Raw genomic sequence first — 66,619 nt, 5'->3', positions numbered from 1 at the left:
CACAGCATGTGTATTAAATCCTTATATTTTATTGTCTGAACCTATTCAGGTACAATGTAGTATAATAATATAATGCCCCACAAAACATGCATTACATTAAATATGAGAATCTTATTGGTTCTTGACTAGAAATAACAGAGCCCTCAATTTTGTTACATGCTAAAATCATTTTCTTAACAATGATAAATTAGTCTTCCATGCTAGAATTAAGCTATAATTTGCTTAGCATCAGTAAGCTATTAGTCTTCATTGTATGTGCTACAATTATTTCCCCTAACCTAACAAACTAGTTAATCTTTATGTAAAACTATAATATTTGTCTTCTCCCTATTTTACTTCTACAGTTTTTCAACAAAGTGGTCAGCTTAGCTGCAACTGCTGGGAGTCACCTCAGAACATCCTTCCTCCTCCTACCACTCATCGCCTGAACTCCTGGAACAGCATAAAAAGAACTAACATTCTGAGGAGATGACCTCAGTATTTCTCTCACACATGCCCCTCTTCAAGACCCCATATTCACTTTCAGAACTCTGAAAGGTCATCCATTCCTCCACATCACCTCTTCCCAGCTTTAGGAAGTTAAAAAGTCTTTGTCCGAATTCATTTTTCATTTCAGAGTCTGAAATAATAGATATGGAAAATGATCACTCCTCAAAATAAATTATGTAAACCCAGTCCCTTCCTTTGTCAATGACTTATTTTCCACCAGGAAAGTGGATCCACTGGTGCCATTTCATCCCTGCATCCCCTGTTTTGGTGTGAAACTTTGTTCCTGAATAGACAACTGAGATGATTTGTGAGGTTTGCATCCTGTTGGTCTTTTTGTGTTAACAACTAGTACAGCAAAGAAACTTTATTTAAAGTACAGGACAGAGAGAAGATCCAAAATGGTGGACTAGAGGGAAGCTACAAGTGGGTGTGAGGGCCACTTGCTATGGCTCACCAAGCCAACATGTCTGGCTCTTGCTGAACTGGAGCTAACATCAAACTTCAAAAGACCCCATCTACCAGCATCTACCAGCAGAGATGGGAAACTGAGAAATTTTGAAAGCCCAGAGAAACAATTATTCAGTTTTCCTTTGAGGCATTCCTTTTACTATCTGTTTTCTCACATCTCTTCCATCTTTGAAACCAAATATTTTTTATGCATTAATTGGAGAATGGGATATCTGAATAGTATATTACATTTTTGTTGTGTATTATTATATTTTTACTTTTTAAAAATCTGTACATATTTTTTCTCTCACTAATCTGTCTCCTGGATTCTCTTTCTCACTTCTCTCATGCTAACCGCCAACCTCTACTAATTTCTTTTTCATCCTCACTATAAATTTTTACCTCTGTTTGCCTTCTCTTTCCTAAATATCACATGCTTCACTACTTCTGTTCTCTCTCTGTCCATCATTCGAAACCAATTTTGCAAACTTACTATTTATATTGTAGACAATAATAGAATGCATCATTGCTGCTTACTGGGACAAAACTGTAGATGCCTTAATAGGAGATATTTGGTGTAAGGCTGTTTATTGTTTGCATTGAGTGTTGCTAATATTGATTTCCCCCTTAAAGGTGAGGTACTGGAAGCATTCAGGAAACACTGAGTAAAAAGTGTAGAAAATGTGCTGCCTCAATTCCAGAGCACTAGATGGGAAAACACACAAACAACATGAAAAAACAAGGGAACAAAGTGCCTCAAATAAACCAAGGTATTCCAACAATAGAATCCAAAGACAATAGAGAAAAAAAATATTAGAGAAGGAGTTTAGAATGTACAGAGTTAAACTAATCTTTGATATAAAAGATGGTATCAAAGGGAAACTACAGGAAGTGAATCACTTTAATAAAGAAGGAGACACTACCAAAAGGAATGAAGGAAAAATCCTCAAAATGAAGGAAACAATAGACTAAATTAAAAATTCAGTTGGAAGTATCATCAACAGAGAAGATCACATGGAAGACAGAACCTCAGGCAATGAAGACAAAATATAAATCTTGAAAACGAAGTTGACCATGCAGAGAAGATGGTGAGAAACCACGAACAGGAATTCCAAAAACTTTGGGATAATAAGATTTACTGGGATGGATGAAGGTATGGAGATACAAACCAAAGAAATGTGCAATCTTTTCAATGATATAATATCAGAAAATTTCCCAAATCTAAAGAATGAAATGAAAAATCAATACAAGAGGCTTTCAGGACACCAAATGTACAAAATGACAGCAGATCCACACCAAGGCACATTATAATGAGAAAGAGTAACATATTGAATAAGGATAGAATTTTAAAGACTGCAAGAGAAAAATATCAAATTATTTATAAGGAGAAACCAATTTGGATCACTGCTGACTTCTCAACCCAGACCCTCGATGCCAGGAAGTCCTGGAATAATGTGTATCAACTCTGAAAGAAAATAGATGCCAAACAAGAAATTTATATCCAACAAAACTAAGCTTCAGATTTGGAAATGAAATAAAAAACTGTCATGATAAACAAAAGTTAAAAGAATTTAAACAGGAAAGCCTGCACTACAGAACATTCTCAACAAAATATTCCAGGAGGAGAAAAAAAAGAAAAAAAAAAGAAGAAAAAAAGAAAATCATCAAAGGGAGGAACTACACTAAAGGAAAAGTCAATTAAAAGAAAAATTAAGTCAAGTTAAAAATCAAAAATACATAAAAATACCAGCAATACAAATCATATTTCAATAATAACCCTGAAGGTTAATGATCTAAAATCATCAATCAAAACAAAGACAATGACAGACCAGTTAAAAAAAGAAAAGAAAAAAAAATACCCAATAATATGCTGCATTCAAGAAACTCACCTCCTAGGGAAAAACCCATAGACTGAAGGTGAAAGGTTGGGAAGAAACATAGCCTGCACATTAACTGTGTAAACAAGCAGGGGTTTCCATCCTCATATCAGAAAAAGTAGACTTCAAGTCCAAGTTAGTCAGAAGGGATAAAGAAGGACATTTTGTATTCTTTAAGGGAATCATATATCAACAAGACATAACAATCATAAATATTATGCCCCAAACAATGGAAAATCTACCTACATTAAACAAACCCTTCTCAATTTCAAGAATCAAATAGAACACAACACAATAATACTGGATGACTTTAACACACCTTTCTCACCACTGAATAAATCTTCCAAACAAAAACTAAACAAAGAAATTATAGAACTAAATAATGCAGTTAGTAATTTATATTTAATGGACACATATAGAGTATTTCATCTATCATCAAACAAATATACTTTCTTCTCAGCAGCACGAGTCATTCTCTAAAATAAACCATAAGTTATGTCACAAAGCAACTCTTAGCAAATACAAAAAAAATAGAAATACTGCCCTGCATTCTATCATATCATAATGGAATAAAACTACAAATCAAAGATAAAATAAAAAATGGAAGCTAACACAAAACATGTAGACTAAATAAGACAATATTGAATGACTATGGATAGCAAAGGAATCAGTGAGGAAATTAAAAAAAAATTAGAGGTAAATAAGAACACCAATACAACATATCAAATTTTCTGGGATACCATGAAGGCAGTGCTAAGAGAAAAGTTCATTGTATTGAGCTCGTTTATTAAAAGAATAAAAGTCAACAAATAAATGACCTGATATTACATTTCAAAGCCCTAGAAAAAGAAGAACAAATCAACACCAAAAGTGGAATAAAACAGAAAATAATTAAAATCACAGCTGAAATCAATGAAATTGAAACAAAAGAACAATTCATAAAATTGACACAACCAAAAGTTGGTTCTTTGGAAAATAAATAAAATTGACAATTCCATAGCTATGCTGACAAGAGAGAGAAAATTCAAATCACAAAAATGATTAATGAAACAGGAAAAATCACAGTGGACAGAAGATATTTAGAAATTATTTTGAAAATTTATACTCTAATAAAATAGAAAATCTCAAAGATATCTACAAATTTCTACAGACATATGATCTACCCAAACTGAATCAGGAGGACATAAATAATTTGAACATATGGATTTCAAGAAATGAAATAGAAGATACCATCAAAAGCCTACCAAACAAGAAAAGCCCAGGACCAGACAGATTCTGAGCCATGTTCCTCAAAGAAAAACTAGCACCAATACTCCTTACCTTATTCCATGAAATTGAAAAGGAGGGAACCCTTCCAAACTCATTCCATGATGCTAGTATCACCCTGTACCAAAACCAGAAAAAGACATATCAAGGAAAAGCAACTTCAGACCAATATTTCTGATGAACATAGATGCAAAAATCTCAATAAAATTCTGGCAAATTACATACAAAAACACATTAAAAAATAGTACACCACAATCAATGGGGTTCAACCCAGGGATGCAAGGTTGGTTCAACATGTGGAAATTAACACATGTAATTCATCATGTCTAAAGACAAGAATCACATGATAATCTCAATAGATGCAGAAAAAGCATTTGACAAAATATAGCACCCCTTTATTTTCAAAACACTAGAAAACCTGGCGATAGTAGGAACCTACCTCAACATTGTAAAAGCTATCTATGCTAAGCCCACAGCCAACATCATTCCAAATGGAGAAAAATTGAAAGCGTTTTCTCTAAAAACTGGAACAAGAAAGGGATACCCTTTTTCACCTCTTTTGTTCAACATAATCCTGGAAACTCTAGCCAGAGCAATTAGAGAAATAAAAGAAATTAAATGGATATGAATAGGAAAAGAAGAACTCAAACTAAAACTACTGCTTACAACATGATTCTATATTTAGAGGACCCAAAAAAATCCCACCAGAATACTTCTAGAACTAATAAATGGAATTCATAAAGGTATCAGGATATTAAATTAACATTCATAAATCAAATACATTTCTATACATCAATATAAATCCACTGAAAGATAAATTAGGAAAACTATCCCATTCATACCAGCCTCAAAAAAAAAATACTTGGGTATCAATCTAACAAAAAGAGGTGAAATAACTCTACAGTGAAAACAACAAAACACTAAAGAAAGAAATTAAAGAAGACCTTTGAAGATGGAATGATCTCCCATGTTCTTGGATAGGCAGAATTAATATTTCTCAAATGGCCATACTACCACAAGTGTTATACAGACTTAATACAATTTCAATTCAAATCTCAATGACATTCCTTATAGAAATAGAAAAAGCAGTAATGAAATTCATTTGGAAAAATAAGAGGCCCAGAATAGCCAAAGCAATCCTTAGCAAGAAGAGTGAAGCAGGAGACATCACAATAATAGATCTTAAATTAAAATTCAGAGCGATATAACAAAAGCAGCATGGTATTGGCACCATAATAGATATGTAGACCAATGATACAGATAGAAGACACAGAGATATTCCCACATAAATACAGTTATCTCTAGTATATAGTTATATACTAGACAAAGATGCCAAAAATGTACATTGAAGAAAAGATGGGCTCTTCAACAAGTGGTGCTGGGAAAACTGGAAATCCATATGAAATGAAATGCAATTAAACCTCTATCTCTCACCCTACACAAAAATTAACTCAGAGTGGATCAAAGACTTAGTCACTAGAACAGAGACCCTGTACCTAATAGATGGAATAGCAGGCTCAAATTTTCCTCATGTCAGCTTAGGACCCGAATTCCTTAAACAGATTCCTAAAGTGCAAGAAGTAAAATTTAAAAAAAAAATCAATAAATGGATGAATTCAAATTAAAAAGCTTCTTTTCAGCTAATGAAACAATCAAGAATGTAAAGAGAGAGCCTACAGAATTAGAGAAAATCTTTACCACATACACATCAGATAGAGCACTAATCTCCAGGATATATAAAGAACTCAAAATAGTGCAACACCAAAAAAAAAAAAATCAATAACCCAATCAATAAATGAGCTAGGGAACTGAGCAGACACCTCACAGAAGAAGAAATACAATTGATCAACAAATATGTGAAAAAATATTCAACATCTCTAGCAAACAGAGAAATGTAAATCAAAACTACTCTAAGACTTCAACTCACTCCAGTCAGAATAGCAGTTACCAATAGTAGAAGCAACAATAAATGTTGATGAGGGTGTGTGAAATGGAAGGTTTATACATTGCTGGTGGGTGTGCAAATTGGTGCATCCATTGTGGAAAGCAGAGATTCCTCAGAAAACTTATAATGGAACCAAAATTTGACCCAGTTATCGCACTCCTAGGTTTATTCCCAAAGGACTTAAAATTAGCGTACTATAATGATGCAGACACATCAATATTTATAGTAGCTCATTTCACAATAGCTAAATTATGGAACCAAATTAGATGCCCTTCGACATATGAATGGATAAAGAAAATGTGGTATACATACAGAATGGAATATTACTCAGCCTTAAATAAAAATGAAATCATAGCATTTTCAGGTAAATGGGTGGAGTTGAAGAATATCATGCTAAGGGAAATAAGTCAAACCCAAAAAACCAAATGCTGAGTATTTTCTCTGATGCTGATCCATAATGCGGAGATAGGGAAGAATGGAGGTACTTTGGATTGTGCAGAGAGAGTGAAAGTAGCAGGTGGGGTTTGGGGGTGGAAAGATGGTGGAATGAGACAGACATTATTAACCTATATTACTTGTATGATTACATGACCCATGAGACTTCACCATTTACAGCCAGAAGGATGAGAAGTTGTGTTTCATTTGTTTACAGTGTGTCAAAATGCATTCTACTGTCATGTACAACTAATTAGAACAAGGTTTTAAAAATTAAAAACAGAAAAATCCATCAATAAATGAAGGATAGGACAGAGACAGACTTCTCTTCAGAGGAAGAAGGGAATACAGAGCTGGTATTCATGAGAGTGGGATCTTTTTCCCCTTTTATCCTTTTCTCCTCATGCCCCTCTTTCCCTTGTCTTGTTTTTGTGACCAAAATGTGGGAAAGAAGCCTTCCAGGGATGCCTTTCCCTGTCTGCCCAAATAGGCAGGAAAGAAGCTGCACAGGAAGTACTTCGTTAACAATTTCTTGGGAGGAACAGTTCCCTTTAGGCAGGTAACTTTCACCACTGTTTCAGGGGGAGGGAGAGTATACTGAAGGCATTAGCATCTTATTTCCTTTTTCTTTCAAACCAGCTTCCACCTTCCCAATCTGACTGTATCATCTATCTACACCAGCTGCCTGTCCTTTTTTCAGTTGTCAGTCAAAAGTTAAGAGATGGACCTGGATTGTAGTGGTGCCCCCTCCTCCACCAAAGAATCTTAATTAAACTTTTCCAGAGACCCTCACCATAATTGTTTTTAATAATAGAATATCAGCAAAATTTTCACAAAAGGGGTCAAATGCAGTTAGACTGCCTATTTTCTGCTGATCTGTCTTGTGAGAGCTAAATTTGACCTGGGACTTCAGGGTGTTACTTCCATTTTCATGGTAAGATGTGTAAAGACCTCTGCAGAGGGGATTGAGGTTCATAGTTTCCTCTTTTTGTAGATGCCAGGTTTGCAGAAAAAAAAATTACAAAAATCTCTGACTAGTTTAACATTGTGACAAAAAAGCACTGTGAACTCAAAGGAAAAAAAAATTTTTTTGTAGACTTCTGCAAAAATGTAAACCTTCGAGTCCTTCCCACCCTCACTGAGTATAAAGTCCAAAGAATTTCTATACTCAGGATTCAGAGGAAATTTTAGGCATGAGCCACTCTGAACCAGTTGCAGTCAATAATCCTGCTTCCTGCTAGCTCCTCAGGTGTCCAGTCTCATCTGTCCTACATCAGGGTGAGACTTTCTATAAACAACTATATCTATAAATAACTCTGAAGGGAAGCATGGTCTCTCTCCTCTCCTAGAGGATCCACTCTCCCCCTTGAGAGCATTCCTTTTTCCCTTTTCCTACCTCTTTTAATAAATTCATGCCTAATCCTCTGAGTGATGTCTGAAATCTTTCCAGTGTGATCTCAAGAACCAGTAAATGAGGACACATAGCCCCCTGGGCTCCATGATAGACCCTTACTATGTAGCACTAGAATCCTGAGACTAACCAGATCACCAGAAACTGTCTTGAGATCACCATATTGATATCATTCCTACTGACCAGCAAATGATGTGGAGGAGTGGGTAGGGCTCTGGAGGTATTAATATATTATTTCCTTTCCTTTCAAACCAGCTCCCTTCTTATCAATCTACACTGACTGTCTTTTGGCCCTTCCCTCAATGCTATGTACTGACGGGCTCACCATTTTTCTTTAAAAGAACATCCTGGGATCTTCAAAATAAATCTCTAATTCATGAAATGGCCTGCATCTTCACCTGAATGTGTATTCTTTGCTTTACCCCTAAAGATATTTCTCTTGAGATTGCCCACATTCTACTTTTAACATATACCTACTTTCTTAAGTAAACTTCTGTCTATGCCTCTGATGGTGCAAGCTGAAGTTCTTTCTATCATGTAAACCCAGAACAATGCAGCTGCTCTCACAAGAAAGTAGGGACTGAAAATTCAAACTTTGGTTCTCGTCTCATTTAAAGTCAGACACCAACAGTCATGCAAGAGATCTTTACTATAAGTGAAAGTAAAATGAAAGTGAGGTGAAAAGAAAGTAAAAGCAAAGTGAGGCTTAAGCAGCTATCTCCAAGCAGAGAATGATGAAGGAGACAATGATGTCTCCAAATTTATTACTATTAGATATGAAGGGGCTTCTCTTCAATTACTGTTTGATGTTTGCCAGGAGTGTTGGGGACCACCTTCTGTACTCTTTGCCAATCAGGTGTTTACCTCTTCCTTCTCAGTGGTTGGTGGATATTTTCACCTTACTTGGTCCTCTCCAGAACTGCATGGTGGCCATCCTATTTATGGGGACTTCATCCACAAGTCCATCTCATGCTAATGTGGGCACTGGGGTCAATAACTGGTCAGAAGTTACCTTAGGGCATCTGCACTACTATAAGTGATCTTCCTTATATGCAAATTTTAAAATCTTGCATTCCACTACATTCAGCCAATAGACATATCTAATATACCTACTCTTTTGGTTTTTATATAACATAGCCCCCAAAAGTTCCTACAATAATGCAGGGAAGTTCACTGGTGAAATTATTGAAATATGAAGACTATCAATTCCTTAGTCCACCTTAGTTTTAATGAACTGACTAGGTGATAACTCTAAGCAGGTGGAGTCTGATGGGAAGACATAGGTCACTGGGGGCATGCCCAGGAAGCATTCATCTTCCCTGTGACTCTTTCCCCTCTATCAGCTTCCTGGTCTCCATGGAAAGGACCACACTCTTCCACTAAATATGCTGCCTTATCTTGGGTCCAGAGTAATGGAGTTGGCCATCTGTGGAGAGAAAACTCTGGAACCACAAGCCAAAATAAACTTCCTCCACTAACTAGTTGTCAGGCACTGTGTTCATAGTAACATAAAGCTAACTAAAGCATCTACAGTCAGTATCTTCTTGATTAATTAAAATATATTCAATTTCCTTGAAGTAGATTTTAAGACAATTAAAATATTTTCAGCTACATGTTTGTGTGTGTATGTTTGTGTGTGTGTGTATGTGTGTGTGTGTGTGTGTGTGTGTGTGTGAGTGTGTGATTGTTTTCCCAGTATTACTTTATTAGGCAACATATTCTTTATTGATCTCATTCTCAAACCTCTAAACATGCTGAGATAGGGCAAAGGACTGTTCAATGATATCAAAGAAAAGGAAATGGGTAGATAGCTCTTCCCCATCAACTGGTTGCCAACATCTCTGTGGGAGAAAAGAATTGCACTTGCCATCAGAAGCAATCACCCCACTGAAAGGGTCTCTTCCTGCCTTTTGGTCCTACTTTAGGCATGAGAAGAAAGGAAACCTCAAATCTATAAAGGGACAAGACATCCCCATCTCATGGGCATCAGCTCTGGGGCTCTCCTCTCTGGAGGAGGCTCTTTTTCTCTCTTTTCTGTTTCTTAAATAAAATTTACTTCTTGCTCTTGCCTCTGCATTTCTCAGGTGTTTAATATTCCACAGCAGGGGAACAAAGAAGGGGAACAAGGACCTGATCTTAATTTTTTCAGGCCCATATCAATGACATGGAGTGTCCAATCTTCATGAAAAATTTTTATGTGGTTCCATCCATCTCACAAAATTGCTCTGTACTTAATAAAATTACTAAAGCATGTCTCAAGTTATTCTCTTCTCTTTTGAACATTGTTTCTGAAACAACTTTTATTCATAGAGTGAGTGTATTTGTTGAATGAAGACATTATGGCCTAAAATTTAACTTTAATATAGATGCAAATATATAATATGTATCAGATTTATTAACTCCATTTATAATTGGATTTTATTTGACATATTGATTTTCAAGATCCTATACTTCTAAATTGACAAATCACTTTTGTTTAGTTACACTTTTGTTCATTCTTCCTTGTCTTTGCATAGAATATTCTGCTAGTTGTTTGATAAATTGATTTGTCATTTAAGTTAAGTGAGACAATAAATATCATAATTCAGTTTTCCATATAAACTGCCATTTTGACAGTCAAAATGTTTCCCTATGGTATTCCCAGGTTATAGACAAACACATTATATCACTTGGTTTTGTGTTTAATCAGTTCCTTGGTGGAAATGTTTAATTGCTCACATATCTTTTCCCATGGGAGATTTGGATATCAGAGTTAGGGTTCTTGTGAGATTAATCTAATGTGAAGTTAAAAGCTGTCTTGAAAAATCTCACAGCAAACTATAAAATGTCTCGCTTCTCCCCAGAAACAGCCTTCCTAAAGGAGGCATAGATTTTTTCTGATGAACCTTCCTTAAATGTACTATGACCAATACTACAATGGATAATGTTGTTGTTTTCCTTGAGCTGTTGACCTTAATTTTTCTGGAGAATTGACTGGGGCTCACAGCAGTGAAGTAAGAAGGTGAGAGAAATAAAGGCAGTGAGCCGGTAAGTGTTCTTGTTATATTTCTGGGAGATCTTAGGCACTTCCCACTCACTTTACACCTTTCTAGTCAGTGGTTTGCTAGTAAACATGCCTAGAACCTAGTGGGTTTTCAATCCTCCAGGTGCATCCATAAAATTGACAGTAATAGATCATCTCATTGAACACATGATATTCTTGAAACTAATGAATTTATTAGACCCTAACTAGAAATCTAAGTGTAAACACAATTTTTATTACGTTACTATTTTTTAAAATGGGAACAGACATAGATATCAATGAAGGCTGAGTTAATTTTATATATAACTTATTCTAACGTCATAGTGGTGCTGCCAGGTTTCAATAAACAAGTAACAGGGCTGGGATGAGGGTTGTATGTCAATAGTAAGGAGAATTTCTAAAAAATAAAGTATTATAATTTAATTTACAGAACTTACTATAACATAATTTTATGGAACACATTACAAACCTCCATTCTCACATGCTGATTGCATAGCATGTTTCCTGGTTTCAAGTTTGTTTGTTTTTGTTTTTGTTTTTTTTTTTTTTCGTATTGAAGCCTATAACATCCTTCAAGATTATTACTAGCAGTATTCTTTTTATGAATTGGTTTCTTTATCATCTTTAATTTGTGATCAGAAATAAGATTTCTTAATAAAAAACCTTTTCAGAAGAGAAGTGGCTATTTCCTAATAGTCCAGACCAGAAGTTCATTTAAGCATTGTCCCTAATGATGAACACATCTTCGTAAGAGTCATTCTTTGCAATTACCAAAATAGAGGATGGCACGGCACAGAAGCACTTCCATCTGAAGCTCACTTTCTAGCCACTAGAGACAACCATATCTTTCTCTTACCTTCATGTCGTGGCCATTGCTCCAGGACTCCACCAGTTTGTAGTCTATATTCCATGTGTGTAGACAGGAATGGGAGGGTTACCACTCTATGAGAGTTGATATTTTCTATGGAGGAAATGATTTGCATTACAGGCAAGGAGGAATTCAAAGAGTTGATCAGAAGATCAGGGATGCTTTCTTTCTCCAATTGACTCATCCTTTTAATTTTTCTCTTTACTTTTCCTTTCTTTTAAATTTTCTTTTTTAATATGTCTGAAAATTACACATATTTATGGAGATCTTGCTTCATAATAAGATAACATATTAATGTCTAATGATGCTCAAACTTGTCCCGATAGTTGAATATTAGTAGCTAATATTTATTGAATATTTGATATTTGAAATGCAAATTTCAAAGCACTTTACATGAGTTAACTCATTTAATCCTTATAACCCTGTAGACAAGTGCTACTATATGATACAATTTATATATCAGAGTGAAACCATAGAGTATAGCAAATGTGCCTAATGTCTCACAACACAGGTGCCAGAGGAGGGATGCAAGCCCAGGCTCTGGCTCCAGGGTCTGTGAGCATGATACTGTTTCTCAATGAATGAAGCAAAACTGACAGCTCCAGGAAGACCCTAAATAGACATTTAAGTTGGTAATTTAATACTCCCATATCAAATTTAGCACATTGCTTTTTCAGGAAACAATGAAAGTATTTAATCATTTTGCCAACTTCATCATCTCTGTGTCACTACCTCTCTTGGGAAGTGGTGCTTATTGGAGAGTGCACTAGCCCAGTGATACGGAACTGCCAATCTCTTGCCCTGGTTCCTTTGTAAGTAAACTCCATAATCATGGACTGATTAATTCGCCTGCAAACATCAGTTCCTTTTTCAAAAAAAAAAAAAAAAGGAGTGATAATTAGCCTTATCATATTTTTTAAATGGTGGGAATTTAATTAGATTTGACAGTCTTTTGAAAATTACAAAATGAAAATAATAATTCTAGGTATATCACACTCATCCACAAATCATTTGATTTAGCTAGACTTTTTAGAAAAAGAACAAATGTAGAAAAGAATAACTTTGATGATAATGCCAAAACCATAATCATCTTGGTCTCTTATTACACTCTTTGTGCCCAGAGACTTACTTTTTAGATAGTTACAGTTTGCTTATTTACTCTTAACTATATACAGGGATTTAAAAAAGAAATTAAAGTTTATTAAAAAGCTGTACCAATGTAAGGAAAATCAAGTAACAAGGCCAGGGTGAGTGTTGTCAACTCTGGGCTGAGAGTTGTTGATTATAAGGGCAATTTTTTTAATAAAGTATTACAATTTAATTTATAGAACTTACTATAACTGCATAATTTTATAAAACTCATTCAGAATCATTTTGAAATTTTTGTAATGTTAGATTAGGTCATGATATAGAATGAAGCATATGAGATATAAATGGAAATTAATGCAAATATGAAGATATTTGAATGTGAGTTTATTGGGGACACAGAATCTTGGCAGTGGTAGAGATACCTATAAGATAGGGATGACAACACAGGCGTATGTATGTGTGCCTGGTCCATAGTCATTTAATGCAGGACAGATGATTTTGAAATGGACACAGGAAAGTTGTAGTAAAGAAAAGATGCAGTTCCCCTTAGGAAGAGTATATTCCATAAGGAGAGAAGGAGGTTGAGAAGGCAGTCACCAGATGCAGAGGTTGAGCTGGGACACATCAGGATTAGAGAGGAAGCAAGAGGTGACAGGAGCCAGCAGCAGTGGCAGTTTTGAGGACAGAGTTCTGTCATGTCATACTTAAAAACAAAACATATTTTAAAAATGTTTGATTTTGACAGTGAAGATGTAATTTATAATGTTGAAGAAATTAACTTTCTTTAAATTATTGGAACAAAAATCTTCTCTCAGGAGTCTGACCTGTGAGTGGGGAAATCCCTGTAAATATCCCTAGGGGAACATTTATGTGAAATGAGAGGAAATATGAAAAAATAGATGCAGGACTGCATTTTTAAAGAAGAAATTGACACACATTATCATGTGCTAAACGTTTTTGAAAGAGAATTAGTAGAAGTAACTTTCCTGAAACAAAATGGTTAACAGGATCAACTTCTGAGAGAAAGGGCACATTTTCCCCAGGGAAAAAGGGAGACAGTAGGGTCACTGATATGTTCAAATGCCGATTAGATGCCTTGATCAGAAAGAACAGGGTAAACTTATTTACTATTTAATATTTTCTCCATAAATTAGAAATTATTTTCTGGGGGTCAGAAGAAGGTAGCAAAGTAGGGTCATAAGTAGAATTGTAAAGGTTTAAGATTGGTATTCCATAAGGGAAAGAGTTTTGTGTAATATGAATCAAAAAAGAAATTCTGACTCATACAAATGTAAAATGTGCATGTTCGATGATCTGTCTCGGTTTATTTGTTAGTTAAACTTTTATAATTGGCACAAAAGAGAATTCAAAAACCGTATTTTTAAATATCAGAGATTCTGAAATTAATTACCAATAGATAAAAATCTGGGCTTTTCCATGAAAGAGAGAGAAATCAGTTGTTCCTAAGCTGGACAAAATTCACACAGAAAAGAATCATTTGTAATGCAAATGTTGATATACAGCTTATAGATTTGTGGATAAGGTCAAGAATAATCAAAAGCAGAAATAAAGGAAAAGTAGGTAAGCTTATTTCAAAACATACACAATTATTCCCTGCTAAGGGCATGGAAACATTCCTGTTTACATTTAATATAACTTCCTGAATTAGATATAGTACATTTTTAAGTATGACAAATTGTTATTTAGTATCTAGATTTCAGATATGAAAAAAAAAATAGGTGTCTGGGTTTATCCAGAATTATTATAGTGACAATGATAAGAGTAAGTGAACAAGAACGGGAGTGTACTGAGGGTGTGGAAGCAAACTAATTCAGCACGTGCTTTTGATAAAAGGTGCTCTCTTTCTCATATTGCAGATGAAGAAACTGAAACTTGGGAAGTACTTGTGCTGCCAAGGTCTTGTAACTACTGAAGTACAGTTGTTACTGAAGTAATTGTTCAGAATCTTTGCTCTTTCTACGTTGTCAGAGGACTTAAGACATGAAGGAGGAGCTCCGTGGTTCCTCAAAGGGGACACCACATCTCAAAGTGAAAAATACAAATCTGCTCCTCCACCCACCAGGCTACTCTTAGAACAGCAGCACTTTTATGTTATAGAAATAAACAAGACAACACAAAGGGGAACCCAGGCACTTTATTCAGTTTAACAAAATGAGGGGCTTAGCCGTGATCACTTGACATTGACATTACAAGGAAAAAAAGAGAGAGCATTAAAGCTCATGCACAATCTTAGAGCCCTCAAATGGTTTGGTGATGGCCATTTTGAATGTGGGAAACAATACCTTTAAAAAGGTAGATGGTAAATCTGATTTAATTTAGAAAAGTTAAAACTATAAGCAATAAACCACACTCACTGTAGACATGCCTGTTTGCTATCTGTAGACTCAAGTGGATTTAGAATCATTATTGTCATTATTTTGACTGTGTTCTTGCTTTATTTTTATATTTTCCTTCCTCAGTGTCCAGGCTGTAATTAATACTTCCATCTTCACTGTGCTAGGGCTCCAGAAAACTAGATGCACCCCAGATAATGAGGTTGGAGAATGGCACTGTGAAGGCGGAGTTCCTTCTCCTGGGATTCAGTGACCATCCAGAACTTCAGAGTCTTCTTTTGGCTGTGTTCTTTTCCATCTACTCGGTTACCCTGATGGGAAATCTTGGGATGATTTTACTAATCACCACCAGCTCCCACCTGCATACCCCAATGTACTTTTTCATCGGCATGCTGTCCTTCATAGATTCCTGCTACTCTTCCGTCATTGCCCCCAAGTTACTTGTGGACTTGATTTCTGCTGAGAAGACCATTTCTTACAATGGTTGTGCTGCACAGTTATATTTTTTCTGCTCTTTGGTTGACACAGAATCCTTTCTCTTGGCTGCCATGGCTTATGACAGGTACATAGCAATCTGCAACCCCCTGCTTTATACTGTTATTATTTCCCAGAGGGTTTGTTGTCAATTTGCACTTGGAGCATTTGTGGGGGGAACTTTGAACTCAATTATTCATACCACCAATACTTTCCATCTGTGATTCTGTTCCAACGAAATTAACCATTTCTTCTGTGATATCTCCCCACTCTTCTCTCTGTCCTGCACTGACACTCACATGCACGACATCATTCTGGTGGTCTTTGCTAGCTTGGTGGAGGCTATCTGTCTTCTAACTGTTCTCCTCTCCTATGTCTGTATTATAGCAGCCATCCTTAGAACAGGGTCAGCAGAGGCAAGAAGGAAAGGCTTCTCCACCTGTTCTTCCCACCTGATAGTGGTCACTATCTACCATGGCACCCTGATCTTCATTTATTTGCGCCCCAGCACAGATCATTCACTGGATATTGACAAAGTGACCTCTGTGTTCTACACATTGATTATCCCTATGTTGAACCCCATAATTTACAGTCTGAGGAACAAAGATGTCAAAAATGCCTTTAGAAAAATGATTCACCAAAAATTGGTTTCTTAAGATGACATGAAAAGGGCCAGATGACTTCAATAAGGTCTATTCTTTGATCTTTGGTTCTAACTGTTGGAAATGTCAATTTAACTTGAATATTCCTCAGATCTGTAGATTATGAAGTATCGGCCACAGAATAGGGTTGAAAGTTAACTTGTGACTGGAATCTCTCACATTACTAACATGTTATCTGCCTGATGATATAGCTGAAATAGTAAACATCAATGTAAGGAAATATTTACCCCTCAATTTCTATATATCATCTTTTATACCTTGTCTCCTCTTTCTCTAATTTTTTTCCAATTCCTTTAAAAAATTGAGTAAATCAACCACATTCCATAATCCTGCTTTTGTGAAAGAAAACACATTCAATTCATAAAGACTATTTATCAATTAATCTTGATTCCTATGTAAATATGTCCTCATCTATTCAAACAGCTCACTTGTCTAAATCCTCCATATTCTAAAAGATGTCATCAAATATCAATTCCTACATATTTGTTTTCTGAATATCCCAACAATTTCAGATGATAACTTGTATATGGAATCTCACTGGAATCCTTGATGTAATACTTCAAAGATTGTTGTTTTGTTTGTTTCTGTTTCCTTATCTTGTAGCTGTTTAGAGTCTCTCAATCTTCCAGTTTCATTAATTAAATCTTATTCATTATTTAATTTCATGCCTCAGTATAGTATCTTCCCCAGTGTACATGTTGGAGGAAATTTTAACAGATTGATGTGAGTTTACCATTGACTATTTTTAGTTTAGATTACATGCCTTCAGTCTGCAGATACTAGTTATTTCTAGTGCAGTACTTTGCATTCATTCTCCAGAGTGGTACTTGTATATACAAGTGGTGACCATTACAAAATATTACCTAGGTTATTGTTTTTCTTTTTTTTTTTTTAATTGCAAACTGCTGGCAAATATTTACTAAATTAAAGTCTGGTTCAAAGATATTTTTGCAAAGACTACTGAGTTTAAAACCTCTTGATTTATAAGCATGTAGTTAAAATTTCAAAGGGAAGGAATACTCTGAGAGCCAGGGCTAGGAACGGTAACCTATGCATGGTGGGATGATGGGTTAGTTTACAGCTACAGCATGACACACGAAGCATGCCTGGAAAGTGAAAATGAAAATAAAAGAAGAAAAACATGTATTAATACCAAAGATGAGGTTAAATGGTGTGAGAGAGGATAACTAATGAGGGAAGCCTTCTGACAGTGAGTTGTATTCTAGAGCTCTGTGTTCCTAGAGTGGAAAGTATACCTAAAAAAAGAAATTTGTCCAACCAGATCAGTAGGGAAATAAGGCTCCGGACCACGTGGATTTTTCAATACTGAAGATGGAAAAGGCACCCTGTGATTGAAGGAAACTGAAGTTCTTCTACCTGAACAATCAATATAAAAATGTTCTCTGAACATTTGATTGTTGCATTGATTCATCACAACCGACAGCTATTGATTCCTTTTACTTGACATTCCAGCCATGGCTCTTGGGATCGAGCCCCCAGGACAATATAAAACAGAGTGCTCTTGGATTAATTAATGAACTGACTTTTGAGAATGTGAAGTCTGGGAATGAAGATAGTAGTGTAGCTTCACGCACCTGACCTAAGCAGGTGATGATAGTGTTTGCAGGGGTAGCCATGGAGAAACCTCCTAAGCTCTAACCAGGAGTGAAGGCAAAGTCAGGAAAACTAAGTCCTAGGGTGACTGGGAAGAGATGCACAAGCAAGACCTGAGGCTAGAATCTGCAACTGGATTTTGACTAGCTAGTGGAACAGGTTTTCAACTATAATTCCAGTGATTAGGGAGTCTGAGAAAAGAGAATCATAAGTTCAAAATCATCCTGTGGAACTTAATGAGAGATTGCATGAAAAATTTAAAAAATAATTCTGTTACTAGGAGGTTAGTCCCTGATAGTTGACCTAGTATGAATTTTAGTTAGCTTTTTTTGTCACTTTGGGCAAAATGCCTGGCAAGAACAATGCAGAGGAGGAAAAGATTGTTTTGTTTCATGGTTTCCAAGTTCTCAGTGTCTAGAGACAGTTGACTCCAAAGCTCTGGGACTAAGGTGAGGGAGAACATTAGGATGGAACATTATGGATGAAAGGCTTGGCAGAGAAAGCAGCTCAGGACATGGCAAAGCAGGAAGCAGAGTGAATGCTCTTCTCACGAGGGACAATATGTAAACCCCAAAGCATACCTGAGTGACCTATCTCCTCCAACATAACCTACCTGCCTATAGTTACTACCCAGGTAATCCTTATCAGTGGACTAATCCACTGTTTACATTACAACTCTCAGAATCTATTTCACCTCCTAATCATCTTGCTTTATCTCACACATGAGCTTTTGGGGGACTTCTCATATCTAAACCAAAACAATGTCATTATAGAAATTCTATCAACAACATCAGTTATATCTCTGTATAAATGATAGATAGAGATAAAATCTTGTAATGTTTTTCTAAAGCTCTGTTTAAGAGATGACAGAATGAAGGACTGATTGTTGTCATAAAATTAATAAGTAATGACTGCATACAGATTCAAAACCATATCTGTCTTTCTTCAAAGTTCAAATCCTTTCACTAAACACTCTTTTATCATTATTACATTCTTAGAAGGAAAACAAAACCAAAAGGAGAAGCAAATATCCAGTTTAAGTGTATAGAACAAATAAGATATAAAATAATATTTTCTATTTCTTTTCAACTCTGTCAGATCAATAATGCAAGAAAAATATCCTGTAAAAATCACATATTTTATAAATTGCTTCATTACTCTGATGATGTGGATTATGTAACAGTTCCTTTTCTCTCTTTCCACATTCATTGGCTCATTATAGTTGTAATAATGATGGGTTTTGCTATTACGTATTAGTGCATGTACACAATATAGCAATATAATTTGGCCAATATCACTCTCCAGGACATCCCCTATCACATTCAGTACATTTTATAACTTAAAGTATATATAAAATTTGGAAGAGGTCTTAAATGGGAAACCCTGTATCACACTCCTTGTTCCTTACATGAAAACAAAGTAAAATTAGATGAATGTTTTTGAGAGTAGAAAGCCACAATGTTAATCAGTAAGAAGTTCTGTGACATTAATATATTTTTAACTTTTGGAAAAGTGGTTTTTTCCTCCTTTTGGTACTGGGAATTGAACTCAGGGGTGTTTTACCACTGGGCTGCATATGCAGTCCTATACATGTATGTACTTTGAAACGAGATCTCACTAAGGTGCTAAGGCTGGCCTCAAACTTGCAATCCTCCTGCCTCAACCTCTCAAGTCACTGAGATTACAAACATTCACCACCTTTTCTGGTGGTAAAATATTCTTATTGGGAGCTGGAATAGTGGCTCAGTGATAGAGCTCTTGTCTCGTACATGTGGGGCACTCGGTTCACTTCTCCATAGTGCATAAAAATAAATAAATAATAAAATAAAGATAATGTATCAATCTACAACTTTAAAAAAAATTCTTATTGATGATTGTTCATGTCTTTTTGTGTTTCATTTTCATTTTTGTAAGACGATTCTAATACTAAAATACCAAATCCACTTTTGTGGGAGAGATTATTCATAGAGGCACAGCTCTGTGCTAAGTTATTGCCAACAACTTTCCCACAGGTTCACTCAAAGTCCTAATGAAGCTTTATCAGTTCTCAGGTGTGTATTTGGAGGAGGTGGAGGCATCCTCGGGCACCTGCTAGTTGCTCTCCTCATTTTTCCCCTCAAGTGTTCCCCTGTCTCCAGGGATGCCTCATTTCCTCAGGCTACACTCTGCTCTATCTGGATCCAACACCAAATTCATAAACAGAGCCATCTCTGCAGGCCTTGTGTCCCAGCTCCCACTCCCCATTAAAGTGACAGCATGGGCTGCAATATGTTATGAAAAATTGATTTATCTGAATTACTCTGCAAAATTTGTTTTGAAAGAGAACCGCTCTTTTAAAATATTTTTTGGGGGGAGAAACAGGAGACTTAAGGTAGATTTTGAAACAACAAAAACAAGTGAGAATAACACAAACAAGACATCTGTACCTAAACAGCTTTCCTAGTATTACTGGTGCCCTTAAATATAGCTATAGGCAACTGTCTACTTCTAAGGGCCTTCCTTCTGAAGACGGCTGCCTGGCCTTATCAAGAGCCATTATAACATGTTCAATGCACGGTAGTGGTCAAAGGAAAATCAGGTTCATGGATCTCTGCTGCTGAAAGCCAGAAAAGCAGTGCCTGGGAATGCTAGCATCTCTGTTGTATGAGCATGACTGCACATTCTTGTGAACTTAAAGGATATTTGTCTTATGAAATATCATATGAGGGATTTGTACTTTATTAATTTCAAAAGCATAGCTTCAATATCCTTTGTGTAGCAGAACTGCTAGAGATTTATAAAGGGGTAACAAAATCCTAAAACTCAACAGTAAACAGTGTTCGACTTCTGAAAATCTTATAATACATGTGCACATAAACATTTAAAACTATATATGTTTAAAAGAAACATATGCATTTTTAAAACACCGTAAACAGAGCAAGAAAATTTTTAGAAATGTACACACTTCCGTACTTCAAAGCTGAACCAAAAAACCCAGAATAGAGTCAGCATTTCGAGAATCCTTGTCAGCCCAAACAAAAGCTGATATGCAATTTGATGGTTAGTTATGTATAATTTTAAAATTTATATTGAAATGGAATCATTCAGATTGTGTTCTTTTATGTCTGTGTTCTTTAACTTTCCTAGGAAATTCCTCCAAACTGTTTGTTATGTGTAGTGATAGTTCATTTTCATTAATATGCAGCATCCTGATAGAGATAACGTTATGTTGTGTGTTATTTCTCAAAGTGCAAATAATGAGACTGATCATTCTGCATGAACTATGGATATATATATATATCCATATGTGTGCATATATATGTATAATACACATTCAGTTCTATTTGGTATAAAATAAGGACACGTTGGGGACATAAGGTATGTATATGTCCAACTATAAAAGATATTAACAAACAGTCTTCCAATATGCAAGATCTAAAGTTGTAATATAACCGCACTAACATAAATTCATGTAACTAATATTGTTAACCATTTTCTTTTTAGCCTTTCTTTAGGTCATTTTACTGCACCAAGATTTTAATTTTTGGGCTGGGGAGATAGCTCAGTCGGTAGAGTGCTTGCCTTGCAAGCACAAGGCCCTGGGTTCGACCCTCCAGCACTGCAAAAAAAAAAAAAAAAAAAAAAAGGTTTTAATTTTTATTTAACTGAACACTGATAGTTTTGTAACAAATTCTGTGTTGTGTCTATAACAGCCCAAATGCAGAACGGCAGGCCAGTTACGGAGGCTGTGTTTTAAAGCACCTGACCTTTCCCAACACAAGTGCTCCAGCTGCCACCACTGTGAGTGCTATTTCAGGCAAAATCAATCCAGAGACACAACACAGTTCTTTTGTACAGAGATCAAGCCCTTTGTCCTTTTATTTATTTACCTTTTCTATACCTCTAGAAGTGAGAATAGGAATAGTTGATAGTAGAATCATAGGTATAACAATGCAGAAGATGACAATTGGAAAGAACCTTACAGATGATCTAGTCTGAGCTCCTTTACAGAGGGGACTTATGTCTAGGGAGGGGGAGTAACTTCCTACATATCACTGTGACTTGGAGTTTCTTTGGGTGTTCATCCCATAGCATGCTTCTAGAGAGAGAGATGTGCTGGGAATTTAAAGCTGCTGCCTCTGATGTTAACATATACCTCCCCTTTCCTTGGTCACTGAGCATTATTACTGTTATTTTCTAACAGATGGAGTTATACAGCCCATTCCCAGTACATATCTGTGCTTTCACTATGTTATAAAGACATCAAACCTACTATTAGGTGCTATTGTTTTGTTCAGGTATTTTAATGTTGAAGGAAATATAGCAAAATAGAGAAACATACCTGTAGTTTAATTCCTGAAACATAGTCATTGGCAATATCATATGTGACAATACAATTTTCCATTAGTCAAATTCAGGGAGATGAAGACCATAACTTATCAACTGGTTTCCTTATACCTTTAGATGTGTATCTTTGAGCCTAAGATTTCACACTTGTTGGGGTTAGAATTTCCTTCTGTTTGTTTCATGCTTACCACATGTGCTTGTACAATTTTAATGGATAATTAAGAATTTCTTAGAGTTGTAAAATCTTTCCAACTTGTGGTCATATTTGCATTTTCTCAACAAGATTCTCTTACTGTTTGGACAACATAAGCTTAAGCAGAACCAGATGCACTAGCTAAGCATCAATTAAGTACTTAGATGAATGCTCTCTAATTAATTTGCACATTTTGGTTTATTCACTTGACTTAGAATGTGCAATTATTTTATTTGTTTTTAAAAACTATAAAATATTTATTCAAAGTACATTGCATATCCTCAATTCATTTTAATTTTATATCTAATAAGCACTCAAATGATACCCCACAGATTGATTTTTATTATTTACTTGTGTTTTCATTCTGTGTCTCAGTCACAATGCTGTGAAAGAATAAGAAGGGTAAGACATGCTGTCCTTCAGCAAAGAATGCTCACAGTCTTTCATCTGAAGTTGAAGATTTAATAAACATAGTAATGGAAAGAACAATGCCTTTAGGAGAATATTATTTGTGAATCACAAAGGTACCCTTTTAACCAGAACTGAGACACAGAAGGAAGAAAGGAAGAAAAGCTGAATGGAAGTGACAGAGTTGAGAATTTCAGTACAAGGTGGACTTTATTGATATCCTTCATTTACAATTTTTCTTCATTTCATTTTATTGTTGTTTGACACATAATTGACAAAATTATGGGGTACAATGTGACATCAAGTCTTATATAATGAAAAATGAAACATTGAAAACACATAACTCTAATGAAATTTTTTCTTTCATTGTTAGATAATGGTCATTTTTGAAATTGATACTAAACTACACAATCAGTAACATATGGAATGTGTTTTCGTTACTCAGACAATACTCTTTTTAGTCCTAAATCATGTCAAAAGCCCTTTGCTCTCAAATGCATAGACATATCCTTCTGCCTAATATTGTTTTCCTGGATAACTGGAAAAAAGTACAGATTTACCTGGTATTTAGTATGTACTATTCTATACATCATAAAACACGAAACTGAAAAAATGCATTGTTACTTACACTTTTGTAATCTTTACATAGTAGTCTGGAGTCATGGAAATTTTTCTCAATAGACTGAACATAGTGAAATAAATCTTGACTCTGAGATATGGAATATTGCTCTTAATCATCCAAGTTTTGCAATTATTATAATAATATCAGCTCATCCTATGATTACTTAGAAATACCACATTTTTAATAATTAAAAGATTTATGCAAAAAATAAAAATATCCATTAAAAAGAGTCATATATACATTGCATAATAACAAGGGCAAGGTGATTATTATATCCAGTATCTCAAAGAAGGTGATTACCATATACATTAACTCAACAACTCATGATTTCCTTATTGTACAATAGTAAAAATCTTTTCTTCTACTTAATTTGAAATACACAATGCATTATCATTGACTACAGTAACCCTACCATGCAATAGAAAACCAAATTTATTTCTCCTTTGGTACTTAAACAACTCAGAAAACAAACAAGAAAAAAAAACAAATAAAATATTCTAGAGAAGATTGAATAGTCATTTATTTAAAGAAGATATAGAAATTATCAAGTATGTGAAAAAAATATTCAACTTCACTAAATATTAGGGGAAAACAAATCAAAAGCACTTGGCTCCATATTCCTTCCATCTTGGACTTTCTTTTATCTAGAGTCCTTTTTTGGGCCACCTCTGCATCTCTAATTCTCATCTCCATCTGGAATCCTTCTTTCTCCCCTATCCCTTCTTCTTTCTTGTCTTTTGACTTCACAGTTGCCATGAGGTGAGCAGTTTCCTTTGACCCTCATTCCCACCATAGAATATTGCTTCTCCACAGACCCAGAAGTAAAGGGGCCAAAGTAAATCTTTCCCCCTTAATGTTAATTGCCTCAGCTATGTTATTGGTAGGACACAAAACTGTGTAACACAGCCATTTTCTGAGAATAAAGAACATAACATATTGGAATAACTCCTTTCTGACTTACAGATTATCAATTTATTGTCCAGAAGAGTTTAGCATTTTATCTAGGAATTTCTGGATCATGTCTCTAAAGCATTTCAGAGTAATAAATAAGAATGAAGGAGAAATTCCTCTTCTGAAAGTACGTTTCTTCTCTTGGAAATTCTTGAGAATCTTGGGATGGAAGAGACACTATTCAGCACATTTTTCTTTGTTGATCTCTTTCATCTTCCTGCAAATCCAGTAATGATAATTTTAATAGGACTGGATTCCCAACCTCACACACTACTTTGTTCTTTCCTCAGTCACCTCTTCTCTCCTGATCTCTGCTACCTTACAACTGTTGGAGCCAGGATACTGGCAGGCTCAATTGTCAAGAACCATCAACTCCCTTCTTTGGCTGTGCTAGGCAGTTCTTGATCTTTATGTACAACCATGAAGTGACTAATGTTTTTCAAATATTTTAAAACACTGAAATGGGTTTAAATGGAATATAATCATAATTCACAGAGACAGAATTTGGCATCTGGAAAGGACATTGCAAATGATCTAGATTGTCTCTCTCTTATGTAAAAGAAGATTGAAGTAGACTGTGTATTAGATACATACCACTATGCCATCTCTCTTACATTCTTTTATACTCAACTGTTACAGTATTGAGAATGAACAGAGAAAATACTATACCATTAACCCTGTCAACACAATAACTGATACTGTGGTTATTTCAACAATATTTGCCATCAGTCATGGGTTCACATGAAAGAAGGATGTGCTTTAGAGAGATGAAGAGAAGAAGGGAAGGATGAGGATTGGACTGGACAGTCTTTAATAGATCAAGGCTATTGGTGCTGTGTTACACAGGTCTTTAGAATTCCGAGATTGAATGAATTGAATATTATTACTCTGTGAACATATTTGATTACATAACCAGTGTAACTCTACATCATGTACAACCAGAAGAATAAGAAGTTACACTCCATCTATGTATGATGTGTCAAAATGCATTCTGCCATGCATGACTAATTAGAACAAAAAAAGTAAAATGGAAAAAAGAACTAATATGGACCATCTACCCAAACTTCTGTTTTAGTTATGAATCCACTAATAATAATTTCACATAATACATTTTCAAACTCATAAGGTTCAGGGAGATCATGTTCACTATCAAACCAGTTTTTGATATTTTTGGTCATCCTTTCATAATGCTTTATTTTTTAAATTTCGAACCCACTATATCTAACAATGGGGGCCAACATGAAGCTTGATTTAGTCTTTAGGTATGACAATAAAAGTAAACATCTGAGAAGGAGATGGGTTAGTTGGATAGAAAAAAATTACCCATAAGTTACTGGTAAGCCACATTTAACTCTTTTGTGTAAACTTCAACATATTTCAAACAATGCTTTCATCATTTTAATGTTCAGCTTGAGCTGTTATAATAAAATACCATAGAACTGTTGACTTGTAAACAACAAAAATTCATTTTTTAGAGTTGTAGAGGCTTGAAGTCTAATGTTTAGGCAATGTGAGATTCAGTGTTTGGGAAGAGCCTCTTTCTGTTCAGAGACAGCTCTGCTTTTACTATCTTCACACAGAAGGGTCCAGGGAGATCAGCAGGCCTGTTTTATGAGGGCTACTCCCATTGTGGACCACCCTGTCCTCATGAATTTATCACCCTCAGAAGATGACAGCACCATCATTTGGGGATTTAGGGTTCAAAGTCCTGGAGGAAAGAAAAAAGAAGTATAGCCATGCACAGAAGGTATGAATTCAAAATGCCATGAATTTACTCAGAAATTATTATGTAGGTAGAAACACAGGCTTTTTAAATAAAGCAAGAATCTTTCATAGGTGTTTTCCCTCATGACATCACCTTCTGGCTTGTGACTTACTCATATCACCTAAAAAGCAGAGGAACTTATGGGCTTTACCAAGATTTTGAAATGTTTAATGCAGCAATGATTCACACTTGCAACTCTAAAGCCTGAAATACACATTGGCTTTAGTTTCTGTAGATGTAATAGATAATTAAAAGTATCCTCGTGTGTTTCCTGATCCTTCAAATGGTGACCATGTTCATGTTTCTTCAAAAAGCTGACAGAGTACATAAGCCATCAGATAACTAGAGCAGAGAAACATGGAACATCAACTATCAAAGACGTACAGATGTGAGCTCCTCACTTCTGGGGAATTGAATGTCCATGTCTTTATGGAGTCATTACATTAGTATCCATAACCACTTTATATACTTTCTTAAAATAATAACTTCAGTTACTTTGGCTTGTTTAATATCTAGTAAGAATGCAAGCTGGGGAGATAGCTCAGGTGGAAAGTCCTTGCCTTGCAAGCACAAGGCCCTGGGTTCAATCCTCAGCACCACACAAAAAAAAAAGAGAGAGAGAGAATTCAAAAATACTGTTTCATGATCTTTTAATCTTTTATGTTATGTATTATTTGTTTTCCAAATTTGTGTGCCAGTATGAGACTAGAGCTTTGAATAAAAGGGTGGAATCTTAGTGCTTTATGAAAATAAGCTTACATTCCCTTATTGGAGATATTACTTTAGAAACAGGGCAGCATTGCTCAAGAGGTTCAATCTGAAAAATGAAGAGAAGAGTTTAACCATGACAGAGACTGGGAAGAAAGCAAAGAAAAACTTCATGGAGGAAGAGATGTGGACCTGATTGTTGACAATTCTAGCACTCATATGTGCTTTTACTTATCAAGGCTTTTACTTGTTTTTCACATTCCAGCCTGTTTGGATTCTTCAGTGTTACAGACTCACATACCTCAAAACTTCTCTATTGTCAAATGATCCACTAGAATCCCTCCCACTCTCCAATGCACTTCCCTTTAGATCTGAGACTCCATAACACAATGGAAGGAAGACTTTCTCCTGAACCCTGAGTTAACATATCCCTGTGGATTTTATCTCACTGTACTATTATATATTGATTTGAGGTCTTTGGGAATTTTTTCTAAGCTCAGTTAATTAATGTCTGTTACTTCCACTAGAATATGAAGCACTTGTAAATAATCCACTAAATTCACAATGCAAGCAAACTGCTTTAATGTGTGGAAGTCAATTAGCAAAAAAAGTTTTCTAAATCTTCATAAAATTGATTTGAATGAAAAGCTGAATATACAGAATATTGGAACTTGAAAGGTGCAGAAATGGTTCCCAAAGATGGGGCACTATTTATTAATTCAAGAGTAATAATGAAACATGACACATGGAGATCTGCAACATTATGTTATAATCATACCTTAATGCAAATATACAATTTATGAAGTTAAATTATATAATATACTTTTGTTTCTTGCATAACATGAAATACAATTTTGCAAAAACAGCCACTTCAAATAAAATTCATATGTATAGATAGTATAATTATTTAGAACCACCCTTTGCTTCTAAGTTTTTGCAGAGCCTCTTTCACATCCTTGTTACATAAACTATAAATCAGAGGACTCAACATGGGAATCACAAGGGTGTAGAACAGTGAGCACATTTTATCTTGATCTAGAGAGTAGGAAGAACTTGGCGGGAAATACATGAAGACTATAGTACCCTGGAATACTGCAACTGCAGTTAGGTGGGAGGTACCGGTGGAGAAAGTTTTGAGCCTCCCCTCAGCAGAGTGGATCTTTAAGACAGATGAGATGATGTAGCAATAAGAGAGCAGGATTCCGGAGATGGTACTCAGTTCAATGAATCAAAAAATGGTGAATAATACCAGCTCATTGACTTGTGTGTCAGAACAGGAAAGGAGATAAAGTGGAGGTAAATCACAGAAGAAATGATTAATCTCATTAGACCCACAGAAACATAAGTGGAATGTTAATGTCATGTGTATCAAAGCATCTGCCAGTCCTATGAGGTAAACCCCAGCCATGAGCATTGAACGCACCTTAGTGGACATGTCCACTGCATAGCGCAAGGGGTTGCTGATGGCCTTGTTGCGATCAAAGGCCATCACTGCCAGCAGCAGACACTCAGCATCTGCAAAGATACAGAAGGTCAAGAACTGCAGAGCACAACCAAGGAAAGGAATTGATTTGTTCTTGGAGAATATGTTGACCAGCATCTTGGGACCAACTGCTGTGGAATAGCAGAGGTCACAGAAGGAGAGGTGGCTGAGGAAAAAGTACCTTGGTGTGTGAAGCTGGGGATCCACTCTAATTAAGAAGATCATTCCAAGGTTTGCCAGAAGATTAATGAGGTAAATCAGGAGAAACATGTTGAAAAGGGTCACTCTGAGGTCAGCATTAGTGGTAATTCCCAAGAAAATGAATTCACTGAAGGATAAACAATTTTCCCTGTTCATTCTCCTCTCTTGTCTAAATGTTCAAAGCATAAAATATACATATTTGATTACTTTTTACTACCAGAATATAAATAGGACAGAACACAATTTGTACCTGTAAATTTTTTATCCTAAGAAAAATATCAAGTCATATGTTTTACTCTACCAAAATACATTGTATGTTTTTAACAATAAGCAGGTGAGAATTTTTTTAATTCATGAGGTACATGACTTTCTATATCTTTAATATCTGTGGATCTTACCTTCCCTTTTTATGAAAAAAATTGATGCTTAATATTTCAATAAATCTTTAAAGAAATATTTAATAAATACAGTCTTAGATGTTTTAGAATAGGATGGGATATAAAGGATTAAATATTTGTTCCATTTGAAAACATTCATCTAGGTGTAAAAAGTGTGCAAATTTTACAATTCAAACTACTCATGGCTTTTAAAGTCTATTATGTGAGTTCTAGAAGCAATGAGTAGTATGCTTGGTCTATGTGGTCTTTAGTATTTGATGAGAGACACTAGAAGTATTCTTTTTTCTTTCCAAGAAATATAATATATTGACATAAGGCTCACTGTCTATTTGTAGATACAGTCTGGAGACAGGGGAAGTATTCTTCATCATTGAAAAATAATATTCAAGCAAAAATTATGGGGCCCTCATAATTTAACACATAAACTTGCATTATATCAGAATTTTAGGACATATTTATTTAAAAAGTGAAAACAGGATGAAGGACAATTAATAGTTCATACATATGTAGGATTCTTTTCTTTAAGCATATGTGTATTTATGAATATGTAATCTTTGTGCATTGTGTATGATTCTTAATTGTACTAAGATAAGTGAAAAGTGGAGAACAGATATATGTATATTTTTTATTTGTATGCTCTCTTATTACTGTGGTGCCTGCATTGTTAATTAATTAAATGATAAAACAATTTTTTAAAAGAACCTTATGTTCATGTATATCCCTACTCAATAATAAAATAAGTAAAGACTTGCTTGTAATCCTAGACATAAATAAAATAAATACAATGTTATTTTGTGAGTACTATCGAGTTCACTCAGAGTTTTCCATTTCTGAGATGAGCACATTATTTTTGATTATTAGACTTCACAATTCACAAAACTATGCAAGAAGTCATAACTTAATTAATTTACAAATCTCCCTTATTTTTCCAAAGGGTTCAATTTTTTTTAAACTTAAATTTTAAATTTGGAAATTTTAACTGTAAGTTTTAAATGTAGAAACTCAGGAACTTACCTGAGATGAGCTGTTCATTTGTAACTGAGCATTGGACAAATACTATAGCAGGCAGTATGTGGAATTAAACTCTCTGAACCTATTTCCCTTAGGCTTTGAAATTATGCAACCTTGTGATTGCATTTCTGGTTCTGTGTTGCCCCCTGTGAATACATGAACATCTTTAGTAAAAGTTGAACTGAAATCTTAAAAATAGTCACTGAATAGTGTAGGTCAGAATTAAAACTGCAAATTAATTTGTCCTATAGAATATATAGAATGTGTGCATATTTTGCATTGTAAAATATAATCTGCATCATCTTTTTCCATCTGAAGTAGAATCAGTGAAACTAATAGCCCCTTATTTAGTCAAGTTCAACTTTTCTCTGTTGTTCAACTTTTTCTTCATTTCTGCAGCACTATCCTTCACCATCTAAATACTTTCTATCGTGATACAATTCATATACTACACCTTTCACATTTTAAAGTAAGCACATCTGTGGATTTGACTGTTTGGAAGGCTGAGCACTCTTTACACTCCACTGGCAGAACATTTTTCATCCCCTCCGTAGAAAACTCAGGGCCATTAGCGGTCACTCCTCTAGAACCCCCACCTCAGTCCCTGGCAACCTGTAGCGACTTTCTGATCCCATATGTTCACGTAATCTGGACATCAACTGTAAACAGAGCTGCACAATATGTGGCCTTTTGTGTTGCTTTTCCAGTTGTTTTGCCAAGTTTTCAAAATCTATCCTTTGCATAGCACATAACAGAATTTCCTTCCCTTTCATTGCTAACTAATTTTTCTTTTTATGTGTATAGTACATTTTATTTGCACACTCATCAGTTTAAAGAGATCCAAGTTGTTTCTGTGCTTTGTCTTTTGTAAATAGTAATGTACCTGTTCATGGAAGTTTTAAGGTTCATTTGTCACCCAGTATTGTCATATCTCATTCCCCATCCACGTGCCATCTATCCACATTTGTCTGGTCATATGATTAATTCACATTCTCTACTTTCAGTACTTGTTACGGTTTGGATATGCAGTGTCCCTCAAAAGCTCACATGTGAGACAATGCAAGAGATTCAGAGAAGAAATGATTGGTTTATGTGAACCTTAATCAACCAGTGAATTGATCCCCTGATGGGATTAACTGAGTGGTAACTGAATGTGGGTAGGGCATGGCTGGAGAAGGTGGGCACTGGGTCGTGTCTTTGGGCTGTATTTTGTATCTGGCGAGTGGAATCTTTTTCTCTGCTTGGTGATCATCGTGGGAACTGCTTCCTTCTGCCATACTTTTCTACCTTGATGCTCTGCTTCACCTTGAGCAGCAAGGAATAGAGCCTGAGACCTCTGAAACCCTGAGTCCCCAAACTTCATCCTCTAAAATTGTTCTTTTCAGGTTTTTTTAGTCACAGCAGTGATAAAGCTGACTAAAACAGTACTCCATTTTAAATTAAGCTTAATTTATTCATTTTTGCTGTTAACTATTTTAGTCTATTTATAATAGACTATAGTGCAAAAGAGAAGATGCACACTGCCCTTAAGGGATTTTTTATGCTAGTAGTATACATATGTGTAAAAAAGATTCCTGTAAGAAGTATGCATGCATGTATGATTAACACAAATGGTGTGACTCTACATCGTGTATAACCAGAGAAATAAAAAGTTGTACTCCATTTGTGTACAATGAAAAAAAACCAATAAAATAAAAAAGAATGCATGAATAATGATTTGTTGAAATAGAGCAGAGCTCTGCATTTTTCTACCAATAATTTAGTTTGTTGCTATCCATACTCATTCTTCACAAAATGGAGAATTACTGATAGCTTGACCTTGATAATTTGCAAAAATCCTCCCAGAAACATAGTAATAAAATTCCATATATTCCTTGACTCTTGGTCTACTAATGTGGTATCTAATTTGTCTTGGTTACTTCAAAAGGTCCCAGAAGTTACCCTGTATTCACATTGTCTGGTTGACCTGCCAGTCTCCTTCTAAATATGAGCTCCTTTTTTTCTTTTTCTTTTTTAATTTTTTATTTATTCTTTTTTAGTTGTACATGATAGTAGAATACACTTATACATTTTGATAAATCATACATCAATGGAGTATAATTTCTCATTTCTTGATTGTGCATATTGTATGGTCAAGTACTGTTTTATTCAGTGGCTTCAGTAACTATGTGTACAGCCAAAAATGGAAAAGAGATCAAACACATGTTCCTTGACTAAAAATGTTGAAAGTTAATAATAAAATAAAATGCAAACTTTCAGAATTCTATATGGGTCAATGATGACAGTGTGAACATGTTTAAGATGTCTACACACTTCAACACATTTCCCTTAGAGACATGTGGTACTTTATTTTCCCTTTGACATTTCACTGCCATTTAATTGCCTTGACCAACAAAAATGGTACAGATAGCTCTATGTCATGCAAATTGTATCCTTTAACAAATTAGGTCTCTGCACCATTAACTGATGAGAAGTCAAACTAAATTCAGTGTTTACCATGTGACCTGTTTCAAGGTTACTTGAACATGGAAAGAGAATGAGGTTATGGTGTTTTACTATCCCTTATCACCATGGTATCAGTTATGAGGCAGACTAGAGCCTAGACTGATTGGTAGCTTAACACCACAAAGTGACTGCAGTCAACATGAGGAAGAGCAGAAAAATTGCTGCTCTAATGATTATCTTACCATATATTCTAGGATAGTGTTTGTATAGCAAAAGATAACTGAAGTGATGTGAATAGAGTATATTCAGAGAGAACTATTTTTAATGCTTTTATCAGTACTTTACAGTAATAATTATGAGGTTCACCTTGATATAAACATTCATGCATGGAATATAATTTGTTCCATTTCAGTCCCCAGAGCTTCTTTCCCTGTCTTCCTCATTACCTCTATTCCCCTTCTATTTATTAACTGTCTTGTTAATTGGTGCTTTACAGATATACATAAAGGTAGAACTCCTGTGGTTCACTTGCATTTAAACAAAAGCAGATACACTGTAACAATTATTAATTGCTTGAAATGACCCAGATATTATTTTCAGCAAATAACTCTGTTAATTCGGTGAACAATCAAAAAATGATTAACATTTTGCATGTATTTTAACTGAAGAAGAGAATTATTAAGTAACTTGTTAAAAATGTCATTGTGTAGTCAGGTACCAAAGTGGCATGCAAATCAAGGAAATCTGGTTTCTTCTCTCATTTAGTAATCTATCCTGTGAAGATGTCCTACACATGCACACCTGAACACCATGCACACTTTTTAAGAAACATTTACTCTATTCATGTAGGTGATACGTGGGGATCATGGGTGATACAACCCATTTTATCATAAAGCCCAAACTAATAATAATTCAACAGTCTATTACATAAAAAGTTTTAAAACTTTTAAATTTTCACATATAACTTGGAATTATGAAATGCTTTTGGCTGAACATAGAACAAGTATTTGTGTATAGTTCAGTGGTAGAACTCTTGCCTAGCATGTGTGAGACCCTGGAACCTATCCCAAGCACCACCAACAGCAGAAAGGTGTTTGATAAAAACTGTAATTGTTGCAAATTCCTAATAAGAGTTAGTAATTGAGAAATTGAATTAATCTTAAAAGGCATGTCTTACAAATAAACTATCTTTGATCTTAAAACTTTCTTAACTGCATGCATTTTTTTGGGAGGGAGTACCCAGGATTGAACTCAGGGGCACTCACTCACTAAGTCCTATTTGTATTTTATTTAGAGACAGGGCTCACTGAGTTGCTTAGTGCCTTGCTTTTGCTGAGGCTGACTTTAAACTCAAGATCCTCCTGCCTCAGCCTCCCCAGCTGCTGGGATTACAGGCATATGCCACCATGCCTGACTCTTAATTGCATCTTTATTTCTCAAACTGTAAACCAATGGGTTCAGCACTGATAATGGTGATGATAATGGTGTAGAACTCTGAGATAATTTTATCAGTGTCAGGTGAGAGGCACAAATAGAAACACTTTGTTTCTTCCAACCAGCCGAGCAGATCTTTAAGACTGAGGGAAAGATGAAATAGTGGGAGATGATGATAATAATGAAGCAGCTAATTTCTACTGAGCTGCCAAATGTGGAGAGGAACCATTGTTAACTGATGTGTCTGTGCAGGAAAGCTTAAGCAGGGGAGTGAGGTCACAGAAAAAGTGTTTATTGAGGTTTTTGTTGCAGTACTTCAGAATAAAGTCAAAGGATGTGTGAACCAGGGATCTCATATTGTGTCCAAAGTAGGACAAGTTGATCAGCTGTATGCAGATGCCAGGCGACATCACAACTATATACAGTAAGAGGTGGCAGATGGTCATGTAGAGGTCATAGGACATGGCAGCCATAAAGGATTCAGTATCTGGGAAAGTGCAGAAGAAATAAAAATTCAGGTCTCAGTGGAAATTGATCAGCATTGTGGACACAATGACTGAAGGATAACAAAAAGGACAGGTTGTTGAGGGTGTTCAAAGGTGTGGATGAGTTCTGATTAATTGCATCAATCCAGTGGTCCCCATTAAAATCATATCATACAATATGAGAAATACGGAGACTGGGACAATCAATCTACAGTTCAGGGCAAGCTGGAAAACCCAGCAGAATCAACTCAGTGACCAAGGTCTAGTTTCCACCTGTCGATTCCAGCCTCTGTGTTGCTTTCCTTTTATGATGTTCTAATATTCTCAAGTGTTGTTTGGATGTAAAGAGAAAAAAATCATTTAAAACATTTGTAAAATCATTTTATTAAAACAAAGAAACAAGCAATTGAATAAAGACACCATGCCCTAACATCTGTCAAATAGACATTCTAAAAGATACACAAAAATTTAGTAGCTAAGATTTCATGGTGGCATGTTTTATTTTATTTGTCTGATTAGTAACAATTTTTGACATTGGAATCTTGATCTCCTGTGTGCAGGGATCAGTGTGTAATTTAGCTTACACTTTTACTTCAATAAGACACAATAGTTGACTGAGAGAAATGAAGGATATACAATGCATGGTAAAACAAATAAAATACATATGTATACACACATATATATGATGTATATGAAATAGATTGGATTAAAGTGTGTGAATTAGGATTCTAATTATAGAACAATTTGCTGCTTTTCCTTATTCATTTAATAGATACTAATATGAATGTATCTTTTAAAGCTGTGAGTGCTGTGGTGTAATAAAACATACAGTAGCTAATTGTGTCTTCAAATGTATATGAATTAGAATTAAAACTAATGAGAAATTCACGTGTTTTTTGGTACACACCCATAGTCCCAGTGATGTGGTATGCTAGGGCAGGAGGATCATTTGAACCCTTGCATTTGAGACTAGACTGGACAACATATTGAGTTTCTATTCCAAAACACACAAAGAAAAAAATTGTGAAAAAGAGACATGGATAAATATCAGGTGTGAGCATGGATCAGATGTTTACTGAAAACAGATTTGTAGCCTAACTTACATTGATCATTCCTTTTAATAACCTAATAATTCCATTTAGAGAAATATATAAGGGAAGAAAAAAGGCAAGAGAGCACAGGTAGAGGAAGATAGTAAACTGTGGGTCTTTACAATTAAATGGATTTAAGAAAACCATCAATCAAAATACTGAGATTCACTAAAATCTTCCCAATACCATAAGAAGAATATCATTGGTTAGAAAATAAATTAATTCAAAATACTAATATGCAATCATGCATTTGTTTTCTCATCTGTAACAAAAAAGTAAATTTAAGCAAAAAAGTGTTTCAGCAACCCATGGCCTCGACCCCTCAGCCACCTCATTGTCTCAAAAGGTGTTTTAGATACCAACTGAAGCTATACCACAAAGTGACACAAAGCGAAGTACCTTGTGAAAACAAGAGAGTGACAAATGCATTTTCCCACCTATTGGGATGCAAATTGTTGGTTTTTGCTTGCAGATAGACAAAAGTTGAATTGTTGCACTATTAAGGCCAGTCTGGTAGTCACAGAAACAACTTGTCCAGGAAGGGTTTTCAGATTGCCCAGGTGAATTTTTTGCAAACAGAACTGGGGCTTTTACATGCATGTTCTAGCTCTGCTAATAATTGAATTTTAAACATGTTCTCTGTCAACTGACACCTAGGTAGCAGACAACAGGGTTGGGTGGTTATCATTGTAAGTCTTCTCTGAAAGTATATTGGGGACAGTAACACATTTATTTTTTATAATAGCTTGAATGGGTACTTTTTACTTATGGTATTATTGGTGTTGTTTTTAATGAAATTTGGAATTCTATGTATGAAAGGCTCTCTTGATTGGGGAGGCTCTTTGAAAATAATCAAATATTTTAAAATGTGTCTTTGTATTTAAACTATGTCAAGTATCTTATGAAAGCATAAGGATATTATTTATTATCATCCATACTGAAGAAGTTACATATTTTGTAGACCTTAAGGGGTGAACCCAGTGGTGGTGTCTACAGAATCTGGAATCAACAGGAGCATTGTGAGAAGGGGAACAGTCAGAGAAAGCATCTCATGTCAGAGATCCTGGGACGATAGCAAAGTCACAACAGTCAGTGAACTCAGGTTCTCTCCATGAGCAAAATTACTCATATACACATTGTACACAGAACTCTACTAAAACAGTAAGATTTAGGTGATAGTGTCATTGGTGGAACTCCAACATTTTTTATAAGCTCACATTTTTCACAACGTAGTATCGATTTACTTATGTTTCCTCAAGTGTAAAATCTTAGAACTTTTATTGTCGGGGTATCTGGGACCCCTGGCCCTAGGTGTGGCTAAGATGGCACCTGGCAGTGAGCCAGAGCAGTTAACTTTTGCACAAACATCTGACATCATTTTAAGGAAGTCTTTATGACTGGTTCTCTGGTCTCATGCACAACGCATGATCTCAGTATGCCCTGCTTGGCTCTCTGTATCTGTCCACGCTTTTCCCTCGTGTGCTCTCCTTTGATTGGTGGTTTTACCTATATAAGGTCTGTAACTTCCCTGCTGAAGGAGGAAATAGGATAAGTAGGAAAATAGGGAAATAGGATAAGAAAAAGAAACAATAGAAGCAGAAGGACAGCGCGCAATAAAGCATTGAAACTTCAACCAGGTGTCGTGTTTCTCTGCGGGCAGGGAACGCGACAAGTGGTGCCGAAACCCGGGAACAAGTAAGTAAATCATAATTAAAAAGATATAAAGGGATCAAAGGGAGGCAGCCTCGATGTTCGCGGTTGAGCGACTTAATGGGACACGCGAAAGGTGGTCCACCAAAAGGAAAAAGAAATAAATATTAGAAAGTACTAACCAAAGTAGCACGCGAAATGCGGCTACACCCTGGACTAAGCGAAAAGCGGTCCACCTTAAAAGTATTAAAGTGAAAGTAGCACGTGAAAGGCGGCTACACCCTGGACTAAGCGAAAAGCGGTCCACCTTAAAAGTATTAAAGTGAAAGTAGCACGCGAAAGGCGGCTACACCCTGGACTAAGCGAAAAGCGGTCCACATTAAAAGTATTAAAGTGAAAATGGCACGTGAAAGGCGGCTACACCCTGGACTAAGCGAAAAGCGGTCCACATTGGAGACATTAAACTGAAAGTGGTGCCCGAAAGGCGGCCATCAATCAACACGGACCAAGCGGAAGGCGGTCCAGTGAACTGAAACTGGTATACAAAAAGTGATTGCAGTAAATTAATCATGGGTTCTGAGGTGTCTAGAGTTCACATGGAAGGACTATTAAAGGCTTTATTAAAGGCTAATGGAGCACCTTTAAAGGTTTCCTCAGCTAGGAAGTTTTTAAAAACTGTAGAAGACAAAGCCCCTTGGTTTTTAGATGAGGGATTGTTGGATCAAGAGAAACTATCACAAGAGACAGAAAAAGGCCCCCCTCCTGATCCCTTCCACGCAGCTCCATGGCCACCTAGGGAGGGAACACCCGTGTCCTTGAAGCAATCCTCCCCCTAGGCAGAGATCTCAGCAGCTCCATTCCTCAAAAGTAGTAAGAAATAATGTTTTGTGATTTTCTGCATTCAAACCTAACCTGATTTCTCAACCAGGAAGAAAAAGGGTTAAAAAGTCCTGGGTGATCCTCCCTCCCCCCTGCCTGGCCTGCTGAGGCCTGCATTGGAATGTAAACTGCAGCAGTCTCAGCGGGAAAGGGGGGGTAACCTGAAGATAAGAAAAAAAGAAAAAAAAGGTGTCCGTTTTAAACTTCTGTGTTGCTACACAGAACTAACTCATTTTCCAATATTGTTGTTTTGTTTTGTTTTTCTTTAATGCTGTATTTTTGAGCTCATAATTTGATCCTGCATACCTAAGTTAATGATTTTTTTTTCTTTTTGATCAGTTCTATCTTTATTTAACTAGAGTTTTTGAACATCTGTTACATTGCAATGGAGATTCACCTATAAAGTTACAAGGCCTTTGATTTGTGTTATGTGTATGTTGTGCTGTCTAATGTCATGTTTTGTCTGTATCAAAACTGAGCGCTCCTAAAATTAAAATTTAAAAATGGATCTGAATACTTTTATTCACGTGATTTAAAAAGATTCAATTTAAATTGAGTAAACTAATAAAAGTGAAATGTCTTTAAAAATAACTTGCAAGTCTCTAGGTGGTCAAACTAATGGAATGTTGATGTTAAACAATGTCTAATATCAATTGTTTCTAGGACCTTTCTTCAACAGGAAAGAGACAGCAAATACTATTCAGGACACTTGTCTAATATCTTGACTAAAAACAAGGTTACTAAGAGTTATGTCTTAACAAGTACAATTCTATATACAAAGGGTTCTAAAGGTTTCAACTGTGTCTCAGTTAGAGTACTATAAACAACAAAGTATTTTATCTTGTTAAAATGGTGTAATTTATCTAAATTCAGAAATTTCATAAGAGTTGTTTCAGAATGTGAACAAAAGGGGGACCTCTACAGAGTATAAATCTTCCTAGTTCTCCAGCTAAAATATTACAATCATATCCCAAAGCTGTTGCTCAAGTAATATTTAAGGAAATAAAATCTTGCATTACTGTCTTTGGAATCCATCCTTCTATCATTATAACCCCTTATTCCACTCAGCAAATTAAATGGCTAAGCAATAATGATGATGATTGGTCAGTATTATATTGTTCCACCTCAGCTCAGTTTGATAACCATTATCCCCAACATCCTTGGATTCAGTTTTGTAAAGTTACTCCCATAATTTTTCCAAAAGTGACTAGTGCCCAACCTATTAAAAATTGTATAACTATATTTACTGATGGATCTAAAAATGGAGTAGGCGCTACACTTGTTCATGATCAACTTCATACTATAATAGTTCAATCCAACTCGGCACAAGTTACTGAGCTCGCAGCTGTGGTGTTGGCTTTTAAAGTAGCAGATAATCAGCCATTTAATCTCCTATCTGATAGTTCATATGTTGTTAATGCTTTAAGTGTTCTTGAAACTGTGCCATGTATTTCTTCTTTATCCACCGTGGCTTCCTATTTCACTACACTGCAAAACCTTATTCTGCAGCGTAAACATCCATTCTATATAGGACATATTAGGGCTCATTCTAATTTACCGGGACCTTTGGCTAGAGCAAATGATTTGGTGGATATGGCTACCAAATCCGTTTTTGTTTTTTCCATAGAGGAACAAGCAAAACTCTTTCATGAGAAATTCCATGTAAATTCCACTACCTTGAGTAGAAAATTTCCTATCTCTAAATGTGTGGCTCGACAAATAGTAAAAAATTGTCAACACTGTGCTCCTTTGATCCCAGTACAATCTTTTGGAGTCAATCCCAGGGGATTGTTACCTAATCATGTTTGGCAAATGGATGTAACTCATATTCCTGAATTCGGTACTGTAAAGTATGTACATGTGTCAGTAGACACTGCTTCAGGGGTCATCATGGCTTCCGCTCACTCTGGAGAAAAGATAGAAGATGTCATTCAACACTGCCTACAAGCGTTTGCTTGCTGGGGCATACCTAAAGTTATAAAAACAGATAATGGTCCTGCTTATACCTCCAAAAGCTTCCAGCTATTTCTACAAACATTTAATATTCAATTGATTACTGGTATTCCCTATAATCCACAAGGACAAGGTATAGTCGAGAGGACGCATCTCACCTTAAAAAATTGTCTTAATAAACAAAAAGGGGGAATAGGAGCCTCCTTTAAATCTCCCAAGGACAAAATTAATCTGGTTCTTTTTATTTTAAATTTTTTGACTATAGACAATTATGGACACTCTGTGGCTGATCGCCATAGCAACCCTTCTCCTGTCCCTCAAACATGGGCCAAGTGGAAAGACATATTGACAGGTTGCTGGAAAGGATCAGATCCAGTATTACATTGGGTCCGAGGGTCTGTTTGTATTTTTCCACAGGATCAACAAACTCCGATCTGGGTTCCTGAAAGACTGACCAGACCTATACAACATGGAAGTGATACTACTCCTCCTCACGATAGTGAGCCTTCCCATAACTGCAAAGACACAAACGGACAGCCAGACCCGGAACCTGTGGGCAATAGTTAAAGCTTGGCCATATCCTTTGCCGTTAACTAATACTTCCTCTCTACTCCCTCCGTTGTTTACCACCAATGCGGCTACAGGATTACCCACTACACTTTATGATCCAGAGACTCAACCATACAATTCTTCCGCTATCTCCCTCCCTGGAGCCTTATGCTTTGATATACCTGAGGATAATGCTATTAGTAATAATAACTCTAGCCCTTGTATTGTTCTCCAAAAGCAGGTACAGGGTCTCTTTTATAAGAATATGGAATCCCCTTATGCTCCGCTCCAGGGTTATGCTACGCTTGGTCTTCAGTATGTCAATAATAATTTAATAACCATATCAAGGACATACTGGGAAGGGGAAGCTACTTTGATCACAGGATTTGTACCTCACAAATTACCTCTTCCCACTAATGGATTTAAAACTCCCAGAATTTTTCCTCCATGTAATCCAAAATTTTCCACACCTCCCATTTGGACAGGTTGTCAAAATGCCAAGTGAGTGACCCTGGTTCAACATGGATTTTTCTTCACACCAAATTTTACTTCCCAGCGTACCACTGATAATTTTGCTGATCATGACGCCAACTTGGGCATGGAGCACGTTAATCCTTTTGATAGCTGGTTGCTATTCACCTCGACTTCAGGATATACTAACTTACAACCTTTTTTTTGCTCTTAAAGGAGGATCTTTTAGACAATGCGAATGGAACTCTTCGGCGTGGAGCAGAAAAAATGCTGGAGCTGAGACTACTACTAACTGTACTAGAGACATTACATTCTCATCCACTCCAGCCTGTGTGTTCCCTCCTTTTATGTTTCTACTAACCAATATTTCCAATAACACAACCCTTGATTGCTCTCAGTCTAGTTGCTACCTTTCTCAATGTTGGAATGCTACCAATTTCTCCCGCATGGTCTTAATGCACATCCCTACCTTCCTACCTATACCAGTCTCTGTTACAGATGCAGAATTACCAGTGCTACTATCAAGAAATAAAAGACAATTTGGCATCACGACAGCTGTGGTTGCGGTCGTTGTTGCGTCGGCGGCGGCGGCCGCAACTGCAGCTGCTGCATTGATAACTACTATACAGACAGCAACCGCAGTCAACCGTTTAGCTGAAAACACAGCTACTGCCTTACAAACTCAAGAGACTTTAAACCAACATTTAAGGGCAGGCATACTCCTGGTGAATCAAAGAGTGGACCTATTACAAGAACAAGTGGACATATTACAAGAACTTTTGGGACTGGGATGTGTTTACTCTTTAAGAGCTGTTTGTGTTACCCCTATTGTATATGATAATTTCAGCACTGCAGCTGAGTTATCTAGTAATTTGTCACTTTACCTTACTTCTACTTGGTCATCTCAATTTGATAATCTTACCTCACAACTTAGAGCCGAAATTGTCAAAGCTTAATTCTACTGGGGTACATATTGCTTCTGTATCTGAGATGGCTGAATGGTTTTCTTCTGCTTTCAATTTTGTAAAACAGTGGGCAGATCTGGGCACTTTGGGACTGCTTCTCCTCATTGGTATCCTTTTCCTCACTCGTCTGTTTGTGCGTCTACGAGCCAGCCAACACAGGGATCAGGATTATCTTTCATCAGGCCATGATCGCCCTAGAGGCCGGCAGCTCCCCACAAGTGTGGCTCTCGATGCTGGACCGGTAGTCAAAGATGGGTAATGAAGGAGGTGGCTATGTACCAACCTAAGACAGGAGCTGCAGCATGCTCTGCAGACTCTGATGACGGGTAAGGACATATGCTGACCACTCAACCTAAGACAGGCACGGTCCCGAGCTTTAATTTTATAATAAAAAAGGGGGAACTGTCGGGGTACCCGGGACCCCTGGCCCTAGGTATGGCTAAGATGGGCACCTGGCAGTGAGCCAGAGCAGTTAACTTTTGCACAAACATCTGACATCATTTTAAGGAAGTCTTTATGACTGGTTCTCTGGTCTCATGCACAACGCATGATCTCGGTATGCCCTGCTTGGCTCTCTGTATCTGTCCACGCTTTTCCCTCGTGTGCTCTCCTTTGATTGGTGGTTTTACCTATATAAGGTCTGTAACTTTCCTGCTGAAGGAAAAATAGGATAAGTAGGAAATAGGATAAGTAGAAAATAGGATAAGAAAAAGAAACAATAGAAGCAGAAAGACAGCGCACAATAAAGCATTGAAACTTCAACCAGGTGTCGTGTTTCTCTGCGGGCAGGGAACGCAACAGGAGTTATCATGTTACTTTTTTTTTATGTGTGCCTTGTATTCCTCTGTTGGGATTTGTGCATCTGTTTGGATGTATTTCTCTTCCACTAGTGTGCAGGAGTCTATTTAGGGGATATCCTTCTCTTGGCAGTGTGTTCAGGGATATCAGGTTGTTTGGAATATTTCACTGTATCTTGAACTGTGTTTTGAAGCATCACTTTTGTGGTTCTGTGGTGATGATCATTGTAAATTGGTGTAATATGTGTTGTGTCAGAGATGAATTTTTAATTTTTTTTCTAAAAGGTGTATAAAACTCCAGAAAACATACGTGACAGCTCCATTGGTCTGTTTTAACTCCCTGTTCCAAGGATACAAGATGAGTTCTCAGATCTGTGACATGATGAGGCACCTTGCAGATTCGCAGAATGAGACCCATGAACAACAGAGGGTAAAGTGACAGAATTTCTTTATTTAAACAGAGAAAAAGTATAGCTTCCACAGTGTTGGAGTCCCAAATGGGTCTCAGGTGAGCTGCTGCTGCCTAGGGATTTATTGGTATTGCTGGATGTGACCCTTACAGCTATTGCTGATGAGTTTTAGGGTGGGGAGTTTCTACATCCATTCCCAGTGAGAGAATTGGTGATCATGGGCCCTGCCACCCTCCAATTAGAATGTTGATCATGTGCTGTTCACAGGCTTGACCACAGGGGGTGTGGCCCATCAGATACTTTGTACATGGAACTGTAGCGATGAGGGTCCCCACCCTGTCTGAATATTATGTTTTTAACTCTCTCTCTCACTTGCAGTTTTGTGCATCTGCTGGGATGGATATTTCTTCTATTATATGGAATACTTTTTTTTTCTTTTGGTATCAGGATTGAACCTAGGGTTGCTTAACCACTGAGACCCTTCCCGAACCCTTTTTAATATTTTATATGGAGAATGGGGACTCACTAAGATGCTGAGATTAACTTTGAATTTGAACCTCCTGCTCAGCCTCCCAAGCCATTGGGATTATAGGAGTAGGTCACTGTGCCCAATTACAAGGGACTTTTTATTGAGCAGTTGTCTCTTGTTTAAATGTTTTTTATTCTCTTTAGTTATTCATGATAGCAGAATATATTTTGACATATCATGCATTCTTGGAGTATACCTGTATCCCACTCCTTGGCATATTCGCAAAGGACTTAAAATCAGAATATTACAGGGATTCAGCCACATCAATGTTTGTAGCAGCCCAATTCACAATAACTAAGCTTCGCAACCAAACTCGTGGTCCTTCAACAGATGAATGGTAAAGAAAATGTACATATACTCAATGGATTATTACATGGGCATAAAGAATGCAATTATGGCATTTGCTGGTAAACAGAACTGGAGATTATCATACTAAGTGAATGAAGCCAATCCCTAAACACCAAACACCAAATGTTCTCTCTGATATTCAGATTTTTTTTTCCTTTTTAAGGTAACCAGACTGGGCAAATATCAAAGTGTCAATTCTTCCTCACAGTGTGAACCTGAACTATGTCATCATTAGCACTGCTTTGAGAAAAGACACTAATTCCTTGTGACTGACACCACTTCAGAACAAAGCCATATTCTAATAAACTTTTACAAAACATTTTGAGAATGTTCTTTACATATCTACTGATCAATGTGAATAATGGGAGTAATGGGCATGAATAGGTTGAGACATTAGGTATTAAAACAATTAAAATTTCCATGAAAGAGTATGGAGCTCTCTGGTCAGCTACTCTCTTACTGATTTAATTTGGGCTGCAGAGGATTCAAGGCTTACTACCTAGTTGCTCCTTGCAAACTTTTGGGAACGTGTGTGTGTGTGTGTGTGTGTGTGTGTGTGTGTGTGTTTGGGTTCTTGCTGAGGTTTGAAATTAGAGATTATTTTTCTGGAATTCTAGATACTGGACATGGATTGTTATCACCAGTTTTAGAAGGTAATCAAATTTATTAGGGAAACCTGTGTGCAGAGTCTCCCTTCATTCATGCCAGAAAACCGCTTTTATAACATTCCTTCTTAGGGCCTCAGTGCATGTTCTGGAAGTGGGGGGAAGGGGGACATATCATATCTTCTGACATTTTCCTAGGCTTTGAGAAGTGACTCAGAAATCAGAACATTTGGTCTAACTTTTTTAATCTTCTCAGTTCCCCACTCACCCTCATTTTGAGGCAAGATCTTTTTTACCAGAGTTTGAAATTGTTTCAGTCACCATCTGCATAGTGCATCGTAGGCCACAGGGTAGGCAGAGGCCAGGATAGTGTGGAAATATTTGTCATGCTCTCTTGGTTTCTCACCTCAGCCAGATCCAACACACCACCTCAAGCTGGATCTCTGCCTGAGGTTTAGGTGCACTTTTCCAACATGGAGAAACATGGAGCACTTTTCAAATACCAGCCTGCTGGGTGGCCTCAGTCTCAGCTAAATTCAGTCTGCCTTCTACATGGGTTTGTGTGCAAAATTTATGTGCTATGTTTCCCATTCCGGTTGTGTTGTCCTTCCCCTCTGCAGTGACTGGGTGCCCCTGCTGCCCTGGCTTGGCTGCCAGGACTGGTTTGGCTGTGATGTATTTTTTCTTATTCTCTGTTCATAACACCCTAATTTCTGGGTCTGAGCCTCTGATATCCCATATTGGATTAAAATGATTTTCCTCAGTCCTTCATCACTTATGTAAGCAGTATTCCAATTTCTTTCTTTGTGAACTTCAGAGTAACTGGGAAGTACAGCCATCCTTCTTCCTGTGCCTATGTCTTGAATTGTTGCATCTGTTTTTTCCTCTAGCATTTTCAAAGTTTCATTTGAGTCGATTATTGTAAAATATTGTGTATTCTGACATAAGAAATGGATCTAGTCTTATATTTCACTTTTATGTCAGGTTTTGAAGATTTCCATGTAGTTCTTTCTATGAGGAACTAGGTTACAATTCAGATTTTCAGAGACACAATAATAGTGTGTGTGTGTGTGTGTGTGTGTGTGGTGTAGATAGAGCATGGAGAGATTTATTGTAAAGAGTTGAATTCTGTGATTAGGGGTATGGTAGGCCGGTGAATTTGAATTTTGCAGGACCTGTAAGGAAGCTGAAGACCCAGGGAGGAATTGAGGTTGCACGTGACATTTGAAGGCAGTCTTCTGGCAGAATTCTTCCCAAGAGACGTCAGTCTGTTCTATGAAGCTTTTGAACTGATTGTCTGAGGACTTCCCACAGTGGTGGGTAATCTGTTTTAATTAAAGTCCACTCCCTGGGGCTGGGGATGTAGTGCTTGCCTAGCATACGTGAGGCCCTGGGTACAATTCATAGCACCACATATAAATAAGTAAATGAATGAATAAATAAATAAATCAATGAATATGGTCCAATGACAACTGGGAAAATATTAAAGTGAACTGACTGGAAATATTAATTACCACCCTACCCCAATGAAAAACTTTCACAGTAACAGCTAACTGATATTTGACCAAAACTGCTGGGTACTGGGGCCTAGCCAAATCAGTACATTAAATTAACTATTATAGTAACATTTAATAATCTTATAGAATACAGTATGTTCCACAGTGGACAAGCAGCAAAGTGTGGCTGAAACTCAAGCACACACAATCCAATCTTCAGAGAAGTTCAGGAAAGGCAGTTCTGATAGGTGCCTGAGAAGCACAGATCCGACAGATAAACTGACCAACTACCACTTGTAGTTGGCTCACTCTTCCACCCTTGAATGAAATGTGCTTACCCCTCCCCAAAATAAACAACCAGTTGATCTACTGCCAGAATAAAGTCAAACTCCAGTATCTCTCTGTGATTCGCACCAGTCCTCGTGTGAGACCCAATTTGACTCCAGTGAAATCAGAGTCATGGATTACAAATAGCAGTTTCCTAACAAGCATGTGGGGTTAGGCATGTGCAGCCCAATGCAGGAAGTGTAGAATGAGGTGTGTGTTGTGATTTGGATCTTGAACATTCACAAAAGGATACTAATGTAAATATTTCCTCATCAGCCTGTGGCAATATTGAGAGGTGATGGAACCTGTAGGAAGTGGAGCCTCCTGGATGGAGGTTACATGGTTGTGGACATGCTCTTGAGGGGCATATTGGGACCTTGGCCTCATGCTGTCTACTTCCTGACTGCCACGAGGTGGGCAGCATTACTCCAGAATCTGGTCCCTGCTATGATGTTGTGCCTTGGTGGAGTCTGCAAACCAGTGGAGCTAACCAATTAGACATAGAATGGGGGCTCTGATAGTTTCAGTCAATGTAAGCATTTCTTCCTCCTAATTTGTTTACCTTATATAGTCTGTCAAAGGCACAGAAAACTGACTAATGTAGTGAGGCAGTTAAGATTAAAATCCCTGCCCAGCAACACTCTTAAAATGTTGCAGGTCAGGTATTTTAAGGCAACCTTTTATGGAGTGGAGTTGTTTCTTGATTTGACAACAGTTCCATCACATTATGGCTTATCTCAATTGCTTTTGCATGGCTCTTGGGTCTGCCCTCTGAGAAATCCATGGCCTCCTCTCTTTTCCTATCATTTTAAATTTGTTTTAATTAGTTATACAGGACAGTAGAATGCCCTTTCATACATCATGTATAATGGAGTATAATTTCTCATTCTTTTGATTTCACAAGATGTAGATTACCATTAGTGGTATAATCATATATGTATTCATAAAAGGAAGCAAATGATTAAGTTAGGTTAGGTTTGAAAAGTGAATGATCATCAAATATTGTAAAAGTATGTTAGGTGATGTTAAGGAATGAGAACAGAAATACTGTTTTCTATGATATTACAATAACCAAAGAATAAAAGTACAATGTTCTCCCACACCTTGTTTAGTAGCCTCTAGTGTCATAGAATTGAATATATGGGAAGGGGTTGAGGGGAATGGAAGACCCATGCAAAACTGTCCACAGAGACATGAGTGTTAATAATTGTAATAGAGGAGGTCATCACAGAAGAGAGTGAACAGCCCCATCCAAAACATGGTGTAAATGAGATGTGCCCTCATGGGAAATTACTGCATTAAAACCACAGACTGCCCTCATGAGATGTGTCATCTAGGATGGAGGATCTAGTCCCTTCCCATTATCCATTAAATTAATTATCCATTAATTTAATTATCCATTAAAACCCTTATGACCCCTTCAGCTTGGTTGTAATGTGGAACATGGAGAGTTCACAAAACACCACCATAGCAAGGAAAAGCTCTCCCTACCTGCCAGACCTTGCCAAGCTTAACAGTATTGCCCAGGGACATGTCCCCAAGACCAGAAGACAGAGTATTCTTGGCTGATAGATTATATCGGACGTTTTCTCCCCCTGTCTAGAAGGTTCTGCTTGGTCCTAAGTACAACTGCCATGTTCCCCAGGCTTGGACGTCAAACAGTTATGACCTGCAAAATCATATTTGTTTCCTGTTAACTTCTCTGAATATATTATATCTGATAACAGCTGCAGATCTGTGGCTTAATTACAAGACATCCAATGAACTCTCCATGGCCTTTTCTTAAGTAGATATCAGAACAATATGACCTTACCTGTCTTAGAGTAATTAGATTTCTTGTTCAGATTATTGCATATTGATAGTTGGGAACACAGGGTCCTTTTACTTCTCAAAGACATTAATTTAGACTGGGGGCAATTTTGATTTAAAGAAACTCACAAATTTTTCCTCGTTCCTCAGTTATTCCTTATTCACTCTCCCTGATTCCATGGCATACTCATGGTAACTAGAAATAAATCCACCCCAGTAGGATCACTACTCTGTCAGCAATATCATTCAGGATATAATCAAACAAATGTTACACTAGTAATTTGAATTAAAACATGTATGTATGTAAATATACACACACATATATATAACTACATACCTACCTAAATGTTTATGTGAAGTTACTTAAGTGAAGGAAGAATAACTATGGAAAGTGTAAAAGAGAATTGCAAGAGGTAATAGACCTTCAGTACACGGGATAAGGGAAAGTGAATAAGGAAGAAATGTAGATACATAGAAGAGGGCCCTGAGGCTCAGATTGAGAACTAAGTCCCAAGTGCAGTCACTGGGAGAAAGTGTGGCCTGTTCCAGGTAGATGTGGGTGCACATGGTGATGTGCAGAGGGAACATTATTTTGAAGAACTTGAAGAACTCTCAGATGAGTAAACCTGTGTGAACACTTGTTTTGACTGCTTACAGAGGAAGTTGTGCTCGGAGTGCCCTTTCTTCATGTTGCTCACCACTAAGCATTAAAAGCCAACATTCTTGGTATATGTGGGGCATAAATGAAATTCGGAATTAGTATCAGGAGAGAACAGAAACTCATATATCTTAGGTTTCTTTGGGTCCCTTTAAATGCAATCATTTAGATGAAATTTAAGCAAAGTACAACCAGGTTTCTTAATATTAGCAGCTCTGAGGTTTGAGTGTCAGTGACTCTCAGACTGTAGCATTAACGGGTCTCCTCATAGTGTTCCTGGCACCCTGAGCCAGCAACTGCCAACACCTGTCTGGTTAACGATCATAGAAAGACATCAACGAAATGCTTCACAACTTTATACATCTTTAAACCTTTTGAGTTCTGTGATCAGTAAAAGCATTCATGCACTGTTTCAGGACATCTTAATGTGTCATTCCTCATTCCTCATTTCACCCTGTGAAATTGACAACTTGGAAACATTTTATTCCACACTGCAAAGTTTCTTTAGTATTTATTAAAATGCAGGGTTGCTATTCAGAAATTCTCTCTTGCATCTGTGATTGATATTGGTTCAACTTCATTGTTTCCTGAGTAAAACATATTTATTGTCTTTATTAATTGGAAGAAGAGCCAATGCTACTGGTTCCAGCTTATTCTAATTAGGATTTGGAAAAGTTCTGCAGTGGGCATCCCCAGTGCGCTTTGGTTGGGTTGACTCAGGGTGACATATCGGTTTGCCCCAGCTCACCGTGGTGCTGCCCTGCAAGCCGAAGGTATTCCTGAGGCAGGGGTCTGAACATTTAAGGTTAACTGGGTAGACTTGTCATAGGGATCCTCAAAACAACCTTTTTTGAAGCTCTGCATGCAGAGGTATACAGAAAAATGCATCTGTTAAGTGTGCAACTGAACCAATTGGAATGTTTAACAAGGTGCAAGGATTGGGGACCACAGGGTGTGTGGAAACCACTGCCTCATTTACTGATCTGAGGTCCTGTACTTATCTCCATTTCCCATTGGTCTTCCAGTGGGTCCATTACATGGACTGTCAGTGTCTTAAGAGGCCCTGTCCCTTTATGTTACCTACTATAGCTGGTAACCATGCTTTAGTCTCTGGTTTCTGGGGATACTATTTTTGGTGCGGAAGGGACAGAGGACCTTTGAGATCGATCTGGACAGGAGCAGGTCTGAGTGCTGCACCTGTTTTCCACTGTGTGGCCCAGGCTTCTAAGTTAATCACAGTTTCTCCTAGGGGCAGACAAAGTACCCATTCTGGTGTCATGAGAAGTGTGGTGCCTAGACAGGTCAAAATATCTCTTTGCACAAGGGGAGTGGGACTTCCAGGGGTTATCAAAAAGGCATGTGAGAAGAGGAGCTCATCCCTAGAGCAGCTGAGCAGTTGGTAGAAATATCTAGTCACAGACTTTCCTGACACTCCCTTTATGGTCCCATAGTGAGAGGAAAGGAGTCCTGGGTTTGAGGAATCCAGCATCAAGAGTGAAAGGAATACCCCTTCCCTCAACAGTCAAGGTCATATGGGGATCCTGTCTGGAAATAAGTTGAATAGTTAGGAGCCTAAGATGGATTCTCTGGGCCCCTCACCTCCTACTATCAGACCGTCTGAAGTGAGGAATTTGTCCCCTGGGGTCTTTGCCTCTGAGTGCAGGCCAACCTGTGATCCCCTTCACTGACAGGATAGGTTTTGGTGGCTTCCCCTGGTTTCACAAGCAGATTTTCTTGAAATGACCCTTCTGACCACAGTTGTAGCAGGCTATGGAGGGAGCCATAGCACTTCAGGGAACTTGTCCTCTGGAATTAGCCATCTACAGCACTGCCACAAGGGCAGCTGCCATTCTTTTGCCCTCTTCCCCCACTCCCTTCCTCTGTCCCTTCCTCACTTCCCTCCTCTGCTTCCTCCTCCTGCTCCTCCTCTACCTTCTGGTCTCCATTGTAAAAGACCAAATGACAATTTTTATGACACTAACTCAAGTTTGGTCTTTCATGTAACTGGTTTTTTTCCCTAATGTCAGGAACTTACTGAGTTATGAATTTGTTTTTTAAGTTTTTATGCTGGGGAATCTGGGGCCCTTGAGGCATGTTTAATTAATGCTTCCCTGAGTCTTTCTAAAAAGACTGTGAAAGTTTCTTCATTCCCCTGTATTACCAGCGAGAGTTGGAAATAATTTAGAGATTTAGTATGGGTTCTCGTTAATCCCTTCAGCACGCAGTTCTGAAAGTCCTTTCTCTTCCATTTCCCACTGGATTATCTGCATCCCATTTTGTACCCTCCTATGGAACTGCTTGTCGCCCTGTTGGGTGTGTTTCTTCTGAATCAACTTCATTTGTAAGGAGTAGTTCTCCTGAGCCTTGCACTGTATACCACTCATGTCCAGAGATCTCAACTGCCAGTAAAACATCCCAGTGTTCAGTGGTAGAGAGCATTTGGTTAGGAACAACATTGTGTCTTTCTAGGTTAGGTCAAAATTTGGTGAGGGCCCTGAAACCTCTCTGTATATTTTTAATATGAGTGTCATCTGAGAATCTCACTAAGTCAGTCTCAAGTTTTGTAGAGAAAAAGTGACCTGTACCATAATGAGTCTTTTTGGACACTCTCCTGTGGCTCATAGTGGTAGAAAGGGGACCGGAATGCTTTCCTCCTGGTTTTGTGTTCCCTTGGGATGTCAGGACTTTGTTGCAAACCCTGAGAAAGGAGGGCACATGGGCTCAGAAAAAGGCTTTACTATACTTGATCATTCTCTGAGAGAAACTGCTTTCCTACAGCCTGTTAGTGTAGCCAAGAGTGGAGAATCTAATCGACATTGGTTGCATAATTTTGGGTTGTGTCTCCAGGCAAGAGCTTGTGTAGAGGGTACCTGTGATCATTTTTTCCCTTCCTTTTACGATCTTAAGTGTCAAGTGGTATTATCGTTTATACTTCCCTTACAGGGCCATTTTTCCCCATCCTCCCTCTGCTACTCAGGCCAGGCTTGGGTAGAGAAAAATATCATAAACTACTCTTTAGGGTCTGAGTGTCAAAGGAGTCCCTGTGTTTCAGAATGCTTCTTAAGAGAGTCCTTGTGCCAGATGGAGTGTTACCCATCTGAAAGACAAACGGGGAAGAAGGCATCCCTTAACAACCCCCATTATCCTAGCCAGATTGTGAGGCATCCCTCAATCCCCTGTGGACCTCAAATCCATGGGCAACCACCTCTTGAATCCTGCCAGTTGGAGTAATTGATCTTACCAACACAAGGTACTCAGAACTACCTGTGATCCTCAACACAGGAGTGACCACATTTTGAAGCCTTCATAGGATTTGGGTTGGTTGAATTAGTTGCCCTTATCAAGCGTGCTCCAAAAATCTTTTTCCTGTGTTATTTCCCTCTTAAAGTATGATACCCTGGCTTTTCTGTACTGTTTTGCCCTTGATTCTGCAGGCCCTATAGATAGGGTTGCAAGTGTACAGGTTGCATGAGTTCTGGACAAACTCAGGTATGCTAAGAGAGAGCCATGTCCCTGAGGGTCAAGTGCTGTGAACAAGTTTTTAAGCTTTCTTGATATATTTACCATCATTCTCATACTTAGGACCACTGACTTCCTATTCTATTTTCTGGAAATATATGTTCTTATATTGCTTGAGAGTCTTTGTTCAGATTGCAGTTATTTATTTTTCTTTGAATTGACAGGGTTTGGAAACCTAGAGAATGGGACCTTCTGTTCGGGTGGGTACTGAACAGCGACAGCATGGGTTTTGGGACCTAAGGGGCACTGAAGGGCCTGAAAAATCCCAAAAACCTGCTCCATGGGTTCTATTGAAACCATTGGAGCTCCAAGGGTAACAGAAACCTGAATTTACATGGTGTATACAGTGCATGGGTTTGGGTGGGAAGGAAGAGAGGAGAACAGGAGAAATAGATCTCATGGCTCATTCTCTAGGGATTATTGGGTTGCCTCTTTCCCAAAGACCTTGAATCAGACGTGAATCAGACTAAGACTTTGTGTTAGGATCCAAGATACATCAGGTGAGGGATTCTTCCATTATTGGGTGAAGTCAGTCTGAAAGTGCAAGAAAGAAGCAGACCCCTAACTGATCTTTTGATTCCACAGACAGAAGCTGAAACTCATCTTGAGCAATATTCCTGCATTGGTGATGAAAGGGATTGAGCAGGCCTCCTCCAGAAGTCTGTCACCTGTGACTTTAGACTAGCAGCTACACTATCTGATTTTGACTAGGTGTCACGTGACCCTTATTTTTGATAGCAAGATAGATTTCTAAAATGGGAATAGAACTGCAGAATAAAAAGGGGGGATAGTATTGTTGGTCTATTTCAGTCACCCTTCTTAAGAAGCCCCAGGTTGGGAACCAAAATGTGAAACTTGATTCTCTACTTGTACTAGCAGGGGAGACTGGGGTTTTTCTGCTTGTGCTAGCAGGTGAGGTCTGTGTATGGTGCAGATCTCTGCATCTAAGATGTGTTGATCCTCTCAAAGGTGACATGAATCCTCCTATGTTGAAGCAGACCCCAGAAGCTCACTATCAATTTCTTCTTCCTGGGATCTTTCTCATGAATTCAAAGAAAGAACTCCATAGAGCAGAATGAGGGTTAGAGTCATGGTAGGATTTATTGAAGAACAGGTAGAGAACTCTTGCTCTGCAAGAGGGGACGTGATAGGACGCTTTCTCTGCAGAGTGTGGTATTCTAGGGTTTATAGTGCCCTTGGGTCACTGTGATGGTCCAAGCTTATGATAAGTAGGCTCTGGAAACACACACTGCTTGTCTCAATTTATGTTAATTATGGTTTGGAAAAACAGTGAAGATGTTGGTGACCCCAAATCCTGTTTTGGGTTTCCTCACTTCCATTTTATCTAAGCTTTGGGAATCCAGGTGTGAAGTCATTGAATTGTGCATGTTCAGTGGTGTATCTGGAACTTCGGGCCTGTACGAAGTGTTCTTCTGCAGTGGGCATCAGCACTGTGTGCAGGCGGTGATGGATCAGCTTGACCCAGCTCATCTTGGTACCGCCCCATGCTCCAAATCACCTGGTCCAACATTCGACTGCATTGCTGGTGTTTGTTTGCAGGGACCAGTAGGCTGACTGTCTGAGTTGGCAGCTGGTGAGTCATGACAATAGGAGGAGTGTATCTTGATTGTGTTGTTAGTTGAAGTTTCAAAGGGTGCTGTGACTTCTTTCCCTGCAAGCTAGGCCTTTTACTCTTATTAAGCAACCTATATAGGAAGTCCGTGGTGAATATTGATCCATTCCTTTATGTAAGTGAACAAGGCACATTCCTTTATGTATCCCCTCCTTATTGTAGGTTTCTTATGTCCTTCTCCTGAACCACAAAGGAAAGCCAAGCATCAACATCTGATCAAAGATAGAAGTTATGTAAGAAAACATCACAGATCCTGTTCTTCTCTCAGTATAGTGTGGTTGGGACTGTATACCATGGAAAAAGGACTGAGAGGACAGGCCCAGGAGAGGTCATGAGAAAGTCGAAGCTATGCTGAGAGAATTGTGTTACTTCTAAAGAGGGCTGTTTTGCATTTGATTATTCCTTAGAATGACAAGGATTACATGGAGCAAATACAGAAAGACCAGAGATGTGTGCTCAAGACATTTGAGACATTGACTTTCCCTGACCCTATTCTTCAATTTCCAAATGTCTTCTGGAACTTCAGGGTGTAGTTGTGGCAATTTCCATAAGCAGGGATGACCCATCTGCTTATAAAAGGGTTCATTTCTCAGGCAGGTGGCCAGCACCAATTTAGTGAAACTTGTACCCTGTGCACAGCCCTCACTGTAGAAGGAGACCCCCCCAAGCTTAGCTTAGCTTGTTACTCCGCTGCACCTGAAACTCAACGCAGTGGTGGAATTAACAATATTGAGGCCAGAGCTTCTGGAATTATTAGAGAATGCCCACCTATCCAGTTATAGTGAGGAAATTCTTAGAGAGGAATGTGTTCAGTGGTTTTTCCTGTGATAACAGATGCACCTCATTGCTGGATATGAATGACAAGTCCCACTAGATCCAGGTGTGCAACCCATGTTGTTTAGCGCTTAGGCCCAGACCCAGATCTCCAATGTACTTTTCTCCCCTCTCATAGAAGATCATGTGGTCAGAGTTGTTTGTGTGTTGACATTCCTGCAGACCCCTCCACAGTGCCTCCTCCGGAGTCATGGTAGGCTTCAGTTTAGATAGGGGCTAAAGCACTGGGCTGGGATTCCTCAGGACCAGTCACAATCCACAACCCATGTTTCATTGCTAGCTGACCTGGCCCAACACACACCTTGCCTTTGCCTCCTCTGCCTAGTCATATTCACCTCCCACTGTGGGCTCCCTGCATCCAGAACATGCTCTCATACACTGGAGACAACACCAAATATTCTACTTCAATGTGACTTTTCCTTGAGTTCTTGATGTTGTTGTGTATTATAACATGAATGTTTTTGTCCTCCAAAATTGATGTGTGAATTCCTGACCTCCAAGGTGATGGTATTTGAAGATCGTGGCTTCAGTGGTTTTTAGTGTAGTGCTTCTATTTTAATGCAATCATGAGTTCAGGTTCCGTGCAGTTCCCATGATAGCAGTAGTGCCCTTCCAGGAAAAGGAAGGGATGCTAAAGCTCTCTCAGTCATAGGAGGTCCCAGGCAAGGCAGCCATTGTCTCAAGCCAGGAGAGCACTCACTGGACATCAAATCTAGTGCCCTTTTCCAGGGACATTCCAACTTCAGAACTATAAGAAATGAATGCCCATAGTTTCAGCCCACCCAGTGTGTAGCATTGCATATGGCAGCCTGAGTTGAGTGAAACAGAGCACAGAGTGCCCTGGGATCTGGGCGACAGCCTGGGGCAAGGATGTGCCTCTTCACTGATCCAAGTGGAATGACTACCCACTTATGAGTTCTGCATCACCTAAATATCCTAAACAAATTCTCTAAACAATATGGTTGGGTACCTGCAGAGATCTGTACTGGTGCCTCCACCCGTGTCCCCAATACTAGTTATGATGTCGTCTGCCATGAACAATCAGGTCTATGCTAGAAGGTGAAAATACTAAGTGAGGGACAATCGTATGGAATCAGAGAACCAAATCCAAATACTAGCTCATGAGTACCCCCGGAGCCTGCTCTTCCCTTGGGTCCCCTGTGTGACGGTAATGATCCCTGAAAACAAAGATTGCTACACTTACAGGTCAGTGAAGGGCAACCGAGATACGGCATGTTTAACCCCCTGTTGTGAGATGAATGTTCCTGGGAATATAAGTCACTTAGCTTGTCCCCCAAACCTCAGGACCTTCCTTCATGTTCCCCGACATCCTTTCCCTTTTACTCCTTTCAGAGCTCAAGGAGTTTTGGGTCCCTGGGGAGAACACTCAAAGGAGGAAGCAGGAAAGTGCTTCCACATCTGGAGTCTGAGGAACATGCCTGTGGACCAGGGTCTTGAAGCACTGGCAGCTCCATAGGTTTTTGTAGATGCTCTGAGGTCCACTGGAGTCATCTGGTGGCAGTGCAGCCTGGCAGGTGGGCAGTGAACCCTCCCCATGCACTGCACCTGACCACTGATGTGCATTCATCAGGAAGGCGATTGGGGCCAATTGGGTGTTGGTGATGGAAGGTGAAGGCACAGGTGTCAGAGGTTTCTATAGTTCCAGATGCCCCCCTGGCTGAGGCAAGCACAGTGGTCCTTAGGGCAGAAACAACTGTGAGTAATGGGGCAGGGTGCTCCACAACCCCTCTGAAGGCCCCCAGGGCACTCCAGTTGGAGGGATCCCTGGATGTAGGCAAAATTGTGAATGTGATGGGGCTCTCCTAGTCCCCGTTGTGACCCATGTTGACCAAAAGTTGAATAGCCCAGCCACACACAGAGAAGGGAAGCCAGCTCCTGCTGACATTGATGTTCCAGGGAAAGCAGACTGCACCACAGATCAGTGCAGTCACAGGTGGTGACAAGGCAGCACCCAGAGTGACTGTTGTGTTGGCACAGGAGCAGAAAGAAGAAAGGGCAGGCCTCTAAAGGGAGACATGAGAACCCCAGGACTGAGGTTCATGCCTGGTTTTAGCATTTGAGATGGTGTGGAGGCAACGAAAGGGGAGAATGGGAGAGGGGAAAGGCGATAGGAGTGAGGCTCCCCAGTTCCTTATTCACTGGGTATCTGAGGAGGAAAGGCAGTCATTCCCTGTGTGAATTTTAGGCTTCATTCCTGCAATCAAAAGTTATGACCAGAGGAGTCTTGTTTCCAGTACTCCCAAGATTCCCTGGAAACTATATGTGAACAGTGACAACTCAGCCTTTCTTGAACAAGAGGCTCCTTGGCATCCTTTGCTGACAGTTGGTCAGCATCCTAGGCGTCTTGCTGGAAATTGACTCTGCTGAGTGGCACTCTTCCTCTCATCATTCTCACCAACAGGACAAAGCCCTTCTCCAGGGGAGTCAGAGGCACTCCAAAGGCCTACGTAAAAGTGACAAGTTCATAATTCACGACCCCATCACCTCCTCAGCCTTCCTTTTGCTGTTGCTCCTTGTAAAACCTCTGTTTCTTTCCTAGCCTGCCCAACTAAACCAAGGCGCCTGAATGAAACTTCTCCCTAGCTAGAGCGTGAGGAACCCTGAAGGTCACCGAGGAGCACATCCTGCCCAGAGTGTGGGTACTTCTCCCAGCACTTCTAACCAAAAAACACCAGTGGGGACACAGATTCTGGCACCTAAGTGTATCCACGAGCAGGATTTTTCTGAGTGAATTCTTGACATTCCAACAAGTAAACTAGCACTTGAACATTTCGGCAAAACCCATGGTGATAAACCCATGGCAACTTGAAATGAATCAAGGTAGTGGACCTAAAATGTTCTAGTAGAGGTTGTATTTGTCCTTACCACCCAGAAGTTAAGAATGTTCTAAATGAAGCAGAAAGAATGTTAATCATTCTTAAACCTTGACCATGGAGGATGCAATGCTAGAATTGGACACACAGGACCACACTTGCATGTATCAAATAAATGGTGGAAAGAGTTGATTAGGTAAAGTATTTCAAAAGTGGTGGGAACACAGATGGGGGAATGGGGTTGATAGCTAAAAGGTAAGGAATTTCTTGTTGAGCTGATGAAAATGTTCTAGGTTTTATTTTAGTAGTGAAGGAAACGTCTATGAATTCACTTGCCCGTGTGTTGGCAAAGTTTATGAAAACCTTAGAATTCTAATATTTGATGGGTGGTGTGTGTTATGTGAATGTCTTTCTAAGGTGTTTTTGTACATACCTGAAGCAAAAATAGTAAGATGTTACCAGACCATGCCTACTATGCTTGGCTAGCATGGCACACACTGGCCACGATCCCAGGAAATAGGAAACTGATCAATCCTTCCCAGTGCACAGAGACCAGGAGAACCTTCTTCAACTGAGTTTCAATAAGGCTGTAGCTAACAAAGGGCATCTACAAGGAGCCTGTCCCTGGGGTCACTGTCAGAAAGCATAGCATTTCATTAATAGGGGAATTGGGTCTTGCTGGTGGTATCATTTGAAGATTCCCTAGTGTGCTGCGACTCCTTCCCCTTGAAGCTAGGTCTTGTCTTCTCCTCAGGCCACCTACTCAGGAAGACGTTGGGGATGCTGGGGTTTGGTCCATCCTCACTGTCCAGGATCATTCAGGGGAGGAGAAAGAAGCTGTCTAAAAAAAAAGTGTCTCGAAGCTTACTTTTAGAAATCTGATTAATGGTACAGGGGCTGAAGGCTTAAAAGCATCTCTCCATCCAAATGAGACAGTAGAGCCAGAAGTTCAGAATAAGTACTTTATAAAAACTCGTGCCCCTGTCTGGGATGACCACGGAGCATGTGTCCTATGAAGAACCATGAAGTTTGATTACACGTGAAAGACTAAAAACTACTTCACCTCCAATCACTTTTGTGCATGCATGCAGTCACCCCAGTTCTTTATCCTATAAATAGCACTAATAGGTGGTCGCCTTACAATTAAACCATTGTCCTTTTCAAACTTCCCTGTTTTGATAATTGGCAAACCATGTGATGTGTAGCCTCGTCTTCTTTTTCTCATTGATTTTTGGGAGAACTTGATTGCATTTGGACCAGCCATGCTCAATATGGGTCAGGCTGGGATCAGGGTGGGGCCAACACTATGTAGGAGAGGGTCAGAGCACTGTGTCAGTGAGGGGTCTGTCTTGGGATGGAGTCAGGGCCTCCAGGGTTTGGATCCCCTTTGAGTACATGTTGAGGACTCTAGTGGGGTGGGAGAGGTGTGAAGGCAGGCCTTCTCCTGTCATCAGGCCACTTACACAGGAAGACCATGCCCGTGCTGGAGATCGGTCCAACCTCACTGTCCAGCATCATTCACAGGAGGACCAAGTAACTTTCTAAGAAAAAAAACAAAAAACTGTTTCAGACTTATTTCTAGAAACCTAATTAATGGCACAGGAGGCTAAAGGCTCAAAGGCAGCTCTCTGTACAAATAAGAGAGGGGGGCCCCAAGTTCTCAACAGGTACTTAATGAAAAATGGTACCTATGACTGTAATGGCCATGGTGGCTAAAAACATCACATGGTTACTTGGAGACTTTACTTCCATGAAAGGTCCTCCACAGATGACTGCACTCAGCAGTGGCTCCAGATGGTTCCAACCCTTTGGGGCGCTTCAGTGGTCCCCAGTCTGGAGTCGAGAAGCTCCTCCCCTATCCATGCCTAAGCAGAAATAATGCAGGTAGCTGGAAGGACACTGTGCATGCTGGACCCCATCTTTTTAATTCAAATAATGTTCCTTCCCTATATCTTTCAAACAGTCCTTGTCCCACTTCCCATTCTAGTGCAGTGTGAGTCTTGTCAATTGTTACAGTTTGTATATGCATGATTTCATCTCAGGTAGAGTCGGTGAAGTTGATTGCACTGAAATCTAGCAAACTGAGCTGGTCACTCTGAGTACAGTGAGCACAGAGAGGGACCCAGAGCTTTGGAAAGCTACAGGAGCTGCTAGGTCTGACCATTAGATGAGTTCTAGGGAACTGTTAGAAGTTGCTGGCTACTGGTCCTAGGAAGGCAACTGCAGAGCTGCTATCATGAGGAGCTGAAGGTCACTAACATTCAGTCTCAGGCCTAGAAACACTTAAGATCTGAGAGCCACCATTCAGTCCTCAAATCTCAGAACTCGAAATACCAAGGGAGTTGCACTTTGCCCCTTTGTGATTCCTCTTCATATCAGGCCCTCAGATGATTGGTAAGAGATTTTTGAAGGGACACAGTTGATTAAGGGATGCAGAGAAGATCCCTTAAACTGAGAGGTCTTTTCAGTGGTGTGTTGAGTGGGGTCCTGGGAGTTTTTCTGTTGTATTCCAGGAACAGTGGAAGGGCCAGCCTAAATCTGGAGGCAAGACCCAGGAAAAGGACACCGGTGCAACCTGGGTCCTGACATCTCCAATTACCTGTTCCTTTTAGTTCTCACTGCATGAAGTCACACAGACACCATGGCAGAAGGCAGAAGCCTGAGGAGATTTTTTCCTATGAAACTACCTTTATTCCCATTGACACAGGACAATGAGGTACATTTCCCACCCAGGCTGGAACATTCCACTAACTCACCTCTCAGTACCCTCCCTCTGCCCCCTCCCTGCCCCGTTTACACATTCCCTATACCCTCCCATTCCCTTCAATTCCCTGAGATCCAGCAGGAACTGTCCTGTGAGAGGAGGAACCTTTGGCTCTTGGGGTGCAGTATGAAACCAGGGTGAGATCTTGCCTGAGGGACAGTCACCCTGGAGGCCACCCAGCAACAGTACTGTCCTCAGGTCCTCTTCTTCTTCTGTTGGTTGCCTGATGCATTGAACTTCCTCTTCTGAGGCTGGCATGTTTGCACCAGCTCCAGATCCAGATGTTGTCCTCCAGTGACCTGGAGGGGAGGCCCCGAGCAGGACATCTTCTCCACACTGTATGAGCATCCCGTGAGAGCTCGCTTCTTGGACATGGCAGCTGGAGGTGGTTGGTGACTGAGGCCTCCTCTCTGGGGAAGTGGGGCCTGGACTGCTTGCTCTCCTGAGCAGAGGGTTTCCATGTGAGGACCCTGGCTCTGTGACAGTCCCTAGGGCAGCAGATGGTGCTGGGAGACTAGGAGGAAATCCAGGCTTTGGAGGTCATCATCCACACTGCAGCCATTGGCTGTCCCACGTGGCCCCCCAGAAGTAGCGGCTCTTCTGGGACCCACTCCACCTTTATTCCCCAGGTTTACAGAGGAGGATCTTCGGTTTTGGGGGAGGAGGGTTGGACCTGACGGCCCCCAGTGCAGAAGACCCATGACCGCTTGGGAGAATAGCAGTGTCCTTTGGACCTAACAACTCAGGCTCTGTGGCCCTGCACTTCTTCAAGTCCTAGGAAGCCACCTCGGGTTCCCATTCTCCACACTGACCGCTCGATCATCGTGATGGTCACGTTTCTCTGCATTTTGGCTGGAAGGTGCCGCGGAAGCTCTTGAGTCCTGTTGGAACATACCATGATCTAGTGGCACCTGCAGAGGTGCTTCCTCACGAGCTGAGGGTATGGGCACTGGCTTACTCCTTATGTATGACAAGGACCACAGAGGACAGGGACATTTATATTTCAATGGAAGGTGGGAGCTGGAAGTGTCACCCATCTTGGTCTCAGAGAGACTGACAGGCTCTACTGGCCACCCTCTTGGGCTTCCTTTCCGTTTGCTCTCCCGAGTCTGTCCCTGACTCTCCTGTCTCTTTCCTTTTGTCCCTCCTATATCCTATGTCCTAAAGCAGTCACACTCCAGAATCTTGTATCACAGGCAGGATGGTCATAGACAAGGATTCTGTGAGCCATGTGAACAGTCGTGTATATACCTCATCTACCTGCTGTCCCTTGTACCCCTGTCCACTTGTGGCCACTCCTGTTCCTACCTACTTTTGTCCCTTTGTCTCCCAGTCTATCAGGTATCTCTCTCTGCCTTATCCACTTGGTGTGTGTCCCCAAGCCCTGGTAAACCTGGTATCTTGACCTCCATCATTCTACCTGGTGCTCCATTCTCTGTGTCTGTCTTTTGTCTCTGACCAAGCCCCTGTGTTCCTGGTGTCCCCGCCTGTCGTATAACCAGTGTACCTCCAGACCCTGGTCTGCTGGGACACCCTTGTTCCCCTGTCTACCTGGCCAGATGTGAGTCCTTCCTCCTGCTCCAGCTCTTTTGTTAGGGCCAAGATATTTATATCTGGTTTGGAGGAAAGTAATTCTTCCAGGAAGCAGGGGTGAATCATCATCTCCACCTGGGAGAAGGAAAAGAGCATGAGTGACCTTGGGAGGAAATGGCCCTAAGTCAGGAAGACTTCTACGAGAAACAGATAGCAATGATGACCCTATCCTGGTCCACACCATGGGGTTGTTAAATCCCAACCGCCAGCCGCACATATTCTCATTACGTGTGAATGTGCGCACGCACACACAGATACATACACAAAATGCTGAAAACCTAAGGTATGAAACTCGATTTTATGGGTCCTGAAACCTTGTAGAAACCATGACCGTAGGCTCAGCTCACCTTCTTGATGAAGTCTTCATCAATGTAGCTTAGAAGACTTGGGTTTGGGTATAAATCAACGTCTATTGGCTGTTGCTCCCGTTCTTCCTCTCCCAAGTTTGCAGCAAGCTCTCCTGTGAACAAACTGGAGGGCTCCCAGGTGGCAAAGTTTGTAGGCCCCATCAGCTCATCATGATGTTCATGTACACTCGGAGGGCTTCAGGTGGGATCTCCTCGGGTGCCTTGGTCTTGGGTGCCTTGATAGCACATGCCTTGGTTTCACGTGCTTTGTCTCAGTCACCTTGGTCTGCTGTACCTTAATTTGGCTGCTAATGAGCGGGCAGGCCTTGCCTTAAGGCTGGTCTTTCTGGAGGTGCACGCTAGGACAGGGAGGACCAGAATATTGCTTGGATGGGGGGGTCCATGTTCATTCAAACATTTGGTAGAAGGCAGGATTTAGGGACCTAACCTGACCTGTCATGCACCAGGAAAACCTCAACAGAGGACCCCAGGGAGGTGACGGTGCACCAGGTAGAATATCTAGCACAGTCACTCGGGAGGACATTTGGAACCTCTGATATAGCATGCATTCTACTGACCCAGTACTCAAGTTCCAGGAAGGTGGTGTGTTCATTCTTTAGATGTATAAGGAGAGAAAGGAACTATGTACTTGACCCAGTCAATATGCAGTTCAAAATAAAGGGTAATGGACATCAGGTGCTGTGGGGCTGTTTTGCATGCAAGAACAAATAGCCCATAGGGAAGGAAAAGTTTTATTTAGGACAACAACCTGCCTCATCCTTGGTAACATTTGGATACTATCATGGGTTTCTGTGGGCATAAGGGAACCCTAACTGACTGTTGGACAGCCTTAGGGACCGGGGATCTTTGGATGATCCAGCCTCCAAGGTACAGGAGGTATTTGGGACTGGAAGACCTGACAGCTGCATCCTTGGATCCTCCAACTCTTCTGCAGCCTTAAATTCAATGAACCTTGGTAGGGTTTCATAAGGGAGGCACAGGCTGAACTGAGAAGCGGGTCAGGCATACCAGTTAGGTGCAACCACATACCAGGCAGGAACTGGTGTCAGGGACATGGAGCTGTGTGCTGGAGTGGACTGGGTCAGTCCCCGGAGATAGCTACTTCAAAGGGAGAACCACAGTTCTGGGAAACACTACCTCAACTAGCCCAGGAATGGAATTAGATATGGGGGACGCAGGCAGGGCCCATAGGTGACACTTGTTCCCGCTCTCTCCTGTCCCTACCAGGAACAACACAGATCAGATAAATGCTAGAGCTGGTCAGGGATTCTATTTCTATCAGGGAACACCAGGGTTCCTGGTCCAATCCAGGGATACTGAGCTTGGGACTGGAAGGATCACCTGGGAGACAAAGGCACAGGAGAGGTCATGTGAATGTGGAAGCTAAGCAGAACCTTGGGTTGCTTCCAGTGAGGGCTGTTTCTTTTTCTTTTCACTTGTTAGAATGGCAGGGATTACTTAGAGGAAAGTGAATAAAGACTGGGGATATGTCCTCAGGGCTTCTGAGGTACTGGGTTCCCCTGAGCATGTGCTCCCCAATGCCACCCTCTTCAGATTGAAGTAGTAGTGTCTGCTTTCATGACTTCTTGTCTCCCCAGTCTGTAACAAGGTGCCAGTTCCCAGGCAATGGCCTGTGTGAAGCTAGTGGAACATCCCCCTCTGCAGGGCCAACAAAGCAGAAGGAGTTGCTGTGGCTGGACAAGTTACCCCTCCCCATCCTGACCCTGAAGCCCCAAGACAGAGTTGGAGTCGGGAACCTTGAGACTGGAGTTTCTGTACAGTTGCAGAGAAAATGCCTGGAGCTCCCGCTAGGAGTTGCTGCTTGGAGAACTATTTGCCTCTGAGCGAAGAGGTAGGTGACAGGCACTAGAAGACCCTGCTGTGTAATCCACGATCCCACACCCCTAGATTCTGGGCTCCAAAGCCTGGCTCACTTTTCTGTGGTCTCATAGAAGATCAGTCTGTCAAAGTTGCTTGTGCGCTGCCATTCCTGCAAACCCTTCCATAGGCCCTCCTCCACGGTTATGGTGGGCTCCTGTTGGGACAGGGACTGAAGCACTGGGCTGGAATTCATCAGGATCAGTCAGAATCCACAAGGTCACCCTCCATTCTCAGTTTTCCTAGCCCAACACGCCTCCTACCTTTGTTATATCTGCCCCATCCTGCTCAATTCAGAAGTACTCTCACTGGGACTCTGGGACACTATACTTCATACGAGACATTAGCATCAAGGTCCTCAGTGACCTGTATGGTTTTACTTGGATTCCTCAGTGGCATGGGGTATTATGTGCTGAATGCTTTTTATCTTCTGAAGTTCACTTGTTGAAATCCTAACCCCCAATGTGATGGGCGTGTGGAGATTGGCTTTAGTGTTTTGGAGAGTTAGATGAGATCCTGAGGGTGGGGATCCATGAGGACATTAGTGGTCTTCTAGGAAAAGGAAGACACTGTGACGTGACCTCAGTCATGGGCAGACACTGGTGAGTCAGCAGCCTTAGTACTATACAGTGTTTTAGAGAATCTCTATGAGAAGTTTTGGGAATATTCATGTGTGTATATCCTGGGTCTTGTGTGGAAACTGTGTGTATATTGGACAGTTTATAAAGATTAGTGCATGTTTGGTTTTTTGTGTGTGCTGGCATTGAACTGTGCCTCATGTTGCCAGATGAATGTTTTTGTGTTTTCTGTGTATGCACATGAGTGTTTATGTGTATGTTCATGGGATTGTGGATGTGTATATTTAGAGTCTATGCATATACAAGATACTCAGGAGTTGTGTTTGTGCATATGGTGGAATGTAATCCTTGAAGATTTGTGTGATGTTGCCTGAGTGGTCCAGGTATTTGTGTTCAGTCTCATGTGTTTGAGAAGTAGAGGTTTTTGGTGGCTGAGAGTGTCCTTGAATTCACAGGGTGTGTATTCTGACAGATGTGGGAGGTTTATTGTATTCTTGGAACTAGGCTGTGTACATTGTGCATGGAGGTGTTGTGGAGAAATTTATATGAGAAGTGTGGGACTTCATGTGTGTCCATTTGGGTAGTGAATGGGGCAAGAGTTTGTATACTTGTTGGTTTCCTAGAATGTGTGCCTGTAGGGTATTCATAGTGTGTATGGGGGCAGTGTGTTTGTTGTATAGATATGTTTCCATCTCATGTTGTATTTGTTGTTTTGTAGGAATGACACATGTGAACATTTAGGATGAATATGGTATTTTGTGTAAACGCTGATATAGTAACAAGTGTTATATCTGTTCAGGGTGCAGAGAGCAGTTGCACTTATGTTCAGAGGTAACAGTCGTTCTATCTGTTCAGGGTATAGATAACAGTTGTACATATGTTCAGGTGTACCGATATGATTTTCTTTGTGTATTTGGGTTGAAGTTGAAGTTCATATTCCAGGGACAGTGAAATTGCTTGCACAAATACTTTGTATGCTGGTGTGGGCTAGAACTAGATGTGCTAAGTGATGGGGCTCATCCATTTTTGTGTTTGCATTTAGTGGTATCTGGTTGTTAAGTTGAAATTAGTCTTGGTTGACTAGGTACACCTTGTAAACTGAAAGTCGAGATTATTTTTACATCCCACTGGATGACATCTTATTAAGCATTTACTAGCATACCTCATGGCTGTGTGTGTGTTTTCAGGATGTATGACGAGTTTGTGTGTGAAGTAAACATGTTCAGGCAACAATGAGTTCATATGTTGGTGATTCTGTGTGTATTGTGGGTGGAGCACCAGAAAACCTTGTGTGTTTGCATTGACTGTGGTCATTCTGACCCACTGCTCCTAACTGGGTTGGTTCATTCTTGAGGGGTCAAAACCCTCATGAATGTTGATTTGTGGCTTTTCCTCATGTGGATAGATAGATTCAGCCGTGGTCATTCCATAGGCATATGGATTCCTCTTCAGCACTTGTGTGGGACTTGGTGGACAAAACAGAAATTTTTATTAAGTTTCTGGGTTGTGATGGGCAGCAGGAATAAAATCGTGGGGGTTCCTGGGCAGGAGGTGAGATGGGAGAATATCTGTCCTATGTCAATGCCCTGAGAATCAGCTGGGCAACCAAGAATGCATTCGGCTCCTCTGAGGCTAAGCTTGTGGATGAAGTCACTAGCCTCCACAGTGTGAGGCTACTGAAATCCTACAGAACCTCTA

The 66,619-nt window shown here is 39.2% G+C and overlaps 1 protein-coding gene and 1 pseudogene across 1 annotated transcript; one reads left to right on the top strand and one right to left on the bottom strand.

Annotated features, from left to right (window-relative positions):
• The first annotated feature begins 15,400 nt into the window (after positions 1 to 15,400).
• LOC124958096 (olfactory receptor 1020-like) lies at positions 15,401 to 16,333 on the top strand. The gene is given in 1 exon segment (XM_047515794.1): positions 15,401 to 16,333. A coding segment is annotated over 1 exon segment (933 nt).
• Positions 16,334 to 17,409: 1,076 nt separating this feature from the next.
• LOC124959199 (olfactory receptor 5W2-like) lies at positions 17,410 to 28,766 on the bottom strand (annotated as a pseudogene).
• Between the last annotated feature and the right edge of the window lie 37,853 nt (positions 28,767 to 66,619).

This window comes from Sciurus carolinensis, chromosome 11 (assembly GCF_902686445.1).
Source record: "Sciurus carolinensis chromosome 11, mSciCar1.2, whole genome shotgun sequence".
NCBI classification, from domain to species: domain Eukaryota; kingdom Metazoa; phylum Chordata; class Mammalia; order Rodentia; family Sciuridae; genus Sciurus; species Sciurus carolinensis.
The sequence above is the reverse complement of the archived record's forward strand: the minus strand, read 5'-3'. Positions and strand labels throughout refer to the sequence as shown.